General features: G+C 34.5%; 1 non-coding gene across 1 annotated transcript; it reads right to left on the reverse strand.

Annotated features, from left to right (window-relative positions):
* Window positions 1-23,535: 23,535 nt before the first annotated feature.
* Window positions 23,536-23,641, reverse strand: LOC135971548 (U6 spliceosomal RNA). The gene has a single exon (XR_010587771.1). It is a non-coding gene; the product is annotated as a U6 spliceosomal RNA (small nuclear RNA).
* Between the last annotated feature and the right edge of the window lie 48,448 nt (window positions 23,642-72,089).

A 72,089-nucleotide genomic window follows, 5' to 3' on the forward strand; every position in this document is an offset into this window, starting at 1 on the left:
CGTTAAAATGTTCATACTACCCAAAACAATCTACAGATTCAATGCAATCCCAATCAAAAGACAAATGACATTCTTCACAGAAATAGAAAAAAAAATCCTAAAATGTATGTTGAAGTGCAAAAGACCCAGAGTAGTCAAAGCTATCCTGAGCAAAAAGAACACAACTGGAGGAATCACATTACGTGACTTCATATTATACTACAGAGCTATCGAAACCAAAACAGCATGGAGCTGACATTAAAACAGACACAAAGACCAATGGAACATAATAGAGAACCCAGAAACAAATCCACACCCCTACAGTGAACTCATATTCAACAAAGGTGTCAAGAACATACATTGTGAAAAGAAGAGTCTCTTCAAAAATGGTGCTGGGAAAACTGAATATCCATATGCAGAAGAATGAAACTAGATCCCTATCTCTTACCATATACAAAACTCAAATCAAAATGGATATAAACTTAAATCTACTACCTCAAACTATGAAATTACTACAAGTAAATATTGGGGAAACTCCCCAGGAAGTTGGACTGGGCAATGACGTCTTGATTAATACTTTGCAAACACAGGCAACCAAAGCAAAATGGACAAATGGGATTGCATCATGTTAAAAAGTGTCTGTATAGCAAAGAAAACAATCAACTAAGTTCCCAGAATGAGAGAAGATATTTTCAAACCATCCTTCTGAAAGGGATTAATAATCATAATATATAAGAAGCTCAAACAACTCAATAGAAACAAATGAAATCTGATTTAAAAATGGGCAAAAGATCTGAATAGATATTTCTCAAAAGAAGACATATGAATGGCAAATATGTATATGAAAAGGTGCTCAATGTCATTGATCATCAGGGAAATGCAAATCAAAACTACAATCAGATATCATCTTACTCCAGTTAAAATGGCTTTTATCCAAAAGACAGGCAATAACAAATGCTGATAAGAATGTGGAGAAAATGGAACCCTTATACAATGTTGGTAGCAAAGTAAATTATTACAAACACTATGGAGAACAGTTTGGAGGGTCCTCAAAAAGCTGAAATTAGTACTAACATATGATCCAGCAATCCCTCTCCTAGATATATACCCAAAAGAAAGGAAATCAGTATATCAAAGAGGGATCTTCACTCCTATGTTTGTTGCAGCACTATTCACAATAGCCACAGTTCAAAAACAACTTAAGTGTCCATCAACAGATGAATTGGATAAAAAAGTATATAATACATACACAACAGAGTACTAATCAGCCATAAAAATAATAAGATCCTGTCATTTGTAACAAAATGGATGAAACTAGAGGTCATTGCGTTAAGTGAAGTAAGCCAGGCACAGAAAGAAAAACTTTGCATGTTCTGTTCTCACTTATTTGTGGGAGCTAAAAATTAAAATAATTGAACTCATGGAGATAGAGAGGAGAAGTATGGTTTCCAGAGCTGAGAAGAGTAGTTGGGGGTAGTGAGTGAGGGAAGAGATTCTGAGTATTTTTTTTTAATGGGTACAAAAACAGTTAGATAGAATGAATAAGATCTAGTATTTTATATCACAACATGGTGACTACAGTTAACAGTAATTTATTGTACATTTAAAAATAACTATAATAGCATAATTGAGCTGTTCTTAACATAAAGTAATGATACATATTTGAGGTGACGGATATCCCATTTATCCTGTGATTGTATCAAAATATCTCATGTAGTCCATAAATATATAATCCTGCTATAATCAAATTTTTGTGTCTCCACAAAAATTAAAATAAATCATTATTTTTGTCAAGAACTCAAGTCCTACTCAAGCTCAACTTAATCTCCTACGTTATTTAAAAACGTGTGTGTGTGTGTGTTTGTACAAAGATTCTTTTCATTATAATGCCTTTGTCAGGGTTTTGTATCAAGTGCATGTTGAGAATAAACAATATTTGCAGAGTGTCTACATTTTTTCTTATTTCTTGAAGAGATGTCTAAGGTTCAAATGATTCATTTCTTAAATGTTTGGTCAGATCACTTACAAAGCCATACGGATCTTGAATTTCTTTGTGAGAAGATATTTAATAATATGTTTTCTCTATTATACAATATTTGAATTTTATTTTATTTTCTGTAAAGTTTTGTTAGTTTTCTTTAATGTCAATTTTACTTCAATTTTCAAATATATTAATATATTTGTTAATAAAATATTGCTCTATTAATTTAGCATCCATAGGATTTGTAGTAAAGTCACTTATTCATTCCTGATATTGATTCTCTATACTCCACTTTTCTCTCAATTGGTCTTGGCCCATTTATGCCTGAGGTTTCAATTTTTTGAATTTTTGCAATCAGACCTTGATGATGACCTTGAGCAGTAAGATATAAATAACTCCAACATGCTTAGCATTCCAGTAATGGAACACTAGGCATAAATTAACAAGTATTTATCTAGTTTATTACTCTTTCAGAGAACCAATATTTGTTTTTATTGATGTCTTTTATCTATTTGTTCTATTATTCTTTTCTTCTTTTTATATTATGTATATGTCATTTGTTATTCATTTTCTTTATAGAAGTATATTTAGCTCACTTCTCAGCCTTTTTGCTTCTTCAGTGTTTACATGACAATATTATGACTACAATTTTTTCAAATATAGCTTTGCTGCCTTCTACAAATTTCTATAGCTTTATCTCAATTATAATTTAGTTCAAAGCATATTTCCAGTCCTCTTTGTTATTCATCCTTGGAACAATAGATTATTTTGAACTCTCTTTCTTAACTTTTAAATTTAAACTTTTTAATTTATTTTAAATTTATGAATTTTTTCTAGTCACTTATGCTCAGCTGAATTGTGTGGCAATTAGATGCCTTGTTTAATATTAATTTAATATTTTTAATTAGGTGATATTTAGTTGAGCGTACTATTCTATTTAACTTTTTTTATTGCTCCAACTAGAAATTGCTCCAACTAGAACACAAGTTGAATTGAGTGTATTCCTTTGTCAAAGATTAGCTACCAATGTTTGTGTGAGTCTCCCTCTGGGCATTATATTCTGTTCCATCAAACTATTTTTTTTTAATTCTTTTTTTAATACAGTGCTGTCTTGACTACCAAAGCTTTATAGGAAGACTGGAATTTGAATAGTGTGAATCATCTAGCCTTGTTTGCTTTTTAGTATTGTGTCAGTTATTCTGGGCCTTCTGCCTTTTCATATAACGTGAGAATCAATGTATTAATAGCCACAACATTACATGCATAGGTTTTGATTAGAATACATTGAATGTATACATTAAGTTGGATAGATTAGAATCTTAACAATATTGAGCCTTCCTATCCATGAACATGAAATATCTTTCCCTTTATTTGATCTTTGATTTCTTTCATCAGGGTTTTATAATTTCTGTCATATAGATCTGGTATCTATATTGTCATACATACAATTAAATGTATATGTCTTAATATATATACTTAAATGTCAGACATATATATAAACTTAACTATTTCATTTTTGAGTGCTAATGGAAATGATATTTTGCTTTATTTTCAGATTCCAATCGTTCATTGCTTTTTCATGTGAAAAAGCAATTAACTTTTGTATATTAATCTTGTGTGCTATGACCTCATGATAATTGCTTATTAATTTTGGTATTTTTGCCAATTCTTTGGAATATTCTACATAGATAAACACCTTATAGTTTAAATAAGACAGCTTAATTTCTTTTTTCTCATTCTGTGTAGCTTTCATTTGTTTTCTGTCTTGTTGCATCAGCTAGGACTTGCAGGAAGAGGTTGAATAAGAGTAGTAAGAGGGACATTCTAGTCTTGTACTCGGGCGTGGGGTAAGCATCCTGTTCTGCACAATTAATTATGTTAACTTGAAGTTTTTTGTAGAAGTTATTTGTCAGTTGGAAAAGTTACCCTCTATTCCTAGTTTGCAGAAAGTTTATTTTTTCATTATTAATGGATTCGACACTTTGTCAAATTCTTTTCTGCATGCTCATATAAATTTATCTTTTAGCCTGGTGATGAGATGGATTGCATTTACTGATTTTTAAACGTTGAACTAGACTTGAATACCAGGAACAACTCCTACTGGGTGGTGGGTATAATTATTTTTGCAAACTCTTAGATTTAAATTGCTAATATTTTGTTGAGAAATTTGACATCTATGTTCATGAGAGATGTGGGGCTGTAGTTTTTCTATATTTTAAGGTATCTATCTGGTATTACAGTAATGCAAGTTTCATAAATAAGTTGGTAAGTGTTCCTTCTACTTCTATTTTCTTGAACAAATTGTAAAAGATTGGCATTTATTTTTTAAATGTTTAGTAGAATTATCTAATAAAACCATCTGAGCCTTGTGCTTTTTCTATTGGAAGGTTAATCATTGATTTTTAAAGTATATACCTGTTTATTCATATCATATATTTTCTCCTATGTGAGATTAGGTACTTTGTGTCTTTCAAGGAATTGGTCCTGTTAACAAAAGTTATCAAATTTATGAGCCTAGAGTTAGTTGTTTGCAATATTCCTTTATTATCTTTTTAATGTGCATGTGATCAGAAATGATGACCTCTCTTTCACTTCTGATAAATGTATTTTGTACCTTCTTTTTTTTTTCTTGACTGGATTGGCTACCAGCTTATCAATTTTATTGATATTTTCCAGGAACCAGCTTTTGGTTTTCTTAATTTTCTTTTTGGATTTCTCACTTTAAATTTGATTGCTTTTTTTCTAATTTTAATTATTCTGTCTTTTCTGCATGGTTTGGTCTTACACTGCTCTCTTCTTTCTGTAATTTCCAGGCAAGAACCTTGACCATTGATTATTTTTTTGTCTTCTAAGATATGCATTCATATGCATCTTCTAAGATATAAAATATTTTGTCCAAGCACTGCATTTGCTGTATCACTTACATACTGAAAAGTTGTAATTTCATTTGGAGTTTGTTCAAAATGTATTGGTTTATCTAAAACTTCTTTCATGATCTGCAGCTATTTAGACATTTTGTGTCTTATTTCCAAATATTTTGGGATTTTTTTGGGCTATCTTTCTTTTGTTGATTTTTAGTTTAATTTCATTATAGAGAGCATACTTTATATGATTTCTGTTTTTAAAATGTGTTCAGTGTCTCAAAATATTGTCTATCTTGGTGAATGTTCCATGTGAGCTTGGGAATAATAATTAACCTCTGTTGTTGGATGAATTATTGTATAAATGCAAATTAGAATCAACTGATTAACGGTGCTATTCAGTTCAACGATATCCTTACTGGTTTTCTATCTGCTGGATCTTTCAATCACTGTTGGAGGGATGTTTAAGTTTCCAAGGGTAATAATGCATTTGTCTATTTATCTTTGAAGTTCTATTTTGTCTCACTTATTTTGACATTCTGTTATTAAGTGCATATGCATTAAAAATAGTTATGTCTTCCTAAAGAACTGATCTGTTTACATTTTGTAATTTCCCTCTTTATCTCTGTTAATTCTTCTTGTTTTAAAATCCACTTTGCATAAAATTAATATAGCTACCACAGCTTGCTTTTGATTAGTGTTAGCATGGTAGGTCTTTCTTTATCAATTTACTTTTAATCTGTTTGCTTCTTTACATTTAAAAAATGTAGACAAGATAAGGTTGGGTCTTGTTTTTTATACACTCTGATAATCTCCACCTTTTAATTGGTGTACTTAGACCAGTAATTTAACATTATTGTTAATATTTTTGAATTAATAGCTCTATCTTTATAACTGTTTCGTATTTATCAAGCTTATTATTTTTCTTTTTATGTCTTTGCTTTTTAAAAAATACTTTTTCTAGTTTTAATTGGTCAGTTGATGATTTTATTTTCTCTCCCCTCTTAGCAATATTATTTATAATTCCTGTAAGAAGCTTTTATAGTGTTATTCTCGTGTTTGTAATATACATTTACAACTAATTTAAGTCCACTTTAAATAACACATACCGCTTCATGGGGAGCGCAGATAACTTTTAACAAAACATCCCCATTTCCTCCACTGGGTCTCTTATAACATTCACTTATTTATCTCTAGGTCAGGTAAGAATAAGAAAAAAATAAAGTTTTTTTTAACATAATTCATTTCTCCTTTGATGTTCTCCCTTTAGTTTTTAAAGCTTTATTCAAGCATAACTGATATACAAAAACTTCACATATTTAATGCCTACATGTGATGAGTGTGACTTTAGGTATATACCTAATCCACCATCACTACAATCAAGGTACTAAACATATCCTTCACCTTTAAAACATTTTCTTGTGTTCTTTTGTGTGTGTGTTGTTGTTGTTGTTGATGTTGATGGTGGGAACACTTAACATAAGATCTATTCTTTTAATATCTTCTAAAATGCACAACACCATGTTGCTAACTATAGGTACTATGGTGTAAAGCAGATCTATAAAACTAATTTACCTTGCATAAATTGAAACTTTGTAACCACTGCACAAAAATTCCCCTTCCTGCCTCCTCTCTGCTCCTGGCAACTACTGTTCAATTTTCTGCTTCTATGAATTTGACAGCTTGACATACCTCATGTAAGTAGATTCATGCAGTAGTTTTCCTTCTGGAATTGCTTATTTGACTTAGCATAATTACCTCTAGTTTCATCCATGTTATTGCTAATGTCAGGATCTCCTTCTTTTTAAAGACTGACTAATATTCCATTGTATGTAAATACCTTACTTTCTTTATCCAGTTATCTATTGATAGACATTTATCCAGAGAAGACATAAATGGTCACCAGGTGTATGAAAAGATGCTCCATATCACTAGTGATTACAGAAATGCAGACCAAAACCAAGGTAAGATATCACCTCACATCTATTAAGATGGGTATTATTATTTAAAAAAAAAAAAACCCACGAACACAGCAAGTACTGGTGAAGATGTGGAGAAACTGGAACGCTCATATAGTGTTGAAGGAAGTGTGAACTGGTGCAGCCACTACAAAAAACAAGATGGAGATTCCTCAAAATATTAAAATTAGAACTTCCAGGTGATCCATCCATCTTATTTCTGAGTATTTATCCCACATAACTGAAATCAGGATTTTAAAGAGACATCTGCTCCCCCATATTCATTATAGTACCTTTTACAATAGCCAAGGTAGGTTCTTCTTTGCTTTATGTAGATTTCAGTTTTCGACATGTACCATTTTATTCTTCTCTGAAGAACTTCCTTTAACATTTCTTGCTGGGCAGGGATACTGGTGACAAATTTCCATAATTTTCATTAGGTTGATAATGGACCAGGCAGAATATAATCAGAAAAATAGCAACCACTTTATTTATTTGAAACAAGATCATTTAAAGCAATAATTTGTAAAATATGTGAAGGAGAATTGAGAAGCCAAATGAGGGCAAGTGTTGCCACCAGAGAGAGAGCAGTGAGCCTCTGGGACCACTGGGCTGGAGGGGCAAAAGCTGAGGCTGCTCTTTGGAACTCAGCAGACTGTTAAACAGGGGGTGAATCCAGGGAGCAGATGCTACTCCTGACAGAGACAAGGTTTGGGTAAAGAAGGAGGGGAAGAGACACATTAGTTTCTCCCTCCTCCTCTTCAGTTTTGCTATCAGACAACTACAAAAGTCCCTAGCAAAAGACCAGAGAAACATGCCCTTTCAGCAGCCAGGCATCTGTTTTACAGAGCAGTGTGGGCAAAGACTGAGGAATCAATCTAAGGGCAAATGGCCTAGAGGCACTTAAATGTTATATTTGTTTATATTTCAGATACATTTACTCCTTCAGAAAAAAATCTTTGAGCACAGTACTATGCCAGATGCAATTAAGGTAGGTGCTGGGGAATAAAAGGACTAGGGAAATTAAGCAAATGCTTGTAAGAGTGTTGGATTGTTACAAAAATAGAGAGCCTGTATTGTGTGACTGTATATCAGGGGAATTAATTCTAGAATCCGGTCAGGGAGTTAACGTGTTTTGCTTCTTCCCACCGTCCCAAGGAAGTGAACTTTATACTTCCATGTGTAAGTTAGCTAGGAGAAAATGAGGAAAATTGAGTGAGGAAGAAAGTCCTAAGCAGAGAGAAAGTCATATGTGAATGCAAGAAGGTAACAGAGTATAATCCATCAGGAGGTAAGTAATAAAACTATGGCTAAAGTCTCTTGAGAGGATGGGAGAGAATTTCCTAGAATATCAGTGGTATGCAGAGGCCAGGTTGTGCAACTCTTTGAAAGCTTTGTCAAAATTTCCAATATTCTCAGATGAGTAAAGCAAAGGAAAAAATAAAGTTATGACTGGATATAGATTTGTAAGGGATTTCTCTTACTGCAGGTAGTAAACTGACCCACAAGGCTTCTGAAAGCAATAGAGAAAACATGCAGTGGTTTGTGAAAGAGGGAGTGGTTCGTGAAAGAGGCAGTGGCTCAGAAGAGATGGTTGGAGCTGGACTTGGGAGACTGAAGTAAGAAAGACGGTCTGAATGGGCCGGATGTGGTGGCTCACGCCTGTAATCCCAGCATTTTGGGAGGTCGAGGTGGGCGGATCACCGGAGGTCAGGAGCTCAAGACTAGCCTGACCAACGTGGGAAAACCCTGTCTGTATTAAAAATACAAAATTAACCAGGCGTGGTGGCACATGCCTGTAATCCCAGCTATTCAGGAGGCTGAGGCAGGAGAATCACTTGAACCCAGGAGGCAGAGGTTGCAATGAGCCGAGATCGAGTCATTCCATGGTTGCATTCCAAACTGGGCAACAAGAGTGAAACTCTGTCTCAAAAAAAAAAAAAAAAAGACAGTCTGGATGAATTCTAGAAATATTTATTCAGAAGAATAAATAATAAACAAGAGTTAGTGATATCTGCTTATTCAATTATTTAGCTATTCAACAATATTTGTTGAACAATGACTAAGTGAAGTGAACAATATAAGGTGAAGTGAACGAGATAAGCAGGAATTTATAGAGTAGTTTAGATACGTTAAAATGTTACTATTATATATCATTATAAATACATATAATTATTTTTGTCTTGCTATAAAGGCCGAATATATATTTTTTGGAAAGCGTTTTAATAGAGAATGGTAAAAGAGAGGAGATTAAGATTGTCATGTAGCATTAATTCGAATTCAAATAGATGCACAGATTTCTGGAAGAATTGCATTACATTGATCATCGAAACCATGAAATGGATGAAATGCCTCTGGAGAAAAAGGATTCCCAAGTGAGAGAAAAGGAGGCCCGGAAAAGGTGAAAGTGCAAGAGGATAAATGGTTCCTCTCCTCCCCCAAAGTTCCCACGTCTCACTAGCAAATCAAGACAAGATTTCAGAGAAATCTTTTCATTTTCATGTCAATGAAAGAAATTTAGATTCTCATTTGCTATAATAATGTCTTCTATAACAAAAGAATGCTAGGATGATGGTCCAAAGGGTGGAGAGAACCGGTACAAATGATCAAGGGTGCGGCTGAAAGTAGACCTAGTTCAGAGTGCAGATACGTTATTAGGGGTTTCAGCCAGGTGTCTCTGGCTCTGATGACTTCTATACCACCTTTTCTCTCCCCTAATCTTCCTGAATTGGCCCAAATTTGCTTTTTATGGTTCTGTGTTCACTCATGGAAATCTTACAATATATGTATCCTAAAAACTGTTTTAAAATGCTCTAATGTAACAAATATGATTTTACTCCTGGACCAGGAATCATAAGTTATTTTCCTTTACTTTGATGGTGCTGAAAATGTTGCATTAGCATTACTATAGTAAAAAAAAAAACCACACACACACAAAAGTTACTCAAAACATCAATATCGCTATGGAGCCTGGAGAAACACTGTTTGCCAAATATTAAATATCATCATGCATACACTGCTGTGAAGGTAGAAAATATTTATTTAAAGGAAAATATTTCAGATCTCATATAAGAGAAATACAAAATATTGCAGAAAATTCAATATTTTTTTTCTCAGCTGAAGCCATTGGGAGATTGTGGAAAGAAGACGGGTTCAACTCCCTGCCTGGCAGCCCCCACTGGTTGTGTGAACTATTGCAAGTTGCCAAACTTCTTTAACCTAATGTAGTGTCGATAAGAATCAACTTTCCTCATTTAATGTAGATGAAAATCAGCTTTTTCACCTATGTAACCCATAGTAGTGCTATGAGGATGAGGAATATGAGACATAACATACTTAAATAATGATGGTGATTATTATTGCATGAATAGGAACTGTTATTTCAGGCATGGTTATTTTTAACATAAAATGATATTGTAACTATAAAACCCAGTAAGTCAATATTTTATGAAATTTTCTATGCCATTAATAGTATCTTGTCATATCAAGATTCATTCATTTAAAAAGTCACATATTTGTGAGAGTATTAATTGAGGATATTGATTTAGCATAAAGTTGTGGAAAGAAAGCAAAATATAGTTGGTTTATAAAAAGATACACTTGAACATCCTGCCATTGCCTTTATCTAGTGAGCTTATCTCATTTAGATGATATAAGAATATGATCCAACTTTAAGCAATTAATATCAATGACTATCTTATACATTAAATATACAACTAGTAAAGAAATTTTACAATCAGAAACAACGGTATTTCTTTAATACCTAAAATAGACCTTATGAAGACTTTCTAGTTTCAAATGGCATAAATAAGAGCTATTTAAAGCTGGACTTTTATATGTAATAGGAAAGATGATGCTAGCTAACTACAGACTTATTTTCTGTTAAAACATGATCACAGTAACAATGCCCCTAGACTTCCAAAATACGCTTAGTGATATATCTAAATGCTGCAATAAAAAATAAAATTTATAGTTTTGAAAACATAAAATCAGACTGTTCATCTATAAATATTAAGCAAAAAAGTGACGAGTTATACAATTACAAACATCGCCTTCAATATTATAAAAAGTAAAACATGAATGAATAATCTAGGATTCCTTATTCCAAGTTCTATTGATTAAAATGTAATTCCATATCCAGTAGTAAATCCACTGTAGAAATAAATGCTTCTTCAATAAATTCCTGCTGGACAATTCCAAATTTGATTGCTAAATTACTATCGGGAGAAATGACACATTTACAATGTGATTGCCACATATTATGGCAGATGAGTGAAAAAATTCTCATAAATATGAAATACTTAGAGGTCCAAATATATTTTTATGTCTTAGAAATAAGGTAATAATAATTATATTCATGCAAATGATGTTTTCTTTCTTTTTCTCTACTATGATTAGTAAATTCCTCTAATAATTCTGAATTTGCTCAATGTCTTGTTAGCTGCCAGTGTCCCTTTGTATTCTGGGTGGATTTGAATGATGCATTCTGGTAGGTCTTCTAGATATTCCCAATAGGCTCAGATCAATCTGTTTCTGCACAAGAAATGCTTTCCTAACTTTCATGTTATAGATATTTATGGACTTCAGAATAAAGACAACAATTTTTAAAACTTAGCTGTGTTACTTACTAGCTTTTCCAAGTTCATACAGTATGTCATTTATAAGCCACCATTTTTAAATGTAAAATGGTTGATAGCAATTATATTTCTGAAAATTAACTAAGATAGTATATGTGAATAGTTTTACAAAATATAAACTGTATTTTCTTCTTTCTTCTTTGTTAAAAATTTGCATCAGACATTGTGTGAAGCTCTGAAAATTCAAAAGCACAATTCTAATTCTCATGAAGTTCCCATCCTATGTACATAAAGAACAGGTACATATACCTGGTATGTCATATGGATACCACATTTCTAATCCGTTCATCTGTTGATGGACAGGTTGTCTTCATATCTTGGTTACTGTGAGTAACACTCAGTGGATTATTCAACCTTAAAAAAGAAGGAGAATCCAAGTCCCTGCTAGTTCATCCTCCTTGCCCCTCTCTCCTGTGAGTTTTGTGTTCCTCAGAGCTCACCTTAGTCTGTGGCTCAACCCTCTCTGCACTTTCATAGGACTTTACATTCCCAAGGCTTTAATTATCCAGAAAATATTCAATAGATCTTAATTTCTGTTTATACTGCAGATTTTCATTCCAAAATCTGGAGTTATATAGCTAATGCCCTATTTGACATTTGAATTTAAGGAGATCACAGGTATCACAGATTAACATTTCTGATAACAGCCTTGATATTTCCTCCCAAATCAGGGTTTCCCTCATTTGTCACTATTTCAGTAAACGGCACCGCCATCTACCATGTGGCTTGATCTAGAAACTTCACCCTTCCTCATTTCTTCTCTTTCTATTAGCATCCACATTACAGCCACCAAGCAGATCAAATAACTTTTCTCGAAATTATACCTGGAATATTTTCATTTATTACCTTCTCTGCTGCTACAACTTAATCTAAACCAGTGTCATATCTTGCCTTCAGTATTTATGCAACTTTCTGTGTTTGTTCCTTTGTTGTTCCTCACACCTCCCAAATCCTCAAAATAACAAGAGTCATCTCTTGAAAATGTAAGCTATTCAAATGGCTTTCCATTGAATTTAGAATAAAATGCAAAATATATCACTTGGCATGCACAAATGTATATACTCCATTCCTATTTTCTTCTGCAACTTTATTTTTCACCACCTATTCATGTAATGAGTATTCTTTAATTACCTAGGTCTTAACACAGGAAGCTTGTTCTAACTTTAGGACATTGGCCCCCTGGCTTCTACCTTTTCTAGTGTATGGCTCTTTCTCATTCATTCGGTTTTATCACAAACACTTCCTTAGGGAGACCTTTTAGAAATATCTGAGGTATATCTCAGTGCATGATTGGTAGATGAGGGTTCAGCATTCCTTTCAACTTTCTTCTAATGTCCATTTAAATAAGGCAGAGGGTCGGGTGTGGTGACTCATGCCTGTAATCCCAGCACTCTGGGAGGCCGAGGCAGGTGGATCACCTGAGGTCACAAGTTCGAGATCAGCCTAGCCAACATGGTGAAACCCATCTCTACTAACAATACAAAATTAACCAGGTGTGGTGGCACACGCCTGTAGTCCCAGCTACTTGGGAGGCTGAGACAGGAGAATTGCTTGAACCTGGGAGGTGGAGGTTGCAGTGAGCAAAGATAGCAACACTGCACTCCAGCCTGGGCAAGACAGAGTGAGACTTCACCCAAAAAAAAAAAAAAAAAAAAAAAGGGCAGAGAAAAGACAGCCAAAAATAGCATTTTAGAAACTCTCTGTATCTAGGTGTGGCCATGAGATAAATCTTAGCTAATGGGATCAAAGTGGGAGGAGGGTTTGCAGCTTTTGGGTGGTATATATAAAAGATAAAAGGTACAGGCTAGTATTAGGAGGTTCTGGCATACCGTTTCAGAAAATGTGGATGAGTAAATCCCTTAGGGATGATGGAGCTCTTTACTGCTGTTTTGTGAAACGCACACACATTCTTAATATATATACACATATATTCACACACACAGACGTTCTTAATAAAACAGTGTTATCTAGGGATCTCTAGAGTAGCATTTGATCCTACACCTTACCGATATAGCCCTGCCATTCTTTTCTGTCTCTGAGCTCTGTTCACTTCCCTCCCATTTTACAATTATTAGCTTGTTTGCTTGTTAAATATATATTATCACTGCTAGACAAGATAAAGACAGGAACTTTTGTTGCTACGCTGATTACTGGATATCCAATGTCTATTTCAATAATTAGTTAACAATAGACCTACAATACATACTTGTGAATGTGTGGATGAATGGGAATGGAAGAATAATTTAATTGAGTAAATACTTTGAAGCTATTATTTATACAATTCCTTCAGGTTAAAACTCTAGAAATCACCAAAGGAGATTTAATTCTGATGAAATTGACTGGACCAGGGTGTCTGCAGCTGAACATCAGGAGGTCCCCAAATGATTCCAAAGTGCAGCCAAAGTAGAAAATGTTTATCATGAAAGATTCCCAGAAAAAACACAATTCTTGATCAAAACTGATGAAACATTGACTACTGAGGTATTTGGGGATTTAGCATGCAACCATCTATCATATTTTGACAAGATAATTGATCCAGTGCATGGGCAGTGGAACCATGTAGAAAGAAGTTTTGAATATCAAATAGTTATCAAAGCAATAAGAATGTTGGGCAAAATATAAAACACCAGAAGTAAAAATTTATATTTATTATATATATATTTTAGTTATATGTTAACATATACTAAGTCATTCATTCAAATACAATCATGGGATAGTTGAAATCATTCAATAGAAATTTATAATCTTAAATTCACTGAGTTTACTCCATTTCTTTAATTTACATAAAATAATGTGAAGTACATGGACTTTGGAAGTCTAATGATAAACCAAATCCAGACATTGCTTTTGGGGATTTCAAGGATAAAGTACATAAACATAATGTATGAGAGTGCATTGTCCCCTCAACAAAATATCCTGCTATTTTTACCTAGCAAGAAAAAATTATCAATTCTCCAGTTGAATGGACAAGTGAATATACATAACTCCACATATATGTAGCACAATTATATACAATTGTATACATATAATGATTGTATTAACAAAGACACACAAAGTTATTGGCCATATAATAATAATTATATATAATTACATATATATAAAAAATAACCATGCCTACTTAACATTTTATCCAACTACGTGAAAACATTTACTATGTTGAATTGTAGGGTGACAAGTCAAGGGTAATGGTGGATCTGTAGTATTAAGATTAAATTTAATAAATACTCTGCATGCAACCAAATAAACAAATGAAAACAAGCAGATAGCAGCTGATTGTGTGCCTTGATATCACTGATCCAGACTACAGGATATAGAGATAACATCAACTTTTGGTAAACCTTTCATTTTCAACACCTTGCAGATGAATTATCATATACATTTTGAAAGAAATCCCAATGGCACGCCTTAAAATATTTCTGGGTTTTCAAAAGTGAGGCTTTTGCAAAGATTCTCACCTCTCAATATGTCTAATTACTCTCTTTGTGCATTGAGACCTACAAGGCTCTTTCAAGATTCAAAGCTAAAGTTAGAAATTCAATTTCAAATGATATTAAAGCCTGTTCTGATCAGCACTTTGGTTTTTAATATATAATGAAATACTTGAGAATCTAGGCAAATTATCATATTAAATCATGAGCACCTGTCAATGTTTCAACCTTTTAAACACATTTCATTGCAAGTTATTGAGATTATAGCAGTTAACTGTAAATTTTCAGTTTTACATTTGTATGAAAATTAGAAACAAATTAAACACTAGGGACAAAATATGTTGGTTTGTTTTTATGAGATATAAGTATTGTTTGGTATCTTATACCCAGTAGTATATCTGCATTTCATCACTTAAAGCATTTTTACTTTGATTCGTCTAAAATACACACACACACACACACACGCACACACAGTGAAACTATGTATGGCGATATGACTGATGAAAAAAATCTCCGATTATACCTTGGAATCAAATCTGTCATTGACTCAAAGGTATCTCGTTCTTGAACACAATTGCATTCATTTATGACTAGCAAAACACCATTAACATATTTGTAGGTTCTTTTAATTTCAGAAAAAAAATATTGCATGGGACATACTTTTACTAAAATTTCTTCTTTGTTATTCTGAAGTTCTTTTGTTTTCAATTTAGAAGTATGTTTTTATTTATTTATTTATTTTTATTATACTTTATGTTCTAGGGTACATGTGCAAAACATGCAAGTTTGTTACATATGTATATATGTGCCAAGTTGGTGTGCTGCACCCATTAACTCGTCATTTACATTGGGTATATCTCCTAATGCTATCCCTCCCCCCTCACTCCACCCCACAACAGGCCCCGGTGTGTGATGTTCCCCTTCCTGGGTCTAAGTGATCTCATTGTTCAGTTCCCAACTATGAGTGAGAACATGCAGTGTTTGGTTTTCCGTTCTTGTGATAGTTTGCTGAGAATGATGGTTTCCAGCTGCATCCATGTCCCTACAAAGGACACGAACTCATCCTTTTTTAATGGCTGCATAGTATTCCATGGTGTATCTGTGCCACATTTTCTTAATCTAGTCCATCATTGATGGACATTTGGGTTGATTCCAAGTCTTTGCTATTGTGAATAGTGCCGCAATGAACATACGTGTGCACGTGTCTTTATAGCAGCATGATTTATAATCCTTTGAGTATATACCCAGTAATGGGATGGCTGGGTCAAATGGTATTTCTAGTTCTAGATCCTTGAGGAATCGCCACACTGTCTTCCACAATGATTGAACTAGTTTACAGTCCCACCAACAGTGTAAAAGCGTTCCTATTTCTCCATATCCTCTCCAGCACCTGTTGTTTCCTGACGTTTTAATGATTGCCATTCTAACTGGTGTGAGATGGTACCTCATTGTGGTTTTGATTTGCATTTCTCTGATGGCAAGGGATGATGAGCATTTTTTCATGTGTCTGTTGGCTGCATAAATGTCTTCTTTTGAGAAGTGTCTGTTCATATCCTTCGCCCACTTTTTGATGGGGTTGTTTGTTTTTTCTTGTAAATTTGTTTAAGTTCTTGTTAATCTGAAGTTCTAATTTAACAAGAATCCTGCATGTTATTTGCTAAGTCTCACAAACCTACTAATGGTAGAGAAACTTCGGAAGCCACTTAGATATTCATTGATGGAATATTTTAATACAACAAACACATATATAGAACTTAAAACATGTCAGACACCATTCCAATCACTTTGCACATTTCTCTGGTAAATTTCTTGCACCTTGAATCCTATTTTGGTGTGTGCTTCACAGAAGAGCTGAACTAACACAGAAAATCTCTTCGTCCAGCTGGTTTAGAATGCTGCTTGTAATGTTAGTTATCCTTCTTATACTATGAATTGATTACAGCTCTATAACCATGCCTTGAAAACTTTGGACAATACTGGAAGTTAGTGGTGTGTGTTATCCTTTTCCCCTCTTCTAACGATTTCTCCACCTGGGAAATAAACTGGAATTAGCAAAGTATATTTCCACCTGACTTGGATATTATACTAGTGATTTTTGTCTTATGTAACATATCCCTCGACATTTATTGTCATGAGATTTTATGCATTTTATCACTACTGATCATCCCAGATGTAAAATAAAAGAGTGTGGCAGAACACCTGGCAAAGTATAACAGCAATCATGTTTCCTTAACTCTCTGCTGGGGTATCCATAAACTTCAAACACTAGGGGGCAGTAAGGCAGTGTTATTCATTTCTACAGACTTGAAACAACTCGGGAAGAGATTTCATAAGCAGGTGGTCGAGAGAGCTATTTTGATGAGGCTTAATTTAGCTATTATTTGAAGCTATTTCATGTTGAAAATTACAAAAAATGTTTTTACAAGCACCCTTCTAAATGGTTCTATCATTTGGAATTCTGTAATTTCATTTGTTAATAAAAAATAATGTATTGATTAATTTGACGGCATTGAGGAAGAATTTTTCTTTAATTTTCAAAAAAAAGTACTTATTTTCAAAAAATCATCTTTTAAAAGTCATCCAGAGTTATTGCAATAACATAGCATTCTGGAAAAGCAAACTAATTGGTACAGAGAACAGATTTGGTATCTAGAGGCTGAAAGTGGAAGAAAAGGAACTTTGGAGATAATGAAACGTCTGTATTCTAATTGTGGTGAGTATACAACTATAGTTTTGTCTAAACCTACAGAATATACACTAGAAAGGATAATTTTACTGTATACATGTTAAAAATAAATTAATAGATGCATATATGTTGTTTGTTGCCCAACAATTATATATTTTGATATTTATTGAAATGTCACTACTAGATCATTGAAGAATTTACCAGCACTTAAAGCACAGTTAGCCTTGTATACATCAAAAAAAGGAATTTCATATCCAAGAAAGAAGATATAATAGTGCAATATAAAAAGTCTTTGAAATAATTAAATCATTTGTATAAGATGAGTTTATTTATAAAATAAAAGAAAGAAAACTTGAAAATAATTATATGAAAATCCTGGAAATGACAGCATAATATTTAAAGTAAGAAATAACTTTTCCTAACTGATTGTTGTGTGTTGAAATATTACTGCTAAGTTACTAAAGATTTTTTAAAAATTGAATCCCATTTTCTAGCCAAAACAAAATATAACAATTACTGAACAAAAACAAAAATCAGCTTGGTAAGCCTGTAGACTTGGTCAGAGTTCATTGCAAATCTAATTCATAGGGATTACACCACGAGAGAGACAAGTGCAATTACCATGGATACTTTTGCTGAAAGTATAAAGCGTCTGAAAGAATCCACAGCTATGACATATAGAAAACAACAGCCTTGAATATTTCATGCCTCAAAAATAAGATGAAATAATATGAAAAACATTGAAATAGTTTTAAATATTATTTGTATAAGAAAATATTACTAAAAGGAAAGAAACTGAAAAATAGTCATACAGTAATCCCTGAATGTGAGAATTTAATATTTGAAATAAATATATTATATGAATCAACTAATAAACACTGTTAAATAGACACTCAGTGAACTGGAAAACCAATGTGAAGAAATCACACAATAAAAAAAACTGAAGTATAAAAAGAAAAAAATTAGAGATATTAAGTAAGTTGTAAGAGATATGAAAAGATAAAAATTTCCAAAATTAATAATTCAGAATGTTGGTGTGTGCTGCTCACTGGGGCTGTTAGCAACTATTCCAGTTCTCTTGCTTCCAGGATGCTGGTAACACTTGCTTATATTGACTTGCTTTGGCTCATTACTTGAGAAACATTTTGTACTTCTATTTGTAGCTATGACAGAATACTTTGAATCAGAACAATTTCCAAAGGAGAACAAGAAGCAAAGCTGGGTGGGTGTGGAAGCTGTGTAAAATTTTAAGTTATCTAGGGCTTAAGGAGCTATAACCTTGGAGTGCACAGAGTTTGAGCCTCAAATTTAGCTCTGATTTGCTTCTTGAAACATTTATGGATCCCTAGCAGTAACTGAAAGACCAAGAACCTGAGCATAGTTCTTGAGAGTATCATGTATTTGGGAAGAAAAATCTGTAAGGTCAGGGCAAGCAAATAAAGGATGTACCTGGTAAACATGCCAGATTTTTAGTTGGAAATTGTGTAGGTTTATGTCATAAAGGAAGAAATACCAAAGGTAGAACACCTTTACATAAATTAAATTCCAGATACCAATCAGCTCAATCTCTGATCAAAACCACAGGAAAAAAAACAAATGTTCCAATTAGAAAATGGGTAAAAGATATAAACATATTTTACAAAACAGGATATGCAGATGGAAAATAAGTACATGATGTCAGAAGGAAAAATAATAATCTCTCTTTATAGAAAGGTAATTTCTATAAGTTAATATGTCTTTAATATTTTTCAATTAAGTGTTTTATTTTGAGATATAGATTTACATTTTACTGTAAGAAATAAAACAGAGACATTCTATACACATTTTACTCAGTTTCCCCAGAAGTAACCTCTTGTGAACCTATAGGACAATATCACAAACAAAATATTTACATCACAAGTATTTCTTGTTTGCCCTGAAATAACCATAAATATGTCCCTCTTGTTCCTACCTACAACTTAGCCTGACAACAACTTATCTGCTTTTTATTTCCATAATTTGTTATTCAAGAATATGACATAGGCCGGGCGCGGTGGCTCAAGCCTGTAATCCCAGCACTTTGGGAGGCCGAGACGGGCGGATCACGAGGTCAGGAGATCGAGACCATCCTGGCTAACAAGGTGAAACCCCATCTCAACTAAAAAATACAAAAAAATAACTAGCCGGGCGAGGTGGCGGGCGCCTGTAGTCCCAGCTACTCGGGAGGCTGAGGCAGGAGAATGGCGTAAACCCGGGAGGCGGAGCTTGCAGTGAGCTGAGATCCGGCCACTGCATCCCAGCCTGGGCGACAGAGCGAGACTCCCTCTCAAAAAAAAAAAAAAAAGAATATGACATAAATGGAATCATACAGTAGGTACATTTTGGTATTGGCTTCTTTCACCACAATTCATTGGAGATACATGCAGGTTGGTTGCATTTATCAGTAGTTTGTTCATTTGTATTGCTTTGTTTATTACGCCATGTTATGGATGTTCCACTATTTGTAACACATTGAAAGATATCTAGGTTATTTTCAGAATTTGGCTATTATGGATAAAGCCACTATAAATATTCAGATACAGAATTTTGTGTGAATGTAAGTTTTAATTTCTCTGGATAAAGTGCCGAAAATTTACCCATTTAATTGCTTGGTCACATGGTCATTAGATGTTGAGTTAGTTAAGAAACTGCAAAACTATTTTCTACATGGAGCTGTACCATTTCATATTCCCACATGAAATGTAGGAATAATCCAATTGTACACATCTTTGCAGGTATTTGTTGTAATAAATTTTTTATTATAGCCAAACAAATATGTATGTGGTGTATCAAATTGTGATTTTAATTACTATTTCTCTAATCTCTAATGACACTGGTTATTTTTTCATGTGGTTATTTGCCATATGCATATCCTGTTTTGTAGAATATGTTTATAACTTGTGTCCATTTTCTAATTGGACCATTTGGTTTTTTCCTGTCGAGTTTTGAGAGGAAAAGATAGCAGATATATATGTAAAGATGAAACACTATATACGTGTATAGCTATAACTACCATACCAAAAGGAGGGATGAGAAAGATGATTTGAGATGGAAAATGTTTTGAAAGACAATATTGATTATTTTTCCAAAATTGAAAATATAATCAGAATACACTTACAGGAAACACTATGTAACACATGCAGGATGGATACAAACACAATCATCATATATTTTTATTTATAACTGATAAATAATAATTGCACATATTTTGCTGGCACAGTGTGGTGTTTCAATACATGTATACAATGTGCAATGATCAAATTATGATAATTCGCATATCCATCAGCTCAAATATTTATCATTTATTTGTGGTGATAATATTCAAAATAATCTTTTCTAGTGATTTTGGAATATACAATACATCATCTTTAACTATAGTTATCCTACTGTGCAATGTAATACACAGCTTGTTTTTCCTATCTAACTGTAACTTTGTACCCATTGAGCAATCTCTCCCCATTCTTCATCCTCCCTACTCTCCCAAGCCTCTGATAATCACTATTCTACTCTTTAGTTTTACGAAATAAACTTTTTTAGATTTCACATATGAGTGAGGTAATGCGGTATTTGTCCTTCTGTGCTTGGCTTATTTCACTTAACATAATGTCCTCCAGACTAATCTAAACTGTTGAAAATGACAAGATTTCATTCTTTTTTACAGCTCAACACAATTTTCATTGTGTAAATATACCACATTTTCTTTATTCATTCATCCATTCATGGACACTTAGGTTAATACCATATCTTGGGTGTTTTGAATAGTATTGCAATAACATGAGAGCGTACATACCTCTTTGAAATACTGTTATCAGTTCCTTTGGATATATACCCAGTAGTGGGATTACTGGATGTTATGGTAGTAATATTTTTACTTTTTGGAAAACATCTATACTGTTTTCCATAATGGCTATACAAGTTTGCATTCCCACCAATAGTGGGTAGGTTTCCTTTGATTCGTATCTCCACCAGCATTTGTCACCATGCTTCTTTTTGATAATAGCCTTTCTACCTGGGATGAGATGATATTTCACTGAGGTTTTGATTTATATTTTCCTAATGATTACTGATACTGAGCATTTTTTTCAGATACCTCTTGGCCAGTTGTATGTCTTCTACCCATTTTTAAATTAAATTATATTTTTTATATTGAATTGTTTGAGTTCCTTACATATTCTGAATATTAACCTCTTGTCAGATGTGTAGTTTGCACTTTTTTTTTATTCTATAGGTTGTCTCTTTACTCTGTCGCTTGGTTCCTTTGCTGTGCAGAAATATTTTTGTTTAATGTATATTCATTCATCTATTTTTTATTTTGTTGCCTGTGCTTTTGAGTTCTTATTAAAAAATTCTTTGCCAAGACCAATGCCATGAAGCCTTTCCTCTAGGTTTTCTTCTGGTAGTTTTATAGTTCAGGGTCTTACATTTAGGAATTTAATCAATTCTAAAGTTAGTTTTGGTCACTGGTGAGAGATAAGCGTCTAGTTTCATTCTCTGTTATGTGGATATCCAGTTTTCCCCAGAACCACTTATTGAAAAAACTAACCTTTCCTTATGCGTGTTCTTGGTGCCTTTTTTGAAATTCTGTTGTCTGTGAATGTGGGGATTTATTTCTGGATTCTCTATTCTGTTCCATCGGTTTATATGTCTGTTTTTATGCCAATACCATGATGTTTTAGTTGAAATAGTTTTGTAGTATATTTTGAAGTCAGGTAGTTTGATGCCCCAACTTTGTGCTTTTTGATCAGGATGGCTTTGGTTATTTGTGGGACTTTTGTTGTTCCATACAAATTTTAAGATTTTTTTTTCTGTACATGTAAAATTAGCTTTGGTAATTTGATAGGGTTTGCATTGAATCTGTAGGTAACTTTGGATCATATGCACATTTTAACAATATTAATTCTCCCAATACATAAACATGAAATATGTTAATATTTGTTCGTGCTTTCTTCAATTTGTTTTATTGTTTTATAGTTTTCATCATAGAGATGTTCTCATTGGTTAAATTATTCCAAGATATTTTGTACTTTTTAGCTATTATAAATGGGGTTGCTTTCTTGATTTCTTATTCAGGTTGTTCGTATTGGCATATAAAAATGCTAATGATTTCCATATGTTGATTTTGTATCCTGCGAGTTTATTGACTTTATTAATTCTAACACTTTTTTGATGGTGTCATTAGGCTTTTCTGTATATACAATCATGCTCTCTGCATCTAGAGAAAATTTTACCTCCCCCTTTCCAATATAAATATCCTTTACTTATTTCTCTTACCTAATTTCTATAGCTAGGACTTCCAGTAGTATGTCAAATAGTAGCAGTGGACATCCCTGTCATGTTTCAGAATTTAGAAGAAAAGCTTTCAGCTGTTACCCATTCAGTATAATGTTAACTGGGTTTGCCATGTGTGGCTGTTGTTGTGTTGAGGTAAATTCCTTCTATATCTAATTTGTTGAAAATTTTTCTAATGAAAGGATGTTAAATTTTATCAAACACTTTTCCTACATCTATCGAGATTACAATATTATTTTTCTTCATTCTGTTGATGAAATGCATCTCATTTATTGATTTGCATCTTTGGAATGCTGGAATAAGTCCTACTTGATTATGGGTAAATAATATTTTTGATGTGCTGTTTTATTTGCTTTGCTGTATGTTTTGGTGTCAGGGTAATACACATCTTGAAGAATGAGTTTGAAAGAATTTTCTCCCATTTCATTTTTTTGGAATAGTTTGAGAAGAATTGACATTGGTTCTTCTTTAAGTGTTTGGTAGAATTCAGCAGTGAAGACATCAAGTCTTGGGCTTTTCTTTGATGGGAGATTTTTAAATTTTTAACTCAATTATATTACGTGATATTGGTCTGTCCAAGTTTTCTATTTCTCTGTTATTCAATATTTGTAGGTTTTATATGTCCAGGAATTTATTCATTTTTTTTCTAGGTATTCTGGTTTGTTGGTTTATAGTTGCTCATAATGTTTTCTAATAGCAAAAATATGGAACTGTTTACAAATTTGTATGTTATCCTTGCATAGGGGCCACACTATTTGTCTCTGTATCAGTCCAATTTAATATATGTGTTGCTAAAGGAAGCAAGCATCATACATGTATTTTAGAAGATAGAAACCTAAAAGAAATGGAAAACTCAAAAATTATCCAAGATAAAGCTTATTCATTAACTTCAAAGATTAAAAATAAGATTGATTGCTGACTTCTCAAAAATGATTAAAGCCAGGAGAAAATACATTTAAAGAGATAAAAGAAAATATTGGCTAACCTGGAATTCTAAACCTTTTAAAAAAGTATTATAAAAATGAAGACAAATATCGTGTAAAATAATGGATTACATCCTTTATAAAAGGCAAAGACAGACTGAATATCTAGTTTATATTAAAAGATTAAAAAATGTGAGAACTGAATGCAATATGAAATCCTGTTCTGGATGCTTCACAAAAATAAATGTGAAAATCCAACAAGAAGCTATAGCAGTCATGAATTCATATGTATGTGCAGTTAGAATGCAAAAGATATAAAGCAAAATTCAACATATTTCAAGTCACAATAATAGTGCACTATCTCATTTCTTTCAGAAAATTTTGTAATAGTAAATGAAAAACAAATTAGATTACATGATATTTTGAATATTATGTTAAATCATTTGAATTATTGTAATTGTATTATTTGAACACAGTTAAAATAAGCAATCTCCATTGCATTTGCTAGAAGGGATTCCTCTGGCTACTATATCGCCCCTTCATATATTTTTATTTTCTGAGGCAGAGAGACATAGAAGTTTAAGAGGTTGGGAGGGAAAACTGAGCATGTTTCTTCACTTCTTAAGGATCTATCTGCATTCACCGATTCTACACCCTGCTCCATTTCCTTTCTTTATGCCATATTGGTTGAACAAAGCCCCCACAGTTAAAGCAGCATTGCCAGTGATTCTAACTATGTAAGTCTGCCTAATTCAGAAGTCATATACTAATAAGTCATTGCCAAGGACAACTAAGTCACATTTCTTATGGTCAATTTAACAATTGTAAACTAGGTTTTTGTCTCTACTTGCCTGTCTATAGTGATTAACTCTTAACTGGCTAAAATTATGGTAGAGGGAAAAAGAAGTGCTATTGTGTATGGGATCCTTATGATCCCTTTTCACATTTATAATTATATCATTCTACATAATAATTTAAAATTCATTTGTAAGCACACAAAACTCATGTGCTATAATAGAAGTATTAAAATTTCAATTAATTTAAATATTAAATATGCCATTGGATCAATGAATTTGAAAGTACCAATAAAATGTTTGCAAAACCATAGTAAAACAAAAATTTCATTGATGAGTAAATTAAAATCATTTTGAAAAAACTTCCACAAATTTTATGTGTTAAAGAATAAATTACAGTAGAGATTATGCAATATTTAAAGCACAATAATAATAACTGCAGATTAAAAAGTATGAAGCTCAAGATGCCTGAGTAGAGTTATTCAATGCTTCTTTTTTACTCCAAAAAGGACCAAAAACAGGAAGTACATAACTGCACTTCAAGTAGAGTAGCTAAAAGCAGAGTAAATTCCAGAATACAAGAATTCAGCAAGAAAGTGACAAGATTCTCTGGGGTACACTAACTCAGGATAACAGCATAGAGAGGGAAGTGAAGCACCCAGCCAGGATTGTCCCAGAGCCAGGAAGAGCTACCCATTGTGGGAAAAAGGTAAGCACAAGACCTGTCCTGGTTACCACTCTGAATGCCTCCAATACTAGCTACTTGAGAGACTCATAGTCCTCACAGGACCTAAATTCACGATAAGGAGTTGCCTAGAGTTCAGATGGCTGTATTGCTCCAGAGAGGGAACTCATGCTGGGTCTGTCTCATTCCTTAGGATCTAATCTGCTATCATCTAATCTCATTCCTTAGGAACTAATCTACATCATTTTGAAAGCAGAGTCACTGCTGAAGAACATTCTCTCCTAGGGCTCATTAGCCCCTGCATCTCCACATCCCTAGAGTCCTACTGTTATCTCATTATGCCTACAAAAATGGATGTAATACTATGACTCCAGCTTGACCCAGCAACTGTGACCCTGTCACCTGAGCCCATGCAGCATCATTTGCCCCAAGGAGAAGTACCATGCCTGCCTACTTAACCTGGGGAGCCAACACCCACTAATAGTGTCAACCACAATCTCTCAATTGGTACAGTAGCTAAGCATTGTGTGTGCTCCCTCAGAGACTGAGGAGAGACCCATAGGTGTTCACTGCCACTGGTAACCCTAACCCTGTGACTGGCAAAACCAAAGCTGCTGAAGGTGGTGAACATGCTCCCCTGGGTCTGATGACAGGCCCACCAGGTGGCTACTGGTGGCAGTGACCACTCTCTTGCTATTTATAGAGCTGTGGAATGCTACACGTAACCTGTTCCTCTAGAAACTAATGACTATCCCTCTTGGTGACTAGTGCTGCTGATGACCCCAACTCAGCAAAGACACACTAATGCCTTCACAAATGCTCACAGTCTAGGTCACTGAGGAACCTAATGACACTGCTGACTGGATTACAACCAATAAAATCACAGAGACTACACTACTGCACCTACTAAGCACCCTACCCAACTGCAGCAATAGTCACATCTACAGAAAAAAGTCTTCACTTATGAAAAGTATTCTGTAAAATTGAAAAGGCAATTGTGTCACAAGGTGTACAGATATCAACATAGGAACACAGAAATATAAAAAGCAAAAAAGTATGACACCTCCAAAAGAAAACAATAATTCTCCAGTAAACAACCCCAAAGGAAAGGAAGTAAATGAAATGTCTGCAAAAGAATTCAAAATGATGATACTAAGGAAATTCAGGCAGATACAAGACAATAAAGAGAGAAAATCCAACAAAATGAGGATAACAATTTATATTATGAATGAGAAATTCAACAAAAAGATAAAAATCCTAAAAAGAATCACACAGAAAACTTGAAGCTGAAAAATTTAATGAATGGAATAAAAAAAAGATCAAAAGCATCAACAATAAAGTAGTTCAAGCAGAAGAAAGACATTCTAAACTTGAATGCATGTCTTATGAAATAACCAAGTCAGTTAAAACAAAAACTGAACTAAAAAGAAAACTAAAAAGAAAAAGCTAAAAAGCAAAACTAAACTAAAACTAAAAAGAAAAAATGGTAAAGAAAGCCTATAGGATGTATGGGACACCATTATGATAAGAAATATTCATATTATGGGTATTCCAGAAAAAGAAGACATGGTAAAAGGCATAGAAAACCTATGTAATAAAATAATAGCTGTAAAATTCCCATATCTTGGGAGAAAGATGGACATTCAGATCAAGGTAGATGAAAGATTTCTAAACAAATTCAACCTAAATGTACCCTCTAACACACATTATTGTCAAAATGTCAAAAGTCAAAGACAAAGAAAGAATCTTTAAGTAGCAGGAGATAAGCAACAAGAGATACAAGGGAATCCTCATTAGTGGAATGTTTCACAGCGAAACACTTAGAGGCCAGGAGAAAATGAAATTATATATTCATAATACTAAAAGAAAAGCAAAATTCTGCCATTCAAAAATACTAGACCCTACAAAGTTGTTCTTCAGAAATGAAGAAATAAAGGCTTTCCCAGAAAAGTAAAAACTGAGGAAATTTATTACCACTAGGCTGGCAGAAGAAATGCTTAAAAAGTCTTACATCTGGAAGTAAATGGGCAGTAACTACCATCGTAAAACACAGAAAAGTATAAAATGCACTGATAGAGCAGAAATAGAAATGAGAAAGAGATGAGAATCAAACCTTACCATCATAACACAAAATCACAAAACTGAAAAGATGAACAATAAGAGAGGAAGAAAATAACAAAGAATATACAAAAAGTCAGAAAACAATTAACAAAATGACAGGAATAAATCCACAGCTATTAATAATAGTCTTGAATGTAAATGGATTAAATTCCCTAAATATAAGATATAAACCAGTAGAATGGATTAAGAAAAGCAAGACCCAACTCTATGCTGCCTACCAGAAACTCACTCCAACTTTAAAAACATGCATAGGCTGAAAGTAATGGCATAAAAAAGATACTTGATATGGTTTGAATTTGTCCTTGCCCAAATCTCATGTCAAATTTTAAACCCCAGTGTTGGAGGAGGGGCTTTATGAGACGTGATTGGGTCATGGGGGCATATTTTCCCCTTACTGTTCTCATGATAATGAGTTCTTATGAGACCTGGGTGTTTAAAAGTGTGTAGCACGTCCTCCTTTCTTCTCTTCTTCCTGTTCTGGCCATGTAAGATGTGCCTCCTTCCTCTTTGCCTACTGCCATGATTCTAAGTCTCCTGAGGCCTTCCCAACAATGCTCCCTGTACAGCATATGGAACTGTGAGCAAATTCAACCTCTTTTCTTTATAAAGGATATTTCTTTATAGCAGTGTGACAATGAACAAATGCAATATTTCATGCCAATGGAAAGGCAAAATGAATAGGAGTAGCTATTAGATAAAATAGGCCTTAAGTCAAAAAGCATTAAAAAAGACAAAGAAGGTCATTAAAGAGATGACTTTAGCATGAATACGTAATACTTGTAAATATATATGCACCCAACACTGGAACACACAACAGAAAAAGCAAATATTATTATATCTGATAAGAGTGATAGATTGTAGCACAGAAATATTTGGGGACTTCAACACTTTATTCATAGCATTGGTCAGTTCATTTAGACAGAAACTCAACATGAAAACATCAGTTGAAACTACACTATAGACCAAATGGACCAAACATTTCTTTCAATAGCTACAGAATGCACATTCTTCCCATCAGCACATGTAACATTCTCCAGGATAGATGATACATTATGCCATTATCCAACTTTCAAATAATTTGGAAAATCTGAAATCGTATCAAGTATCTTTTCTGGCCAGAATGGAATAAAAGTAGAAATTAGTAACAAGAGAAACCTAAGAAAGTGTGTAAACAGAAACTAAACAACATGCTCCTAAATGACAAATGGGTCAATAAAAAAATTAAGAAGAAAATTTTAAAAAATTGAAACACATTAAAATAGAAAGACAACATACAAAATCTTATGGGATATAGAAAAAGCAGTACTAAGAGGGAAATTTATACCAATGAACACCTACAACAGAAAATAGAAAGATTTCAAATAAGATAACAATATACCTCAATTACCTAGAATGAACTAAATTCAACATTACTAGGAGGAAATAAATAATAAAGATAAGGCAGATATCTCCCAAATAGAGACTAGAAAAAAATACAAAAGATCAATAAAATGAAAAGTTGATTCCTTGGAAAGATAAATACAATTGGCAAACCGTTATCTAGCATAATAGTTCATTCTTGTATTGGCAGAGTGACATACCTCAGACTGGGTAATTTATACTGAAAAGAGGTTTAATTGGCTTATAGTTCTGTAGGCTGAGACCTGATGCTGCTATCTGCTTGGGTGCTCAAAAAGCTGCAGGAAACTTGCAATAATGGCAGAGGGCAAAAGGGAAGCTGGCACACACATGGTGGCAACAGGAACAAGAAAGAGAGAGTGAGGGGGAAGGTGGCACGCACTTTTAAATGGCCAGATCTCATGAGAACTCACTATCTTGAGGACAGTGCCAAGAGGGATGTTGCTAAACCATTCATGAGAAATCCACCTTCATGATCCAATCACCTTCCAGCAGGCCCCACCTCCAACACTGGAAATTACAACTGGACAAGAGATTTAGTGGGATCGCAGATCCAAATCATACCAGGTAAGCTAACTACAAAAAAGAGGAGCCAAATAAAAAAAAAAAAACAGAAAAAAAGGACACATTACATCTGATACCACAGAAATACAAAGGATCATTGGTAACTATTATGAACAACTATGTGCAAACAAATAAGAAAACCAACAGGAAATAGATAAGTTTCTAGATACATACAACCTACCAAAATTGAGCTCAGAAGAAAGAAAATACCTGAACGGAGCAGTAATGAGTAAAAGATTGAATTGGCAATATAAAGTCTCCCATCAAAAACAGCCAAGAAACGGATGGGTTCATTGTTGAACTTTACTAAGCTTTTAACTAAGAACTAAAATCAATTATTTTTTAAACTATTTCAAAAAGTTAAATGGGAGAAAATTCTAAGTTTATTCTATGAAGCCAGCATTATTCTGATGACACAACCAGAGAAGTGCACAAGAGAGGCAGACACCTGCAGGCAAAAATCCCTCATGAACATAAATGCAAAATTCCTCCACAAAATACTAGCAAACTAAATCCAACAGCACAATAAAAAATGTATACACTGTGAGCAATAGGGACATATCCTAGGGAGTCAAGGATGGTTCATAATATGAAAATTTAAAAAAATGAGCTACATTACATCAGCAGAATGAAAGACAAAACCATTATGATCATCTTAACAGACACAGAAAAAGTGTTTGATAACATTTAACATCTTTCCATGATAAACCCTCTCAACAAATTAGGTATAGAAGAACTCTTCCTCAATACAGTAAAGGCCATGTATGAAAAACTCACAGCTAATGTTACACTGAATGTGAACAAGCTGAAAGACTCTAAGAACTGGAATAAGAAGAGGATGCCTATTTTTTACCACCCGTTCCACGTAGTACTTGAAGTCCTAGCCGGAGCAACTAGGCAAGATAACAAAATAAAGGGCATCCAAATTGGAAAGGAGGAAGTTAAATTGTTCCTGCTTGCAAATGACATGATTTATTTATAGAAAATCCTAAAGATTCCAGCAGAAAACTCTTACAATTGATAAATTCAGTAAACTGGCAGGATAAAAAATCAGCTTACAAAAATAAGTAGTATTTCTGTACACTAATAACAAATTATCTGAAAAAGAAATGAAAAGAAGCAATCCCATTCACAATAACTACAAAAAGCCTCTTAACAGGAAATTTAACCAAAGAGGTAAAAGATCAGTACCATGAAAACTATAAAATAGTGATGAAAAACAAAATTGGGAAGACATCCTATATCCATAGATTGGAAGAATTCATTTGTTAAAATAAGCATACTACCCAAAGTTATCTATTTGAAAACTACCCCTTTCAAATCACCAATGCCATTTTTTTCACAGAAATAGAAAAAGAATCCTAAAATTTTTATGGAACCACGTAAGTCTCCAAATAGCCAAAGCAATCTTAAGCCCCGCCTCCCCCCCCCCCCAAAAAAAATACAAAGCTGGAAGGAGGGATCACTCAACGCGACTTCAAAATATATTACAAAGCTATTTGAACTGAAAGAGTATGGGACTGGCATAAACACAGACACATAGACAGATGGAACAGAATGAAGAGCCCAGAAACAAATCCATATATATGGAGCCAGTTGATTTTCAATGAATACTCAAAAAACGTACACTGGGAAAAAGGCTGTCTCTTCAATAAATGGTGGTGGGAAAATTGGATATTTATATGCAAAATAATTCAACTAGACACCTTCCCTTCCTGTATATAAAAATGAACCCAAAATATTTAAATGTAAATAATTAAAACTGAATTATTTACATTTGAATATGTAGCTATCAAACTAAGAGAAGAAAGTAGGGGACATGCTTCGGGACATTGGTCTGAGCAAGTATTTTATGGATAAGACCTTGAAAGCCCAGACAACAAAAGAAAAAATAGACAAATGGGGATGTATAAAACTAAAAAGCTTTCACACAGAGAAGGAAACAACAGAATATAAAGACAACCTGAAAAATGAGAGAAAACATTTACAAACTTCTGATCCAACATGGATTCATATTTAGAGCATACAAGGGACTCAAACTACTCAGCAGCAAAAACAAAATAATTTGATTAAACATTAGGCAATTGATCTGAATAGAGATTTCTTAACCCATTATTGCCATAAGTTACAATTTTTGTGTGTGTGTGAAAAATTAGACCTTGGCGATGACCTTAAGCGGTAGGATATAACTAACTCCCACTAGCTTAGCGTTCCAATAATGAAACACTAGGCATTAACAGAAGATTTAGAAATGACCATTGAGCATATAAGGAAATGCTCAGCTTCACTACTCATCAGGGAAATGCAAATAAAAATGACAATAAGATCATCTCACCGCAGGTAGAATGACTATTACCAAAAAGATTAAAAAGTTACAAATGCTAGTGATGGTGTGGAGAAAAGGGAACTCTTACACACTGTTGGTAAGAATGTAAATTAGTACAGTTATTATGAAAATCATGTGGAGGGTCCTCAAAATGTTAAAAAGAAAACTACCATGTGGTTCAGCAATCTCACTACTGAGTATATATCCAACGCAAATGAAATAAGTACATCGAACAGATATGTGCGGTCTCATGTTTATTGCAGCACTATTCCCAACAGCCAGGATTTGACGGCAACCTAAGGGTCCATCAAGAAATGAATGGGTAAAGAAAATGTAGTATAAAAGCATGATAGAAATTCTTAAGCCATAAGAAAATAATGAAATTCTGTCATTTTTGGTAACAGGTGAGCCTGGAGGACACGTTAAGTGGAATAAGCCAGGCACAGAAAAGACAAATACTGCATTTTCTTACTTACGTGTGGAATCTAAATAAGTTAATCTCACAGGAGTAGAACGTAGGACAGTGGTTACCAGAGGCTGGAAAGGGGACTGGGGGATAGAGGGAGTTGGCTTAACAGGTATAAAATTATAGCTAAATAAGAGAAATAATTTCTAGTGTTCTATACCATTGTAGGGTAAGTATAATTAATAATTTGTTGTATGTTTTCAAATAGCTAGAAGAGAGGATTTTTATTATTCCCAAAACAAAGAAATAATAAATGTTTGAGATGATGGGTACCATAATTACCCTGATTTGATCATTATACATTGTATACATGTATTGAAATGTCACTCTGTACCCCACAAATATGACAGTTATATGTCAAATAAGAATAAAATGTATGGTTACAGAAACTGGATTCATCTATTGCTCTATGATGGAAAGCTTTTTACTTAGATCAAACCACACTTGTACTTTTGATCATTTCCTTCATTCTTTTTTTCTTGCAGATAAAGTGATAGCAATTTATGTGAAGAGGAAAAACTTTACAGTTGATTGATGCCAGGTGTAGATCACTAATCAACTGCTTTAAACAGGAAACCAGTTCAGTCTAATGTTTAACTTTTTCCATCCAGTTTATGAAATCAAAGTAAAACTGTTGAAATTTATCCTCCTGAAGGTTAAATATAAAAAATTCTGAGTATTATTCTATAATAAATTAAAAATGTCAACACTGAAGAGAAATGATTAATTTTCTGGTAACATTATGAATACGAATGTTGAAACAAACGGTGTTCTAAAGTCAGAGATCTACTTGCATTTGGATGTGGTGCACACACCATTCATAATTACATTCATACTGTCAGAAAGCAAAATTTGTTTAACTCTCACAAAAAACTATAATTGCCAAAATTTATAAATGCTTGTTCATATGTACAGAATACTAAATTACAAAATCTTATGATAATGCTGACGTTGAATATAAAAATCATACTTCAGCATGGCATTATGTGTTTTCCCTCCTTGTTGTTTGTCATCAATCTGATGCTTAAAAAGTCTGAGCCTTCGATATCTATTTTGTAAACCAGTGTAAGTATTTTATCACATTGAACTCTCTATAAACAAGTACTCCAAATTTTGGCTGTACATTGTTCACAACTAGTTGGAACTTGTTTGCTCTCTTTTGTTTATTAAGGTAATATTTGTATTAATTTTAAGTGTCCAGATTTGTGAATTTTGGTAATTGTGTGAAATCATTTAGCCACCATGATCGAAGTAGAACAATTCCTCACCCCAAAATGCTTCCTCATACCTGTATATATTCCATAATCTTTCTTCACTCTCACTCTAGGCAATCTTTGGTTTGCTGTTGGTCATAGTTTTACATATTGTAGAATTTCATATAAATGGACTTACACAGTATGGAGTCTTTTATGATTGACTTATTTCTCTCAATGTAATGTTTTTGAGATGAATCCGTGGTATTGTCTATATTAATATTTTTTGTCTTTTATTGCTGAGTTTTACATAGTATGAATTTACCACACTTTGTTTATTCATTTAATAGTGATGGCCACTGTGTTGTTTCCAATGGGGCTAATAAGAATAATGCTACTATGAACACTTATGTACTTGTTTTTGTTTGAATGTATTTTCAATTCTCTTGGGTAAATACCTGGAAGTAGAATTTCTGGATTGTATAGTAATGAATCTAACTTTATAATGTAATGCCGTACTCATCACCAGTCACTGTACCATTTTGCATTCCTACAAGCAATGTGTATGAGTTCCAAATGCATCACATCCTTGTCAACACTTGGTAGTGTCAGTCTGGATGACTTTATGTATTCTAGTATGTAGTGATACCTCATTATGATTCCAATTGACATTTTTCTGCTGTTAAAGTTGAACACCTTTTGCTAAAACTTGTAAAAACTGATAAGATTTTTCATCAACATTAAAATAACATTTAAACCTAAGTGCTAAGTGAACTCTTTAAAATACAAGCAAAAAAAAAAAAAAAAACAAAGAAAAGGTAAAAGTTTGAAAATAAGTATCTGGAATTAGGGAAAAGAAATCATAATACAACTAAAAAAAAAAAAAGTAAAAGAATGGGTATAATGAAGAGGAGAAATTAATACAATAGACCAGGCTGGGAAACGTAGTGAGACCCCTTCTCTCCAGAAAAAAATAAAATTAGCCAGGTGTGGTGGTGTGCCCTTGTCACAGCTACTCCAGGGGGTTGAGTTGGGAGGATCATTTAAGCCTGGGAGATTGAGGCTGTGGTGAGCCATGATCATGTCACTGCACTCCAGCCTGGATGGCAGAGCAATACCCTGTCTCAAAAAAAAAAAAAAAAAAAAAAAAAAAGAAAAAGAAGAAGAAGAAGAAAGAAAGGAACAGAGGAAATAATATAGAAAATTGTAAACCTCTAAAAACATGAAAGAATAATGCAAGAGACCAACTTTAAGAAGATGTAACAAGTTAAAATGAGAGAGAAAAATAACACAATGAAGTGACAGGAAGACGGACACACACAGGAAGGGAAAATAATGATATGAGCAGCTACATGCATTACAATTTAAATTTTAAAAATGAGAAAATTTCTAAAATATTATAATTAAAAATTACTCAAATTACCCAGAATTAAAACAAAATGATTAGACCACTAAACATAAGAAATTTGATTGCTACTCAAGTCTCATCACTCTTAAGACAGGAGACCTAGATAATTTACAGGAAAGTTTAACCAAAACATGAAGAAAGCATAATATATCATTAAAAGTCTCTTATAGAAATTAGAAAAAGCAATAATCCTGCCTAACTCAATTTCTATAGCTAGTGTATTATCAATATCAAAACCATATAATTAAAATTCAATTAAGATGAGCCCTATAAGGTAGCATCATCTTTGCTTATTTATATGAAAATTCTGACTAAGTGAGATGATGGAAATGCTAATTAGTTTGACTGTGATGATCATTTCACAATATATAAGTATATAAATCTATCAAGTTGTATACCTTAATTTACACATTTTTTTGTCAAATATACCTCAATAAAGCTACAAAAATGTCAGTAAATTATGATTGAACTTAATATAACATTTAACCCAATACAATGATTATTGTGGTTTATTATAGCCGTGCAAGTTTGTTTCAGTGTTAGATAGTCACAATAGCATCAGGCTAAAGCAGAAAAATAAAATGATTATTTCTGCAGAGCCATAAAAAAGTATTTCATGAATTCATATTTAAGAAAATTTGGCTAAGTGGAACAGAATGAAATGTCATTAAATTGATTTTAAAATCTTAGCTAACTTAACAGAATGAAACTCCATTAGTAAGTTTCTCTCAAAATCCTACAGCAGGCAATGTGCCCATGTATGAAAATTATTCAAATGTTTAGACATAAAGCCAAAGGTGGCTGTAAGTGTGTATTAGTTCATTCTCACACTGCTGTAAAGACATACGTGAGACTGGGTAATTTATGAAGAAAAAAGGTTTGACTCACAGTTCCACAGGCTGTACAGGAAGCATGGCTTCCGAGGCCTTAGGAAACTTACAATTATGGCAGAAGGTGAAGGAGAAACAGTCACTGTCTTCACATGGCCAGCGGGACAGTGATGGGAGAAGTACTCCACACTTTTAAACAATCAGATCTCATGAGAACCCACTATCATGAGAACAGCAAGGAGGAAATCTGCCCCCATGATCAAATCACCTCCTAGTAGTTCCCTCCCCCAACATTGAGAATTACAATTTGACATGAGATATGGGTGGGGACACAAAGCCTAATTATATCAAAGTCCTTTCAATTTCATTGGCTTATCCAGAGACTATTTTATTATTAAGAATTCACCTAAATTTGTCTTGTTTTCCACTAACTGATTAGAGTTCAGAGATTGAAATTACATGTGCACTCCTAGATTACTGTCTGTAGAAAAGGCCATTCCCAAAGTAACAATTTTCTGCTTGGAGGGCATTGACTAGCTTTGTTTCTATGTGTAAATTCATTTTAGGCTTACTTCATTTTATATATATATATATATATATATATATATATATATGAATTTACTTATGATCCTAACTTACCATTTGGCAGGTTTTGTCACTAATTAATGAGTTAAATACAATTTTGACACATGTTCTTTTACACTTGCGTAGAAGCCATGGTTTTAATTTTAAAAATTGTACCTTATCAGTACTTAAAATAGAAACTTTAGAGACATTTACACTTAAGATGGGAACAGTAACTACATGCTAGCTTTACCTTTATTATATGAGATTAAAATGTAAATTTATAGTTCTGTTCATTTATAAATATTTATATAGAACAAATAAGTGAAAAATTAGAAAAAGGATTTGATATGTAAGTGTTCATTTTGCAATACACTGTGCCCACCATCCTCTGGGCACAAAAAAATCATCTCATTAGTCCAGTGGATATTTATTATGTCTTCCTACTATGCAAACCACAACCATGGAGTTTCATCCAAAGAGTATTCCTCTATTAGCAGGAACTTGAAAAAATGGAATAGCTTACATATTTTATAATATCTTGAAACCATGGATAATTTAAGTTGAAGACATTCACATCTTTAATAGAAATTTTGTCATCACTTAATTCATTTTACAGATATTTATGAAACAGTCTTTCTGCATCAGGCACTTACTATTAGTATGATGGCCAACTGTAATTACCTCCTTTAAAAGAAACATAGTCCGATCCAGCTGGTTGTCTAGGGAAAGCTGACAGATTGATTACAACTACAAGATTTGAAAACCACCAAGTGTCTCCATGTGTTCCAACAACTTTACTTCTAATGCTTCTTATTCAGAAAAATGGTAAAACCATCAACACAAGTGCGCAGACCTGAAACCTAGGACTCATGTTGACATTCCCTTCATGATCCTTTCAAGTCATCGACATTTGCCACATTTTTCCACTTCTTTATCAACCTTGTAGAAGGCTCCATTAATTCTAGCTAGGAAAACCAAATGGATTTTCTCAAAAAGCTGAACACACAGCCATTGGGAGATCTTTTAAAAGTAAATTTCTCTTGCTATTATCTAACTGAAATACTAATCACAACAAAACAAAATAAGCGGAAAAAAATCTAGAATGTGTCAATGTGTACAATGATAATCATAAATTGAAACATCTAGTTTTCTCATAATGATATCTATCTTATTCTGTTCAAGGTGTAGACCACGCACTACTCCTGGTCCTTAACATATTCATTAATGGTCCAAACTAGACAGGTATACAGAAGTCAAGAGTAATGGTTTAGAAATTGTACAGCAATTTGATATTGTTGTGATTTTTTTCTGTTATTTTACAAAAGTATTTTGCTGGACAGATTGAAAAAGATTAAGAAAGAACAGTATTTCACCAAATATATTTTAAGAAGCATAATCTAGCTTATAAAACTACCAAAATTTTATCAGACTATAGCAAAAATTGCCAGTTTAATATGTTTTACAAGCTTGAATTCAATAAATATTTATTTTGACTTATATTCTCATATTATATGTAGAAATATTAACAGCCTTGAGTGTTCTAGTTTTGGAAATAGTCAGGGAAACACTTCATAACCACCAATCCAGTAAGAATTCCAAAGTATATTGGAGATAGGCTTATATAATCTTACATGTCTTCCAGTTTTACCATTGTATATACCAAACGATAATGTATAAGCAGTATTTTCATTTATTTTTCTTACATTTCTTTCCAAGTAATAAAATTTGCTTCAATTTGTGTACGTAACAACTGCATATTTAAGCTTTGGTGGTAGCATACACATTGGGTTTGTTTGCCAATAAGGGCATATGTGGTTTATCAACATTTCCGTGAGTTCTTATTATGATGAACCAATTGTTGTCACCTTTCTAATGAGAAAACTCACAGGTGAATTTGTTAGGTTAGCTTGATTTGTAACATAGGCATCTGTTAACCAGGAACAAAAATCTGTCTGGGTCAGGAACGCAATTATTTTCACACTTTCTTCTTCAGAACTGCCAAACAATGAACATTTTTGACTTCTAATAAGAAAATAGACATTTAACCAATGTTTATTTAGTTTGTAATAAGTTTCACCTTTGCCTTGTTTTCCAGCTTATATCTTCTCATTTCATTCTACTAATTTGAATTGCCATTGTTGCTTCGAGCTTGAATGCATTTACTCTTTCTTACCGTTGGAAAATGAATCCAGCTAGTTCTGGCACTGTGTACTAGGAATGGTAATGTAATACATAATCAGGGTATTGCTTTTTATTGCCCCAAAGGTATTTATTTCCTTATTAAAAATTAAAGGTAGCAATATGATTTGTTTCCTTTTAAGTAAAAATATTTGTATCTCAGATCTCAGTCATACTGAGTAAATATGGCCATTATTTATTATAAATCAGTTCCCATATATTAATTGAAATAAGAGTGGAGGTTAAGAAGTCTAAATTCATGTCACACGTTCTAAGGAGAGTCAAGTTTTAGATGCAAAGTGAAGATTTTTGATATGGACTTATACTGTGTATCTGTGAATTAGTCAAGAAACGTTCATGGCATTCCTTGCAGGCACAGTACTGTGGAAGGCACACTGGAGGATATAAAGTTACTAAAGGTGTCAACAGCCATTCAATTTTTAAAATGAGAAATATTTTTATTCAAATGAAAATGGATTTTGCAGGGAGTCTCCTAAGTCTATGCATAGAAAATGTATGGTATCAGACTTGGTAAAAGAGAGAAATGAAGGTGGGAATGGTTAAGTAGCTTTTTGCAGCAGATAAGACTTTGAAGAAAGAGTAAAATTTATAAAGAATTTTTAGTCAAATGAAACATTTGGTATGACTCTGTTAAAAAAAAAAAGGAATGTCTAACTTCTAATGGGATAATATCAAGTATCCTTGAGGATATAGATACACATATAGATGCCTGATGATTTTTTCATTCAACCCCCTACCTTTCCTGTGTAGACTCTGCATTCCTTAAGTGAAACACAACATAGACAAGTAAAAATATGACAATAAAAAGTACCAAATTTTACCTTGAAAATTATCCAACTTAACTTCAAAATTTTGATGGTACAATTTGTCCAAATAGTAACATACCCTTTCATTTATTGAATGTTTGCTAGAAGCTTACAGCAGTGTCTTATTTGATCCACCCCAAATCTTGAGGTTTGATGTTGTTATATATATTTTGGACTTCCCTTCTTATCATTTATTTTATGTAGGTGGGAAGATTATCAGGTTTTTTTCACATGTATGCTGTGAAAAGTGGGCATTGAGAGTAGATTTTTAAATGGTTTCAAAATAGGTATTTTTAAAAACAGCTTTATTAAGATATAATTGATATATCATACAATCTGCCTATTTAAAGGATATAATTCAATGATAGCAACCCAGCATAATCTAATTTTCAAACATTTTCACTGCCCCTAAAGAAATCCTGTACCCTCTAGCAGTTGCTTTCCCTTTGTGGTCGACCCGTCTATCCCTAAGCAATCACCAGTCTCCTTTCCATATACATAGACTTTTCTGATATGAACGTTTCGTATGAGTGAAATAATATAATGCATGCTCTTTTATGACTGACTGTTTTGCATAGCATGATATGTTCAAGGTTCATCCATGTCATAGCATGTGTCAGCACTTCACTCCTTGTTATGACTGAATATCTTATGATGTATCCAAGATGTGGATACATCCCATCTTGTTTATCCTTTCGTCAGTTCATGAACATTTGGATTGTTTCCACTTTTTGGCTATTATGAATAATGCTGTGAGTAAACCTTGAGGACATTATACTAATTGAAAGAAGACAGTCACAGAAAGACAAATACTGCATGAGTTCATGTACATGAAGTACTATAACAGCCAAACTCATAAAGTCAAAATGTGGAACAGTGGTTGTCAGGGAGTGGAGGAGAGGAAGGAATGGGGAGTTAATAATAAACGGGTATGAAGTTTCGGTTAAGCAAGATGAATACACTCTAAAGAGCTACTGTATAATATGGTACTTACAGTCATCAGTAATGTATTATATTGGGCGCATATATATTTAGGAGAGTTAGCTCTTCCTGTTGAATTGATCCCTTTACCATTATGTAATGGCCTTCTTTGTCTCTTTTGATCTTTGATGGTTTAAAGTCTGTTTTATCAGAGACTAGTAATGATCATTACTGCTTAGTTCTTTTTTTTTTTTTTGACACAATATGCTAAAATCGTGACAGAGTCAATATAAATGGTACTGTAGGGTTGAGGGAAATTTTTAAAGAAAAGATTAACAGGAAAATCCTTGAATGAACCCAGAGAAATTTTCTTTTCTGTATCCTTGCCTCTGAGAATCTATTTCTTCAATGAGAAATAATGGTGTCGGGAGCCCACTTAGCGCAGCTGACAGCGCGTCGGTCTCCTAATCTTAAATAATGGTGAAAACAGGTAATTTTTTAAATAATTAAATAATATGGAAAACAGAGTCTAGAGAATCCACTAATGTATATCATTAAATATTAGCCCAGAGGTTAGACATTTATTTTTCATCTAGAATAATGTCGTATAACTTTTATAAGTGAAAATATTATTCAAGGATTTAGTATGTATTGAGTTATGAATAGGATTGTTAGAACTTGTCATTTGAAGTGAGCAGAAGAGTACTACTTTTTAAAATCTTTCTCACAAAAAATAATATCCAGATGAATATGAGCTCACAGTGTCTACTTACATTAGTAAAATCCATTAAAAAGTCCCTAAATTTTTCATGTTTTTTGTGTTAGATTTTTAAATTATGAGCATGTAAGAATATTTCTGTTTCAAATCTTTCCAAGAGTAAGACCAGATAATAAAATTAAAGTTTTCCAAATGTGACGGAGGTATTGAAACTTGTACATTAATGTAATATACAAAAAGAATATCAGAGCTAAGGAAAGGGTCTGATGATAATGGTCTGATGAGACAAGTGTAATGAAATTGGTCAACCCTCCTAAAGTATGGTGCTGGCTCTTTCACTAAAAGGTACAGTTATTTGCTCTAAAAATCACAAAATTGTATTTTAATTAACTTAAAAATTGTCTTATTTGTCATGGTCTTAGTTATTGTCTGGATTCCTTCTAACTCTAAATTTTTGTAATGTAATGTCATATAGTTCATGTATAAATACTAAGTATAATATTTAATATGCCTAATACACCTATATATGTTGTATAACATGTAGTTTAGTAATTAAAGAATTTAGCCACGTAATTTTGCTTTGGGCTCTATTTTTGAGTTGTTCTGCATGCGATGCATTGTGGTTAAAGGAAAGGTAACATGCACGGATTTGATTATGCCTCATCTGTCAGTTATCAAATGCCTGCACTGGCAATGCCAACATTTTTGAATGACTCCAGGGCACATATTGCAACAAAACTGAAGTCCTGTGTTCCCAATTTGCATCTGATATACCAGTCAGGAACCTAATTATGAGCACCACACATGGTTTGTGCTTTCATGCTATAAGTATTCCAATCATCAGGCTAATGAAGGTGAATAAGTACATAAAGAGGAAGATGCATTTAATTGTTTGTCTTTGGAAATCACTTTATAAGATTTTGGCAGCAGATTTGCCTACCGCTTCATTTTTTGGATAATGTTTAACGTATTTTACATTTTCTTTCTATTTATTGATATGATGAGGCCAAGAAGTACTCTGAGAGGCTAAAAGAATCCAAATTTGGATTCAAATTTTGCTACAGAAAATGGGAGGTGGGAAAAATGCGTAGACAAGTAATTGGAGAAGTGAGAATTTACTCCCTGTGTATTAATATAATGCATGATCTGTCAGAGATTAGTCTTCTAGTTTTGCAGACGAGCCAAAAATTCTTTTTGAATTCTCATACATTCCTCAACTTTGCATTCTGCTTGGCTTTTCTCCCTGCAAATAATTCAATAATTTTAATATTTAATATTAAGTTTTCAGAATGGTTTCATTGGCATTCCAGTCACTCATGGGCAAGGTATTAGGGTGAATCTTTCATTCTCCAAAGTGCACTGCATGCAATTGCTGCTGTTAGAAATTTAGTTCCTTTGAAAGCTATCCCTTGGTATAGCAATAATATTTTAGAAATACAGTCTGTTAATTGTGGTCTTCTTTAGTGCCAGGCAAACATGGCTCCAAGAGTATTATTTATCAGGGGCATGACTCCAACTCAATTAATAGAATTGTGGTTCTTGCCTTTTTTAGAAACTATAATAATATTGCCTTTAATGTTTATAGTATTAATCTTACTTTGTAATATTTGGTATATAACAAAGTTACAGAAAAATAAACTATATCTGGGGGCTGATAAACTTAATTCAAGTCTGTTCCCCACTACTTAAAAACTGTGTAACTTTTGGTAAGGTATTTGGGTTCTCAGAATGGGTTCTCTTGATAACCTGTTTATCAAGTGAGATTAAAATGACCTTTGATAATCTTTTATGACTATAAACTAGATCACAACAGATAATGAGTGTGCAAATCTACTCACACCTATAAGGTATATTACAAATTTAATTTCACTTCCAGTTAATACATATGAAGTTTATAGAACGTGTAATAATAGAGTTATAATTAAATCCATAGTTCCCACTCTAAAGTAACGTGTTCATTAGAATTCATTGATCATATTATATAATCTTGATAATTTTATAGATGCCTTAGAGGATTTAATATAAAACACCCATATTTGTGCATGTGTGTGAGTGTATGTGTGCACACAACACACACATGCTCTGCAACTGCCATGAAGAAGTTTACAATCCAGCTGCAAGTGAAAAATCAACATTCACATAAGATCTGTACAGAATCCCACATATTTAAATGTTAACTTGTGTAGTGCACCTAGATCATATGCAGTATGAAATTTCAAGGTAGAGGAAAGTGCTATGGGTAGTAGTGTCTCAGGTAATTTTATAGAAATTTTTGAGTAATAGAGTAGTTTAGGTTTGTAATTCAACCTGTGCCTTTCTATACATACCTCCCACCAATGTCTTCCTTGTTTTCTGATCTCCAAACTCTGGAATCTGAAGGTTACTCTTGCCTGGGGCACCTTCTCTCTGCCTCAACCACCCTTTCTCAAGAGAGTCACATTACTCAGTTCCTCGCATTATGCAGATCTCTGTTCCTATGACTGTTGTGTACAGGACCTTTCTAGAACACCTTAAATAAAATATCTGCTCCGCCCTGACCCAGCCCACTCTCTGGTTTTTACCCTACCCTTTTCCACTGTCTTAGCACTGATCACTCAGTATGTGCTACTACTCCAGGAATTTGAGGTAGTTCTATGACCCGCAGATCAAGTTACTGAGACACAGAATAATTAAGTGAATTCTCAAGGTGACATATTTCACATCAGAGCCAAAATTTGAGCCCCTTCAGACAGATTCCATATTTTCATAATTTATCCAGCTTTTCTAGCTGATGTTAATGGACACAGGCCTTGCTGGACATACTCTCATCCACAGACAGACATTTCTAATTTCCCATTACATTTGTGTAAGTGAAATAGCTTTTGAGTTAACTATTCTAATTCTTTAAAACGAATGTTTGGGAAGAATACCTCCAAATTTTATCTCACATTTCAACTTTTATGTGCCTCCCTGTATCGAATTGCTCAAACCTGTCACTTCAGAAGAAAAATGTGACACTTGAAAGAAGGAACTGTGGAACCAGCAACAAGGGTGAAAAGTTTTGCTGTTCAGTTTAGGGAAGTCATCTTGGGAAATTCCTTTTCTTTCTGGGCCTAAATTTCATCTATGAAAGAATATCTAGTCCACTGAATTGTTGTGAGGGTATGGTAAACTGATACATTTAATTACTTAGTCTGGTTTTTCATAAACACTATACACTTACTGGTATAAAAATAAGAGTACATTGCTTTGTATTGTATATATTTGACATATGTTAGAAATTATGTTTATTTGGGGATAGTTTTAGACTTACATAAAAGTGTCAAAGATAGTAAAGAGATTCTCTGCGTATCCGTGACCCAATTTCCTTTGGTGTTAACATCTCACATAAACATGATTCTTTCACTGGAGATGACTGGTAGTCAATATCTGTGTGTCATCTCTCTGGTTTCTTTTTCTTTTTTTTTTAATTATACTTTAAGTTCTAGGGTTTCGTCTAAGCTTTCTCCCAGTGGACCACGTTAGGAAACACATGTATACATACTAATATATATATGCAGCATATCTATGTTGATTTCTATATTTATGTGTATGCATATGTATATCAATCTATCCTCCTCATCTCTCCATTTCAAAATTCACATCGCTTCATACCGATATCTCTTAATCTAAATATAAGTTATAAAAGTCTCTATATACTTTTGTGACTTTAATAGAAGTGAAATTAATATTTTCATGTAAAATATTATTTGCTCTAAATTTTGCTGCTTTGTATACTTGACTATGTGGGTTTTAAAATCTCCCTGCCTTACGAACAATAGAAAATCTCCTTGCATTATGAACAATAGCATGAGGTTTCCTAAAAGAAATAAAAATAAAACTACCAGAGGATTAAAAAATCCCCACTACTGCACATATATCCAAAGGAAATGAAATAGGTATGTCAAAGAAATATCTCCACTCCCATGTTATTGCAGTTCTATTCACAATAGTCAGTGGATGAATAAGTAAAAAGAAACGTGGTATGTATACACAATGTAATACTATTCAGTCACAAGAAAGAATAAAATCCTGTTATTTGTATGACCTGAATGAACCTAGAGAGGACATTATGTTAAGTGAAATAAACCAAGCGCAGAAGGACAAATACCACTCATAGTTAGAATCTGAAAAAGCTGATCTTATGGAAATAGGCTGGGAAGGGTGTGGGAGGGTGAGGTTATGGTGAGAGGTTGGTCAATGGTACAAAGTTACAGTTAGGTAGGAGGAATACGTTCCACTATTCTATTGCACAGTAGAGTGATTATAATTAACAATAATACATTGTATATTTGAAAAGATCTAGAAGAGAGAATTTGGAATGTTCTCACCAAAAAGACAGGTGTTTGAGGTGATGGATATGCTAATTATCCTGATTTGATTATTAAATAATATGCACATATATTGAAACATCACACTGTGTCCCATAAATAGCAACAAATTTGCAATTAATAACAAAATAAAATTTTTAAGATCCAAATTAAATTAAAATAATGCCTTTCTCAGTTTTTTTTTTTTTTTTTTTTTTTTTGAGACAGGGTCCCTCTGTCACCCAGGCTGCAGTCCAGTGGTGCAATCTTGGCTCACTACAGCCTTGAACTCCTGGGTTCAAGCAAAAAATCCTCCCACCTCAGCCTCCTAAGTAACCAGGGTTGCAAGAACATGCCACCATGACTGGATAAAGTGTTCCTTATTTATTTTATTTTTTAGTAGAGACAGGGTTTAGCTATGTTGATCAGGTTAGTCTCAAATTCCTGTCCTTAAGTGATCCTCTCACCTTGGCCTCCCAAAGTGCTAGGATTACAGGGGTAAGACACCACACATGGCCACTTTTATAATTTTTAATAGCAACATTTGTTTACATAGTGAGTTAGAAAGTGCTATACTAAAATATATATGCTGAATAAAAATACACTTTTACATATATATGTATACGTATACATTGACTCTTGACAACATGGATGTCAATTATGTGTGTCTATTTATTTAACTTTCATTTTAGGTTCAGGGGTACATGTGCAGGTTGTTATATAGGTAAACTCATGTAATAGGGGTTTGTTGTACAGATTATTTCATCACTAAGGTATTAAGATTAGCATCCATTAGTTATTTTTCCCGATCCTCCCCCTCCTCCTACACTCCATCCTCCACCCTCCAATAGACCCCACTGTGTGTTGCTTCTCTCTATGTGTCCCTGTGTTCTCATCATTTAGCCCCCACTTATAAGTGAGAACATGCAATATTTGGTTTTCTGTTCCTATGTTAGTTTGCCAAGAATGATGGCCTCCAGCTCCATCCGTGTTCCTGCAAAGGACATAATCACATTCTTTTTTATGGCTGCATAGTATTCCATGGTGTATATGTACCACATTTTATTTATCCAGTCTACCATTGATGGACATTTAGATTGATTCCATGTCTTTGCTATTGTGAATAGTGCTGCAATGAACATATGCATGCATGTGTCTTTATGATAGAATGATTTATACTTGTTTGGGTACCTATTAAGGAATGAAATTGCTAGGTGAATGGTCGTTCTGTTTTTAGGTCTTTGAGGAATTGCCACACTGTTTTCCACAGTGGTTGAACTGATTGACACTCCCACAAACAGTATGTAAACTTTCCTTTTTTTCCTACAACCTCTCTAGCAGTGGCAGGACAGAGTGCCCACACACGCGTGTGCTGGTGGGGCAAGGAAGGCAAAGCCTGCCCACACACCCAGGTGCTGGCAAAAAGATGTGGGAGGTTGCTGTAGGCCTGAGTGAAGCTACAGTGTGAGGAGGAAGTGGATGGGCTAATGTAGGGCCATGGGGACTGCACTGCTGGAGCTCTATGCTGGTCAGGCACATCTGCCAGTGTAGGAGTTACGATTCAGTCCCCCAGGGCATCTGAGACTACCCTGCAAGCAAGCAGAATCAAGTTAGGGCCCCAGGAGAGACCAGCAGACCAAGGGGTGCTCAGATCAGACCAGCCCTGTTTGATGGTCAAGACTGCTCTGCAGAGTTGAGGTCTGACAGTTCCCCTAGGGCTAAAGTCTCCTATGGGAGCAAGTCGAGGCTAGGGAGATAGGCTTCCCTGGTGGTGCTCTGCTATAGAGACTCCCACACCAAACACCTTTTGCTTTGCTTCAGTTGGTGTGCTACCACCACCACTTCTCTAAGGACCTCTCCCTGCCAACTTGAGTGTCTGTGGTGGTTGAGGGGTCTCCTCCAGCCACGATTCCAGAGGCTAGTGTCAGGAGCCAGTCAGGAGCTCCTTGCCAGTTCACCTCACGGGTTCTCCAGGAGTCACTGGGAAGCAAGGAAGGAGTCGGGATGTGGATAGCCCTGTGCAGGGTTCCCACCTTCCTCTGACTTCAGCCCAGCTTCTATGTCTTTCCTCCATCAGCTCTCAGTGCCTTCGTTCTGAAGTTCTGTTATAAATGCACCAGCCATCTTGATCTGTTCTTGGCAGCTATTCCACCTAATATGTTGTATTTTTAATTGAGCCTCCAAGAGGGTGCCAAACCAGATATAGGAGACCCTGATTCAGTCCACTGTATAGATGAGGAATATGAGGTTGTGTGTCCATTTATATGTAGATTTTTTTCTGCCTCTGCCACCACTGAGACAGCAAGACAAACTCTCCTTTTCTTCTGCCTTCTCAGCCTACTCAATGTGAAGATGATGAGGGTGAAGACCTTGATAATGGGTCACTTCCACTTGGTGAATAATAAATATATTTTCTCTTTTGATTTTCATAACATTTGAAAAACCTAGCGTACTGTATTATGGGAATACAATATATAATACAGATAACATACAAAATATATGTTAATCAATTTTATCAGTAAAGCTTTCGGTCAACAGTAGGCTATTAGTAGTTACGTTTTTGGCGGCTCAAAATTTATATGCAAATTTTCAACTGCATGGCTGGAGGGGGTGGTCAATGCCTCTAACCTCTGCATCTTTCTGTAATAAAGAATACAAAATGTCAAATATTGGTCTGATTTTCTTTCATGGATCATGAGTATTATAAGACTCTTTCGTAAGAAGGTCATGATAAGTCATGAGCATTATAAACTTATTTTGGTGTAGCATACAAATTACTTAGAAAACTGAGCCCTTTTTAGGAACCTTTTGTTACTTTACAGACATTAATAGTACTGAGAATACTGGGGCCCTAATGTCTGTATCCCCAGTTTGAAGCAGCGGCTCCATACAGGGAGAGATAAGACAAGAAGACCTCAGGCTCTTGCCCACCTTTCACTAAACCAAGAATATCCCTCAGAGAGCAACTTGCCATTGTCTGTTATTTAGAGATTTTGCCTGAGGGGCGAAGTAAACCATAAAACAGATAGTTCTTAATCTTTTCCCCAAAGAACTGATTTTATTTCCAACAAATCTTGGGGAAGTTCAACTTTAATGTACTCTCAAAAATGGTGATACTTGTGGGATAAGATAAATACGAAGAGATTCCAGATAGAGGCTAAACTGTAGGCTGGTTAGATTACAGAAGAGAAATAAGACACCATGGAGGAGCCCTCCTGATGTTGGAAAAAAATGTCAAACACTGACCTCAGAATGTTTTTTTTCAAAGGAGTCAGACTCCGAGTGGATCACTTTGTAGAGCAATTTGTGCCCCAGGACGTTTTTGAAAACAATGGAGCAATCAGCGGGCAATTACTAAAGTTTAATAGTTGGATGTGTCAGAGAAAGAGGAAGAAAGTCTTACAAAAGCCACTGTCACGCAAGGTGACTGCAAGTGTTCCCAAAGCTGAGTTTCCCTGAGGAGTAACATTAAAAGCTTAACAATTTGAGGGAAAAATAGACTTCACCAAAATAATTAGGACAGTCACTAAACACATAAACAAGCCAACAATAATAACATACATTGAGTGAAAGCAGAAGTAACCAGAGTTGCTATAATATCAAAGATAGCCAGTTTCCAACAGAAATTTTGAGGCATGCAAAAACACTGGAAAGCATGACTTACTCCCTAGAAAAAATCAAACAACAGAGACAGCCTATGAAGGTGAACAGAGGTCATATTTATCAGAAAAAGACTTTAAAATGGCTATTATAATCATGTTCTCAAAGTTGAAAAAGAAAACTATGATTAAAGAAAGTTCTGATTACAATGATTCATCAAATTGATAATATTAATAAAGAGATAAATGTTATAAAACAGAACTAAAAATAAATTTTACAGATAAAAAGTACGACTGAAATGAATAATTTTCCAAGACAATTCAAAAAGATATTTCAACTTGTAAAGAATTAATAAAAACTCAAAGGCATTGCAATGGCGATTACGCTAAGTGAAGAATAAAGAGAAAAATGAATCAAGAAAATAAAAGAAACTGAGATAAATATGGACATGGTTGAGCGCACCATCAGAAGTGTAATGGGACTTCCAGAGAAAGAAAGGAGAATGAAAAAAACAGAAAAACATTCAAAGAAGTAATATCTGAAAATATTCCAAGTTTATTGGATAACAGTAAGTTATACACCTAGACACTCAACAAACTCCTAGTAGGATCTATGTAAAGACAATCACAAGCAGATTGTCTTGTACGTTGTCTTGTACAATCTTGCAGATTGTACAGTAAAAATGTTGAAAGTCAACTACAAGGAGAAAATATTAAAAGCAGGAAAAGTGACACATTACTTACAAAGGAGCTTGCAATATACTGAATGCTTATGATTCTCAAAAGTTTGTATGTTGAAATCCTAACCCTGAAGTATTGAGTGATGGGGCCTTTGGAAGGTTGGACGTTTGGCACTGAATCTGCCAGTACCTCAATCTTAGACAATTTTTTACAATTCTTACAACCGTAAGGGTATATACCCCCGACAACGAAGCTGATTCAATATCTCATTATTGTAAGTATAATTGAGAGTATAATTCTTACAGTTGTAATAAGATAGAGCTCAAATAATTTTTATAGCTGACATTAATACAGGAGTTATTATGAAATCATTTTTAGGCAGCTAGAAAGGGGAAAGTTCTCAGTAGAATTTTCCTTTAATAAAAAGCAGCCTCCAAACTATTTATTCTCTAACAGAAAGCAGCCTGAGAAGTCAGGCATAGATATGCAAACTAGGAGCTTTTATATGTAAATGACAGCAGCTGTACCTGGAAGCCATGTACATTCAGTATGGCCTCTCCTCCCTCTTTCCCTTGTCGCCCCCCCATATGGGCGTCATGGCAGCCTCCAGGTAAAACCACGTGTACAAGTATCAAGGTCACGGCCAGGTGGAAGCCACGTTTGCATAATAAGACTAGGATGGGAGGGCCAGTCTTTTCCTGGGCTATGTGAATGGCACACCTGGTCAAACCCATCCCCTGAGCCCTAGATAAATCAACCACTGCCTCCTCAAGCTTCCCTACAAAATGATTGCATTCACTGCAAACAGGACACCCTCTTTTGGGCAACCCGGTTTCTCAGCATGAAGAAGCTTTTTATCTCCCTTTTCTTCTTTTTCTATTAAACTTTCCACTCCTAAACCCACTCCTCATGTGTGTCTATCTTCTGAATTTTTCTCGAACAAGACCAAGAGCCAGGGTGTATACCCCAGACAACAGAGTCATTCCAACATCTCAGTATAAACAATTCAGTTCAGAATCATATTTTCAAAGTGTTCAAAAATCAAAAAAAAACAAAGTAAAACAACTTTTAACCAAGGATCATACATCCATCAAAGTTTACTTTTCAAAAAGAAAGGTAAAATAAAAACTTTTCAGGATAAACATCATCTAAGAGACTTTTTTTGCTAGAAGACCCACCTTAAAAGAACTGCTAAAAAAGTTCATCAGCCTAAGAGCATTTAACTTCAGTTATTTATTTGAATCTACATCAATAAGAGTAATTACATGATTATATATCAGTATGAATACATATTTTTCCCCTTGTTTCTCATAATCGATTTAAAAAACAATTGTGTATGTAATTTAAAAATTTTTAAAGCATACGCAACTGCCCTTTAAATTAGTTAAGAGAAGCAAGGAGAAAATATTATATATAAAATGTATAGTTGTGACTACAAATAGAGAAATGTTGAAGCCAGACATAGAAGGAAAAACTTCACATATTCACAGTTATTTGTAGGGGCTAAAGATAAAAATAATTGAACTCATGGATATAGACAGTAGAAGGATGGTTACTAGAGGCTGAGAAAGTACTGGGGAACAGTGGGGAAGGAGTTGGGAATGATTAATGAGTACAAAAAAGTAGTTAGAAAAAATAAGTTAGACCTAATATTTGCTAGCACAACACGGAGACTATAGTTGAAAATTAATTGTACATTTAAAAATAACTACAAGGATATAATTGGATTATCGTAATACAAAGGACAAACGCTTCAGGTGATAGATACCTCATTTACCCTGATGTGATTATTATGCATTGTATGCCTGTATCAAAATATCTCATGCAACCCAAAATATATACACCTATTATGGATGCCCAAAAATAAAAAAATAAAAACTTAAAAACATTTAAGTGTAATATATATACTAATAACATCACAGAGGAGGTAGAACAAAGCTATATCATTACAGGTAGTTAAGTAATAATTTAATGTTGATTCTGATAAATTAGGTTAAAAAATGTAAACTATAGAGTAACTTCAAACTTTTAACTCAAAAATATAGTGAAAATATAAATAAATTAAAATGCTTAGATATCCATTTAATGAAAGATGAGTCAGGGAAAGAAGGATAGAGGAACAAAAAATGCATGATATATATAGGTAAACAAAAAGCAAAACGACAGACAAATCCAGGTATGTCAATAATAATAACAACAAATGTGAATGGATGATACAACCTAATCAAAAGGTAGAGATTATAAGATTGCATTAAAATATCCAAGAGATGTAAAATATCCAAGAGACACAGATGCAGATATTAATAAAATAGAAAATAAAAATTGAAATAATCAATAAAGCTAAAATTTTCTCTGAAGGGAACAACAAAATCATCAAATCAGCCAGATTAGTCAAGAAAAAGAAAAAGACTTAATTTGATAGAATCAAATTCAAAGATACAACTAGGATAAAAGTATAGAAAATAAGATATCATGAAACTAGGAATCAAAATAAGCTAGATACTGATATTGGAGAAAATAGACTTTAGAATAACAAAAATGTTACTAACTACAAGAAGGTACATTTCAGAATAATAAAATTGTCAATCTACCAGGATTATAAACATAAATTTACCTAATAAAATAAAATGAAAATAAAAGACAATAAAAGATACAGCATAAATTAATAAAATAGAGAATAAAGAATAACAGAAAATCAACAGAGCCAAAAATGTTTCTCTAAACAACAAAATTGTCAAATTGTTAGCTAGATTATAAAATTAAAGAAAAGAGAGAGAATACTTATTTACTAGAATCAAAAATGAGAGCAGGCACATTACTACCAACTTTACAGAAAGAAAAAAGATTATAAAAATGTGACTATGAACAACCATATAGTCACAAATTAGATAACTTAAATGAAATGGGCAGACTCCTAAAAGGGTACAAACGACTAAAACTTACTCAAAAGGAAACACAGTATGAACAGAACTATAACATGAAAAGAGTTTGAAGAATTAATTATCAAAATACCACAAATGACAGGTCAGTCCCAGAAGTTCACTACTGGATCCCACCAAACATTAAAAAAATAAATAAATACAAATTCTCCACAAACTCTTTCAAAAGATAGAGGAGGATGAACCTTTTCCAATTATTTTTATAAGGTCAGTTTATCCTGATACCAAAATCAAACAAAGATATCACAAGAAAAGAAACATACAGACCAATATCTCTGATGAATATGTTTTCTAAAATCCTCAATGAAACAAAACTAAATCAAATACAGCAGCATACAAAAATAATTAGGTACCATGACCAAATGGGATGTTTCCAGAGATGCAAGGTTAATTCAACATGTGAAATTCAACTAATGTAAAACATCGCTTGTTAGAGTAGGTAGATAGCTAGATATGAACATGGGGGAAGCTCCTGAGAAAGGAAAAGCCTGGGAAGGTTCACTCCCCACTCCCTGGAGGGGCCAGTCAAAATTTGCATGTTAATAGCATCTCTAATGCTAGAGTGGGTGGATCTAAGTCAAATGTGGTTAGGAAGAAGAGGAAGTACTTAGGCAGAAAGAAACATCACAGAACACCTCTTCAGTTGCCACAATTATCATTCACTCTGCCATTAAAATGTCAGAATATCACTAGCTACATGTACAATCCTAAGAGCAACCTGGCTCCATAAGTACAGATTAGGGCAAATGAGAAAATTCCAAAGAGATATGCAGGCACAATAGGTAAAGATTTGACCACTATACAACCTTCCTGGGGTGGTGGTAATTATCAGGGCTGCTGTCAGACAGGATTTGTATTGAATCACCAGCTGTATTAGTCTGTTCTCACACTGCTATAAAGATATACCCGAGACTGGGTAACTTATAAAGAAAAGAGGTTTAATTGACTGACAGTTCTGCATGGCTGGGCAGGCATCAGGAATCTTACAATCATGGCAGAAGGGGAAGCAGGCACATCTTACATGGTGGCAGGTGAGAAAGAGCAAGCAAGAACAGGGAAAGTTGCCTTATAAAACTATTAGATCTTACAAGATCTCATTCATTATCATGAGAACAGCATGTAAAACCACTCCCATGATCCAGTCACCTTTCACCTGGTCCCTCCCTTGACACATGGGAATTATAGAGATTACAATTTGAGATGAGATTTGGGTGGGGACACAGAGTCAAGCCATATCACCAGCCCAAGTATGCACATTAACCAACACTAAGGGAGGATCCTACAAGCCTGTGGGTGGGGAGTAAGGTGGGACTTAAGGCAGGAGTGGGAACACTAGACAAAGAAAAAAGGCAGAGACTTGAGGCAGAGGTGGAGATTGCACAGAATCTTCAGAGCTCTTTTCCCTGCATGATCAACCCACTGCTCTACTGGGGCATCTTTCTTTATTAAATTTTTCTTTCCTGCAATAAGCTCTTTATACTGTATTTCATTTCAATAAAGTTCTCTGCTATGTTTGTACTGACTCTTGGTCAAAATTGTTCTTCCAAGTTAGACAAGAACTCGGACATCTGCTCTTTCTGGTAACAATATCAATAGTGTAAAAATAAATCATATGATCTTTTAATTAGATGCAGAAAAAGAATTTAATGAAACACAACATCCTCTCATGATATAAACAATTAGGAAAATTGAAATAGAACTTTTTCAACCTGACAAAGGATGATATGATTTGGCTGTGTACTCACTCAAATCTCATCTTAAATTCCCACGTGTTGTGGGAGGGACCCATTTGGAGGTAATTGAATTATGGAAGTAGGTGCTTCCTGTGCTGTTCTTATGACAGTGAATAAGTCTCACAAGATCTGATGGTTTTATAAGGGGGAGTTTCCCTGTGCAAGCTCTCTCTTTGCCTGCTGCCATCCATGTAAGACATGACTTTCTCTTCCTTGCCTTCAGCCATGATTGTGAGGACTCTCCATCCACATGGAACTTAAATCTATCAACTTTCTTTCTTTTGTAAATTGCCCAGTCTCGGGTATGTCTTTACCAGCAACGTAAAAACGGACTAATACAAAGGACATCTATAAAAAGCCCATAGCTAATAATATCAGACTTAATGGTAAAAAACTTAATGATTTTTACCCTGGTGTTCCTCCACTCATCAGAGCCGTATCAGAACAACCCAAAGAAAAAATTCACAAAATATCTGAACTGACATTCCCCCAAATAAGATATCTGAATGAGCGATAAAGCTATGTAAAGATGTTCATCATCGTTGATCAGGGAAATAAAAATTAAAACCACTATGAGATAACACTTCACACCTGCTTGGATGGCTAGAATTTAAAAAGCCGGACAATAAGTATTGGTAAGGAAATGCAGCAATTGAAATCCTTAGTCAATTAAGGATTGCAGCCATTTTGTAACACAGTCTGTCTCAAACAATTAAACATAGAGTTGCTACATAAAACAGCAAGTAGGCTTCGAGGTAAATACCCCAAATAATTGAAAACATATGTCCTTGCAACAACTTATACATGAATGTTTTTAACAGCATTTTTCATAAAAGCTAAGTGGGGAAATAACCCCTGTCTATCAAGTGATGAATGGATAAGCAAAATATGAATATACCTGTGAGAAATACAAATTAAGTTCTAAGCCTACAACTGACTGAATGGACTCTGTTTTGACCAAGGCGACCCCAAGAAAAATTGGACGCTGAGTTCACTACTATAATGAGATGAAAAGTTCACCTTATTATACCTCCTCCCTCACTAACCATCATTAGGCTTTCATCCCTAAGTGCTAAATAGAAACCAGCCCTTTCAGAAGACTCCACACCGATAATGTTTATGTCAATGAAAAGAGTCAAACTCGAAAATATTTGAAGATATTTATTCTGAGCCAAATATGAATGACCGTGGCCCATGACACAGCCCTCAGGTGGTCCTGAGAGCACGTGCCCAAAGTGGTTGGGGTGCAGCTTGGTTTTTATACATTTTAGGGAGGCATACGACATCAATGAAATACATTTGAGAAGTACATTGGTTTGGTCCAGGGGCTTCCAGGTTATAGGTAAATTTAAACATTTTCTGGTGGGCAATTAGTTACGTTTGTCTAAAGACCTGGGATCAATAGAAAGGAAATGTTGAGGGTAAGAAAAAGATTGTGGAGACCAAAGTTCTTCTGAAGTCTCATAGTGGCTGCCCTTAGAGACAATAGATGACAAATATTTCCTGTTGAGACTTTGAAAAGGTGCTAGGCTCTCAGTTAATCTCTTCAGGATTGGGAGGTCTTGTAAGAAATAGATCTAGTTATGTTAATAGAGATTCTTTACAGATGCAAATTGACCCCCCAAAAACGAGAGCTTTGCAGGGCCATTTCAAAATATGGCAAAGAAACATGTTTTGGGATAAAATAGCTTGATTTTCTTCTTTGTCAAGTAATGTTATGCTAGAGTCAGATTGGAAAGTAAGTCACAATATATAGGGTTAAATAAAACCAATGCGATAAGTTACGGTTTGTAGGGCATGACTTCCCAGGCCTCTTAGAAAGGAATTTGGGCAAGATAAGATAACATCAGAGCTTAGGCCTCAATTACTAGCTTATCTTCCCAGGAAGAAACAAAGACAAAATGAAATTGATCATTTCTTTACTCTCCCAGAGGTCTCTGGTTTTTCTAGTCTCTTTTTCTTCAAATGTTCTCCATCTCTTACGTAAAATGTAGATTTACTGGGCATTAACTAAAGTCTCAGAAGTGTGTAATCACTCATCTCACTGCTGCTCTATCCTTTTTTAAAATTTTATTTATTTTTTATTTTTATCTCAATAGATTTTTGGGGAGCAGGTGGTGTTTGCTTACATGGGTAAGTACTTTAGTGGTGATTTCTGGGATCTTGGTGCACCCGTTACCCAAGTAGTGTACACTGAACCCAAAGTGTACTATTTTATCCCTCACCCCCATCCCAACCTTTCTCCCAAGCCCAGAAAGTTCTTCGTATCATTCTTATGCCTTTGCATCATCATAGCTTAGCTCCCACTTATAAGTGAGAATATACTATGTTTGGTTTTCCATTCCTGAGTTACTTCACTTAGAATAATGCTCTCCAGCTCCATCCAGGTCACTAAGAATGTCATTATTTCATTCCTTTTTATGGCTGAGTATTATTCCATGGTGTGTGTGTGTGTGTGTGTGTGTATGTGTGTATATATATAGCATATATATATAGTGTGTGTATATATATATAGATATATATAGATATAGCATATATATATATATATATATAGTGTGTGTATATATAGAGAGAGCACATTTTCTTTATCCGTTCATTGATTGATGGGCATTTGGGCTGGTTCCATATTTTTGCAATTGCAAATTGTGCTGCTATAAACATGCATGCGCAAGTGTCTTTTTTCATATAATGACTTCTTGTCCTCTGGGTAGATACCCACTAATGGGATTGCTGGATCAAATGTTAGATTTACTTGTAGCTCTGTAAGGAATCTCCACACTGTTTTCCATAGTGGCTATACTAGTTTACATTCCTACCAGCAGTGTAGAAGTGTTCCCTTTTCAACCACATCCACATCAACATTTATTATTTTTGTGTTTTTAAATTATGGCCATTCTTGAAGGTGTAAGGTGGTATTGCATTGTGGTTTTGATTTGCATTTTCTTGATAATTAGTGACAATGGCATTTTTTTTTTCTTTTTTTTTTTTTGGCCATTTCTGTATCTTCTCTTGAGAATTGTCTATTCATGCTCTTAGCTGACTTTCTGATGGGATTATTTATTTTCTCCTTGCTGATTTGTTTGAGTTCCTTGTAGATTCTAGGTATCAGTCCTTTGTCTGATGTATAGTTAATGAAGATTTTCTCCCGTTCTGTGGGTTGTCTTTTTACATTGCTGACTATTTATTTTGCTGTGCAGCAGTTTCTTAGTTTAATTAAGTCCTATCTATTTATCTTTGCTTTTGTTGCATTTGATTTTAGGTTCTTGGTCATGAAGTCTTTTCCTAAGCCAGTGTTTAGAAGGGTTTTTTCGATGCTGTCTTCTATAATTTTTATGGTTTCAGATTTTAGATTTAAGTCTTTGATCCATCTTGAGTTGATTTTTGTATAAGGTGAGAGATGAAGATCCAGTTTCTTTTTTTTATATTGATAATTGGCTTACCAATTATCCCAGCACCATTTGTTGAATAATGTCCTTTCCTCACTTGATGTTTTTATTTGCTTTGTCAAAGATCAGTTTGCTGTTAAGTATTTGGCTTAATTTCCGGGTTCTCTATTCACTTCCATTGGCCTATGTGCGTTTTTTTGTTTGTTTGTTTTTGTTTGTTTTTTTTGAGACGGAGTCTTGCTCTGTCGCCAAGGCTCAAGTGCAGTGGCATGATCATGGCTCACTGCAACCTCTGTCTCCCAGGTTCAAGCAATTCTCCCGCTTCAGCCTCCTGAGTAGCTGGGATTACAGACGGCCACCACCACGCTGGGCTAATTTTTGTATTTTTAGTAGAGACAGGGTTTCACTATGTTGATCAGATTGGTCTTGAACTCCTGACATCGTGATCCCCCCACCTCAGCCTCCCAAAGTGCTGGGATTACAGGACTGAGCCACCGCACCCGGCCTACGTGCCTATTTTTTATACCAGTACCATCCTGTTTTGGAGACTACAGCCATATAATATAGTTTGAAGTCAGGTACTGTGATGCCTCCTGATGTGTTCTTTTTGCTTTTTTAAGGGAAATGTGTAAATATATTACTAAACCTCCTGAGAGTCTCTTTGGAAAAAAACAGCCATAGATGTGTCTGTAACTTACGTTTTTCCTGCGTATGTCCTCAGGCTGGCTCAAGAAAACTCAATGAGTTGGGAATGATGCCTGAGTCTCTCATTTTGATTGCCACATGCAATGCGATATTATTTGGTCGTGCAAAGGAATGAAGTATTAATATCTACAATAACATGGATAAACCTTGAAAATGCTATGCTAACATAAGCTAGTCAAAAAAGACCACATATTTCATTCCAGTGCAATGCTTAGAACAGGAAACTATATAGAGACAGAAAGTAGATTAGTAATTGCTAGGGAGTGGGGCGTATATGTGGGGATAGGGGATAGTAGCTGAAATTCACAAGGTTTCTTTTTGCAATGAGGAAAATATTCTAACATTAACTGTGGCAGTATTTTTCCTTATCTGTGAATATACTAAAAAGATCCTTAACATTTAAATGTACATTTTATATGGATGAAAAGTATCTCAATAATGCTATTTAAAAATAAGAAGTTACCCCTAAAATGAATTTAAATACTGATATATATGATCAGATCAGGTGAATCATATTTTGCAATCCGATAGAGAAACATGGCTGTTGAGTTATAGAAAGGACTGAAGAAACTGATGTGAAGTGAGCAAAAAAGAAAATACTTAGAAAACAAGGGTTTTTAAATATGTGTTCATAATTCAGGAAAGTGATTAATGTAATGTTCCTCAATAGTAGTGACACATTTTTATTATAGAAAGCAGGAGATAGTAAAAGGGAATATGGCATGGTGGATTCTCTGAATCCCTAACCACCAGGCAGGGGATGGCTGGAAGTCTGTTTATGCGTAGGCCTTCCACAGCCTGGGGTTCAAGAAAGAAATTTTATCTTCAGGCAGAAAAAGAAGAAAAGACAAAGTCGGGGAATTTTTTTTTTTTTCAAGGAATACTTAGTGTTGCAGTGTATTAAAATGAGAAATGAAAAGTCAGTCCTCAGGCTAAAATTGAGTTATGCTAATCAAGGGTTTTGTCAGGTGAGAAAAAACCTTAACATTTACTGAGTGCTCACTTTGCTTCCTATTGTGCTTACAGAAGAGAAAGGTCAGGCACAGCGATATCAGGTTCCAGAAACTTGGCCATCACAATTTGGTAATGACAGAGGAAAGACAGCAAGGAATTAAACAATGTGAGATCTTCTTATTATAATTAGACATAAACTAATGAAGATTTATTAGAGGCTAGGGGAAGACTATTAGGGAGAGAAAGGGCTTAGTCAAAGTGGCTTGTGTATAAACCCAGTTAAAATATTAGGAATACATATATTTTTTAAGAAATCACTTTTAAGTCATTTATTTCTGGTTATTATCTCACTATTAAAGTGGTGTTTCTTAATCATTTAATTATAGCTATGTAATTTTTGAATATATTAGTACTTAAGAACCCTATTGACAAGTGAATTGGCCTCAATATTATACAAATGTTTAAATAATTCTGAAATTAAATTTTTGAATCACATTATTGTTGGGAGGAATATATTCATATGATTGATGTATTATCTGGTAGAAAATAGAATTATTAGTTAGAGAATAAGATTTAGTACAGAATTAAAAGTTGTTTCTCTTATTTTAATGCAAATAAAATAGTGCTCTAGACCTTGAATATAATGGTAACTAATGAGGTTTTTTCATTTACAGATATTTAACATAATATTTTCCACAAAGATTGAGTCAACTAAATGGATGCAGAAGAATGAAACATTACCGCTTTCATAATTCTTTAGCAGTGCAGGTTAGGTTCTACAAAGATCACTTTATATTCAAATAAAACCATGACCTGATCTTCCTGATTGTTAGTGTTATTTATTTTTTCTCACTTACTTAAAGCAAGACAATTCCTCTTGAAAACAGTCAAGTAATAATTTTGTGTTAAAATTCTCACCTAATTTAGGTATTCAGAATTTTGTGAAGATGGTTAGAAAAATGAAAAGTAAAGTTTGCTCCATTTTCAATTGCTTTAATGTCCTAAAGTATCATCTATAAAAAACATATGATTATTTTCTGTGTGTTGTATAAGATAATGATACTTGTGGTCTGATATTGTAACTTTTTTAAGATGCTTTACCTTTCGGTATGTGAATGATCTTAATTGTTTAATTGGCTGGGTGACAATAAGACAATTTGATCTTAATTAGGGGTTAGAGCTTTCTTCTTATTCATGTCAGTTGTAAACATTATAATTATAAAATTGGTATAGTGGAGAAGGAAAAATAAAAACTCATTGGTATGATTTAAGGAAAGTAATTTATTCTGGGTTGCTTAAGGTTAGTGTAAAAAAAGACAGAGACATAGGATACATAGTGATGTAGATACATGAATATGTAGAGCTAAAAATACGGCTTTGGTATAATTTAAAATAGTGTATTTGAAACATATTTTCTGTTAACAAGAACAAAAAGGAAGATTAAAATATATCCCATAGGATATATGATGTAGGCTATTTTAATAAAAGCAGTTATATCTCTGTCCTGTAAAATTGATGTTCCATGTTTTTACATATTTACATGGATAAGTTTAAAAATAACATAAGACTTCACTGGCGTTTGCATCCTTTTTTTTGTACTGTCTAATATATCCACGCTAATTCTGGTTGGGGTACTGGCAATATAGTATTATTTTTCATTCTTTGTATTTTTTGGATTCTTTAAAAACTAATCACATATAAACTATTATACTTTATTAAAATCTGTTGGGTACAAACTGTGCAAGGTTTTGTATTTGTTCACTGCTATCTGCCCTATCTCCATTGACATGTGCTCCTTTACAAGTATTATATTGAGCAGCATTTTACTTAGTTCAAATGTACAAAAAAGCACAGAGTGAATCATCAGTACGTGAACACAACCATGTATCCTCTACTCAAGTTGCCTAAGGTTAGATTCCCCGGAAACAGAGATGGGCACAGCGATGTGAGTACCCAAGGTTATGGATGGAGTTCTCTTTGGGCAACTCTGTGAGCAAAAGGGTGAAGCGTGAGAGGGAGTTAAGTAAGGACATACTCTCAAGAAAAGTTTAGGCATGGCTGCGTCAACAGTAAAAGGCCCCTGGAACACCAACTGCAGCAGTGTTTTCCTCTTTGAAGCAGGGTAACTGGCCATGAATAATGTGAAAAGGCTTCTTGGTAGGATGGCTCCTTTCATTTAAAGGTAGGTTTCCGGAGAAAAGGTGAAGCTGGAAGCAATAGGAAGTCAATATTTCCAGCAATTGAGTAATGAGTGGGCCAGGGTCTGGGCAGGGCCCCACAATGTCCTCTCCAGAGGTAAATAAGTCGAATTATTTGAGGGAGCTGTCTTGGGCTTCCTTAGATTATGATGATCTCAGAGTGTGGGACTTCTTATGTTGCAGTGGCCTCCTCTTACGGGAGGTGGAAGCTTCATATTTCTTAAACACTTGGTCCTTTATTGGCACAATATCACTTTAAATACATTCTATTAATCAAAGAATGTCACAAGGCCTGCCTTAAATCAAGGCAGGAATTATTGCAACTATTTTAGATACTATCAGAAATATTAAGTATGGTGTTTATTGCAAATGTTTTGTAGATGACCTTGTATTTTCAGGTGAAAAAGCAAGCACAGCAGTACACTGAATTGGGTCAAAGAGACCTAGCCCAACCCAAGGTAATATTATTTTCTTTTCCTAATTGTGAATCTTAGCCAACCCCCATGGATTGAATCAAAGCCCTCCCTCCTTCTTAGGGCTGGGTAGGATAGTGACTTAACCACCTGTATTGAATGTAGGGATAGAAATTCGATTCTCGTTCCTTGCCAAGATTCACCAGCACACTCATACAGACGCATGTGACGCTTAGTCCCTTCTCTCCTTAAGCAAGCTCATGTTAGGGCAGGGAAGGGTAGAGGGATCAGGAGATATAAAAGTAAGTGAACTCTTTCAGATTTGCATGTCATGGAGGTTGCATGTATCTTGAACAAATGAAATTCATTCATCCCACTAGAAACTCTGTATCAGGTAGAAAGATCATCATTACTGAACTCATCTATTTCTCTGCTTTGTGGACCCCTTTATCCAATAGTAACATCTACTTTGTTCTCTGGTTGGCTCCTGTATATCCTTTAGGTAACTCAGGCTTAACTCATACAGAAGGAGACTTTTTTTCAATGACTCCAATTAAAGTGTATTTCTTTTGGCTGCCCATTTTTCATGACATCTCTTATCTTTTTCCCAGTTTTATTATGAGGGTGAGAGGAGTTTTCCAAAGCAGTAAAGACGACTACAAGTATTTATACAGACATCTTGACTCAATTTCTCCTTCTCCAGTAGGTAACCTCATCAATATTGTAATTCTAATCTAGGTCAGTAAGAGCCAGCTATTAGTGTCTCATCTTCCCATGGGAGTTTGTCTGTCTCATGTAAATCTCCCTAAGAAGGTCAATGTTCCTTCACATCTCAGTGCTTTTTTTTTCTTTGAGACGGAGTCAGAGTCTCCCTCTGTTGTCCAGGCTGGAGTGCAGTGGCACGACATCGGCTCATTGCAACCTCCACCTCCCAGTTTCAAGTGATTCTCCTGCCTCAGCCTGCTGAGTAGCTGGGATTACAGGCATACACCACCACACCTGGCTAATTTTTGTATTTTTAGTAGAGATGGGGTTTCTCCATATTGGCCAGGCTGGTCTTGAACTCCTGACCTCAGGTGATCCACCTTCCTCAGTCTCCCAAAGCGCTGGGATTACAGGCGTGTGCCACCTCGCCTGGCCATATCTCAGGTCTTTAATGAGATAAAAGTGTTTTTCTTGTTCTTAAAACCATCCACTATGAAACATGTTGGATAGGTGATATCTTTCAAACATTGATTTAGAAATGGGGTCTCTTCTGTCTTAATTCCTGTGGCTTAAACAACTGTAAATATCATTTCTACCAAGGTAACCGCTACCAAAGTTTGTATATGTTTTCCTTCCAAAACTCATGTTGAAATGTAATTGCCATTGTAACAATATTAAGAGGCAGGACCTTTAAGAGGTGATTAAGGCATAAGAACTTCACTATTAAGGGTTGGATTGGTGCCATTATTAGAGTGAGTTCAGCCCTTCTTGCTCCCTCTTGTCCTTCTGTCTTCTCTCGTGGGATGATTCAGCAGAAAGACCCTCATCGGATGTTAGCTCCTTTATCTTGCACTTCTGAGGCTCTAGAACTGGGAGACAATACATTTCTGTTCATTATAAATTATCCAGTCTCAGGTAATCTGTGAGACCAGCAAAAAGAAACTAAGACAGTAACCTTGGAAGTCATACCCATTTTAAGGATGATAAACAGAGAATCACACATGGGAGATCGTGATGTGATAAGTCTGCAAGTAGCTGACGTAACTTTTACCTTTATTTATTGGTCTAGACTCAATCATTTTCCCAATCTATAACTTCAAAGGAGACTGGTAAACATAGTTTTGCTCTATGCACAGGAAGAATAAGCAGATTTGGTTGATCAGACATACATAGTCACAGTCTGGTAACAAATAGCATTTCACCTTTCTTCCCAATCCCAGTGACGGCACCTATTTTCTTTGTCCAATCAAAAGAATAGATTTTGAATGATGCAGGTTGTCTCTATTCTTTTCAGATACAGAGCTTCTCAGTCTGGTGACTTATATAACTGAAGAGTTAAATTATGTGCACTCCACCACATTTATTCATATCAACCCTATTAAATCAGGGACAGTGTATTTGGCCTAAATTTCTTTTGTTCCATGACCTCTTGGTTTTTCTCTTAATTTAATGGCAGCTCCCTTGAGTCTATTAGAAATAACTCCATCAGGTGAGAAGAAAATATTCATGTCTGAGAGTGAATACTAATATCTTTATCACTTAAAGTGCCTTGTGTTTTATTTTACACCTCTGAACTATACAGGCAAACAGGTTTTCCAAGGTTTTAAATCCCTAATTATTATTTTTATTCACTTTAATTTCTTCATGTAAATAGGCTAATTCTTTCCTGAATTTACCTTTTTTCATGATGAGAGGAAAAGCCAAAACATGTTATTACTCTGAATCATTTCAGGCTTTTCACTTAGATGTAGGCTCAGTGATCTGATTTCTGTAGGTACTCATTGTTTTCTGACATTACATAACATTGTTCCCTATCTTACCATCCGCTGACATCCAGATGTCACTTGGTAAAAAGGGGCCTCTTAAACAGAGATTAGATTTGATGGAAATTTCAGCATATCTTCAGTCTTGGAAATTTCTTTGTTAAAATATGTCTTGCCATCACCTTTTCAACATACCTGATTTATTATCATATCAATGACTACTGAAGGCATAGAGGAGGCCACAGCTCAGTGAAAGACCTGTCTTCTAATCCTGCAAGTCTGATTATTGTTTATAGTCAGTTTCCCTCAGATAGCTGAGGGAGGAGTCAAAACCTCTCTGCTCAGAGTCCTGCAGGTCAGAATGTGTTGGAATACCTTTCTGTTACTGATATCCAGTCTACTGAAAAGACAGATTGGGCAGAAACTTTCCAGAGGTAAGCCATCACATGTATTAGTGTCATATTTTAATTATTTTTTATTATCCAGTTTGGTCACCATCATCAACAGAAACAGTCCAGTAATCTGGACATTTTCCTTTGTCCTAGAGAAAACACTTTTCAACTTCTGGTGGTATTCCTCCAAGACTGCACTCTTAAACATGGTACTTAAAACATAAATACATATAATCTGTGTATGATGACAGTAATTACAATTTGATCGATTATTTCACTTTTTGGTGTTGCCTAGTTCAGTCTTAACCCTCATGAAAAGTTAACCAGTGCAGATTGATATGACTCCATGAAGGTTATTTCAGTTTTTCAGTTGGATTTAATATGGTGACCAACTTCCAGCCTGCTTATTTGAGTGCTTTCTCTTATTTCATGAAGTTAGTTATTAAGGCAGAGAAAACATCATTGAGTCCTGAATACAGTGCATTTATAGACCTTGCCAACTTGCTTGGCAACAATCACCATGCCTGGAATAATTAGGACCATCAATTTCTGTACCATTGCCCATAAATCTCATCAACCTTTGCGTAAATTCCACTTCAGTACCCTTCTCTGTCATAGTCATAAGAATGTAAGAATGACAATCACTTCACTTATTCATTTCTACATTATGCCTACATTCTAGTTTACTAGCCAAGACATATTCTTCTTGTTGAATGAAAAATGGCCATCTACTATTTCACTAATGAAAAGCATTTATTTTTAGTCATTAAAATATTATAATAAATATAAATATATTAATGAATACAGATATTTTACAAGGCATATTCCAACCTGCAAAGATACAGCTAAAGGTGCAGCTATAAAAATACCTCAATACATTCTTACAATTTTATAAGATTAATATTTCTCCTGATAAGTCTTAACAATTAACATTATGTTGAAAGAAATGTAGTATAATAGTCCCACTGAAAACATTAAATGTTGTTCATGTGTAAATGTGTTTGATTTTACTCTTGAAAACCAATTACAAATACATAGACATACATATATAAAGAGCCAGAACTTACAACAACTTAATTCCATAATACATAAGAAAAATGAGATACAACTAATACTTTTGTTCATAAATATTTCTCATATTTATGGCTGCCTTTTTTATTATATCAAAAGCAAACTAGCCTCCCCTGCATTATATCAAAAAATAAAACAACCTTGCAAAGAAAATAAAGCAAAAATTTCCCATAATTGGAAACAATTATTCTTTAAATTACTCTGTAGAAGTAAATAAATGTTACATACCTGCTAAACTGATATTTACAAATAACTTTGAATTGCAAACCTAAAAATATCATGACACAAACGTTTCTATGTATGTTATTTTTATTATTTGTTATTTAATGAATAGTAAAATTATTTTATTTATTTCATACATTCCTGATACAGCTATACAAACATACACATTATACTCATAACCAACAAACCTTAATAAAATAATGTATTTGTATTTATATTATAGTTTCCTGAATTTGAAAAAAAAGCAGGGGATTAATAAGCCACTTTCTTTCTTATTTCCCAAACATCCGTTTTCCACAGATTGACTCAACAGGAGCACAATATAGCATATATTTTATTTTCTTCTGTCATTGGATAGGCAAGAAAATTACTGAGATATGACTGTAGCTTTCCTGTCTTCTTCCCACATAGGCCAGAGCTCATCTGCAGTTCTCTGACCTCACTGGGAACTCCCGGTACAGAGCAGAGAGAAATGCCTCTGGCCCCGATAGAGAGTTTGACCCTGGCAAAATCCCTGCCTTAGCCAACTGAGCTTGCAGACCTGTGGGTCACTGGGCACAGATTGCCTGCCTTGAACTGCATTATCCCCTACACTCCTTCTGCTTAATGTCTCTGGAAGTCCTGACCGTTTGGGTCATGCCTGACATAAGACCTTAAATCCTGTAACTGAAATGTGGAGTGAATGAAATCTTTTGGGGATATATAGCTGAAAGCAAAATAAATAACATTTAAAATAACCAGAAAATAATATTGACATTCTTTTTTGATTGACACAAGATAAATGCCCAATTGTCGTGATGAGTAAAATATGTATTTAACTTCAGAAATAGTATATCTTTCTTATCTACATAGTTTGATAATTTTGATCATTAGGTATATCTCTGTTCCTTTCTATATAACATTCTAGAGTCATTTTTTTTTCTTAATGTACAATCAAGAGGGAAAGTTTTACAATCCACGTAGCAATAGTAGGCATTGTCTTAACATCTTTAGTCATGTTTGCTCACATTTATTGTCCAAAAGAATAAAATGCAATGTGTAATTAGTGACAAAGAAATGTGGCAACTTTACATTATGTCCTTCTCAGAGACATTTAATAGTTGTTAAAAGTCTTCAAAGCGATTGGTTTCCAATGTGATTAGTTCTTAAGTTTAAGAAAAAAACCTCATAATTTACCTCTCAAAGCTGTAATTTTTAATAAGAATGATGGTAACGAGTATGCATATAATTGGAATAAGTTTGATTTTGTAGTGAAGCATGTGGAAGGAAGAATCTGGACAATCACTGGAGGGAAAACAGCATTTCTGGAGAGAAATAGGTAGCTAGCATTTGAAAAAGCACAAGTCTAAGCAACAGTGAATTGAAACCATGCTGTGTATTGTTATAATTTAGTTTTATATTGAGTATTAAAAGTAATATAGAAAGTTATTCTGACACATAATTTTATTGTTTCTTATGGAAGACAAGAATCTTGTTTATCATGGAATACCTCAAGTAAGACCAATCACTGTCCAAAATGAACTGCAAAATCACAATCTAAATTCAGGGATATGGACAAAATTCCCATTCTAATTCAAATAATGAGTTTTCTCTTGCAATGGCATGTTTGCAAAAGGACAAAAAAAGACACTGTTCTTGAAAACTAAACAGCATTGTGGGAAGTATACATGTTTAGCATTTCTTATAGTTATTGTCCAAAGGAATAGAACTCAATGTTTATTTATGGCATTTTTCACACAGGCATTTAGTAGCTGTTAAAAGTCTCCAGTGCAATAGCTACTTATGTTACTAACACTGGTTATGCAAATCTTTTTGTTTTTTATTCATGGATGATGATATGGTTTGGCTCCAGGCCCATACCTAAATATCATCTCAAATTGTAATCCCCACATGTCCATGGAAAGGACCTGGTGGGTGGTGATTGGATCACGGGGGCAGTTTCCCCCACGCTGCCCTAATGATAGTGAGGGATTTCTCATGAAATTTGGTGGTTCAAAAGTGGCAGTTTCCTTGGCACTTTCTCTCTCCTTCCACTGTGTAAGAAGTGCGTTGCTCCCCCTTTGCCTTTCACCATGGATGTAAGACTCCTGAGGCCTCCCCAGCCATGGAGAACTGTGAGTCAATTAAACCTATTTTCTTTATAAGTACCTGGTCTCAAGTAGTTCTTTATATCAGTGTGAAAATAGACACATACAGAGTATTGGTACCAGCAGAGTGGGGTACTGCTATAAAGATAATCTGAAAATGGAGAAGCAACTTTGGAATTGGGTCACAGAAAGAGGTTGCAACAGTGTGTAGGGCTCAGAAGAAGACAGGAAGATGTGGGAATGTTTGAAATTTCCTAGAGACTTACTGAATGGTTTGACCAAAATGCTGATAGTGATATAGATAATAAAGTCCAGGCTGAGGTGGTCTCAGATGGAGATAAGGAACTTATTGGGAACTGAGTAAGGTCACTCATGCTATGTTTCAGCAAAGAGACTGGTGGCATTTTGCCCCTTCCCTAGAGATCTGTGGAAATTTGAACTTGAGAGACATGGCTTAGGGTATTTGACAGAAGAAATTTCTAAGCAGCAAAGCGTTCAAGATGTGAACTGGGTGATTCTGAAAATGTTCAGTCATACGCAATCACAAAGAGATTATCTGAAAATGGAACTTTTATTTAAAAGGGAAGCAGAGCATAAAAGTTTGGGAAATTTGCAGCCTGACCATGCAGTAGAAAAGAAACACCCATTTTCTGGGGGAAATTCAAGCCTGCTGCAGGAATTTGCATAAGCAACAAGGAGTCAAATGTTAATAGCCAAGACAATGGAGAAAATGTCTCCAGGGCATATCAGAGATCTTTTTGGCAGCCCCTTCCATCACAGGTCCAGAGGCCTAGGAGGGAAAAATGGTTTCGTAGGCTGGGACCATGGCCCTGCTTCTCTGTGCAGCCTCAGGACTTGGTGTCCTGTGTTCTAGCTGCTCCAGTTCCAGCCGTGGCTAAAAAGGGGCAAAGGTACAGCTCAGACCACTGCTTCAGGGGGTGCAAACCCCATGCCTTGGCAGCTTCTAAGTGGTGTTGGGTCTGCAGGTGCACAGAAGACAAATGTTGAGTTTTGGGAGCCTCCACCTTGATTTCAGAGGATGTATGGAAATATCTGGATGTCCAGGCAGAAGTCTGCTGCAGTGGTGGACTTCTAGGGGAGAATCTGTACTAGGGCAATGAAGAGAGGAAACGTGGGTGTTGAAGCCACCACACAGGGTCCCCACTCGTGAGAAGAGGGCCACTGTCCTCCAGACTCCAGAAGGGTGGATCCATTGACAGCTTGCACCACGCGCCTATAAAAGCCTCAGGCACTCAACACCAGCCCATGAAAACAGCCACAGTCTGTACCATGAAAATTCATGGGGCCGAATAGCCCAAGGCTTTGGAAGCCCACTCCTCACATCAGCATGTCCTGGATGTGAGACATGGAGTCAAAGGAGATTATTTTAGAGCTTTAAAATTTAATGACCCCCTGTTGGCTTTTGTACTTGCATGGGGTCTGTAGCCCCTTTGTTTTGGCTGGTTTCTCACATTTGGAATGGCAGCATTTACCCAATGCCTGTACCCTTACTGTATCTTGGAAGTAACTAACTTGTTTTTGATTTTATAGGCTCATAGGAGAAGGGACTTGCCTTGTCTCAGGTGAAACTTTGGACTCAGAGTTTTGGGTGAATACTGTAATGAGCTAAGACTTTGGAGGTGTGTTGGGAAGTCATGATTGGTTTTGAAATGTGAAAGAGACTGCTGTTCTTAAAATCAAAGCAAAATGATGACATTTTGATACTTAAATTTTAATGAATTTACTAAAGAGTATCTTGATTCATTTTTTATACTCTCTGTGTTTAAAATAAAATACTTAGTTTATTAGAGAAACTCTACATTCTAGTAAAACGTATGGACAATATACCCATAGTGGCCAAAAACTCAGTGGTTGAAAAGTAACCTCAAATATATTTAAAAATGTGAAATAAAAGAGAATTCAAAGTATTCTATGGAAGTGCTTTTTTTTTTTTTTTTTTAAGATGGAGTTTTGCTCTTGTTGTCCAGGCTACTAATTTTTTTTTTCTTTTTTGTTAGAGACAGGGTTTCTACATGTTGGCCAGGCTGGCCTCGAGCACCTGACCTCAGGTGATCCACCCGTGTCAGCCTCCCAAAGTGCTAGTATTATAGGTGGAAGTGCTTTAATGTTAACATTTGGCCAAACTATTTTAAAATTCTTCTTCCATACTTACAAGAATCGAAATGCAAATTATGAAATGAATACTATATAAAAGTAATTATGCTCAACATTATATTTTTTGTGGGTTTTTTTTTTTTTTTTTTGAGACAGAGTCTTGCTCGCTGCCTGGCTGGAGTGCAGTGGTATGCTCTTGGCTCACTGCAAGCTCTGTCTCCCAGATTCATGCCATTCTCCTGCCTCAGCCTCCTGAGTAGCTGGGACTACAGGCGCCCGCCACCACGATTGGCTAATTTTTTGTATTTTTAGTAGAGACGGGTTTTCATCGTGTTAGCCACGATGGTCTCAATCTCTTGACCTCGTGATCCACCCACCTCGGCCTCCCAAAGTGTTGGGATTACAGGCGTGAGCCACTGAGCCCGGCCTTTTTGTGTTATTTTATAAGGTTATGTAATAATTAGATACACAAAGAACAACTTTTGATGTGAAAATGCATTTAGTTTGAATGCATATATCTATTTGTGGCTTTTTTGTATTTTTATAATGAATAGAGTCTCAGGTTTGCTGCAATTCTTCAAACAAATGTATCCTTTTTTTCCTTTTTTTTTTTTGAGATAGAGTCTCATTCTATACCTAGGCTGTAGTGCACTGGTATGATCACAGTTCACTGGAGGCTTCTCCTACTGGGCTCAGGTGATCCTCTCACCTCACCCTCCTGAGCAGCTGGGACTTACAGGTATGTGGCACCACATCTAGGCAAATTTTGTATGTTTTGTTGTGGCGGGGTCTTGCCATGTTTCGCAGTCTGGTCTCAAGCTCCTGGACTCAAGTAATTCATCTGCCTTGGCCTTCCATAGTCTTGGCTTACTAATGTAATTTAAAAGACTTTACAAAATAGTGCAATGATTGAAATTGAATATTCTAAATTAGATTTATGCTGCTAACATTTTTTTTTTAAATTTAGGACATTTATTCATATTTTCTTCTCTAAATATGTTTCCTTATATTCTATATTTATATTAATATCTATATTTATATCAATATCTCTATATGTAGTTATCTATAAACCTATTGATTTAGTTTTCATGTATGTTGTGGACTTTCATATTAACTATGGTAACACCATATAATGTTAAATCAATACGCTCCTCTTTGAGGGACTATCATGTTATTCTCTCATATTCTCTCTTCCTTATCTTTTTAATTTTGATATTTGACTGTTATATTTTCTTACGATGGTTTAGCTATAAACATAAAAATACTATTTAAGTTAATAATAGTATACTCATTTATTGGAGGGCTGACACTTCAATGACATAATTTGAAGTATAGAGAACAGTATTTTATCATTTGATTTATTTTTTAAAGTGTTCAAATATTTTAGTTCTATTTAATTAGGTTGATATTTTTAATCCTGATGTTTTTGCCGTGTAACAGAGTATCAAGTGACAAGCTGTTAAGATATTTTTCCCCCAGGACTATAGTATGATCTCTCACTTTTTGAATGTATAAGCTTATGGAGACATATGTTACTTTATATTACTTCCCTCTGTGATTTGCATTTTCTAATGGCAGCAAGTTAATATGAGAAAGGCACTGAAGTCAAAAAACATAGCATTGAAATAAACCTGTGTTATTACTAACAGCTGGGTACTGAGATGATGCTCCCTGCCTTCTAATGCTGAACATTTATCTTGATTATTAGTTTTCCTTTTTGCTTATTTGTTGTAACTTTTTCCTTACTGCTCAGGTCAAAGTTTAGATATTAAGTTCATCACCTGAACTTTCACTTGAAGGCAGTTAAACCTCCTGTGTAAAAGTGAGGTCTTAACTTGTATAAAGCACAATGTGTGATCCCATTTATTCATGCAGTTGGGGATCATCTAGCCCAGGCAGAACTGTGTCTTGTCTGTGCCTTGGCTTGCTTGAGGGCTGCAACCCGATCACAGCCCTCTCCTAGCAATCTAAAGGCGAGAAGAGGACACGCATTTACAAAGCAGTCTTTCAAAAAAATATTGGACTGTGGGGAGATTGATCCA

Source organism: Macaca fascicularis, chromosome 6, assembly GCF_037993035.2.
Source record: "Macaca fascicularis isolate 582-1 chromosome 6, T2T-MFA8v1.1".
In the NCBI taxonomy this organism is placed as follows: domain Eukaryota; kingdom Metazoa; phylum Chordata; class Mammalia; order Primates; family Cercopithecidae; genus Macaca; species Macaca fascicularis.